The sequence below is a fragment of the Thalia democratica genome, chromosome 3, assembly GCF_965202585.1.
Source record: "Thalia democratica chromosome 3, ktThaDemo2.hap1.1, whole genome shotgun sequence".
NCBI classification, from domain to species: Eukaryota; Metazoa; Chordata; class Thaliacea; order Salpida; family Salpidae; genus Thalia; species Thalia democratica.
Window position 1 is genome coordinate 42,922,238 of NC_139167.1, and position 72,089 is coordinate 42,994,326.

A 72,089-nucleotide genomic window follows, 5' to 3' on the forward strand; every position below is an offset into this window, starting at 1 on the left:
TTATAAAAAAAATAAAATAGAGCAAAACAAAAATACAAAAGGATAAACTAAAAAAAAAATACAGACCGAGGGTAAGGGTTAGGGGTAACAGTGTTAGTAAAAGTATAAAAGAAAAATAAATGCCTGCTTCATGCTTGCATGTATTAACCGTTTGTGGATTGAATACTGCAGGTTTTTCGGTTGTGATTGACTGATGAGTCCTAATCAGGACGAAACCGGTCTCAGTCTACCGAAGGCTTGTGGTCTGATGATCGAATTGGTATGATCAACCTTTATGTTAAACTTGAGCTTATCTCACGGCAAACAAAAGTCCAGGCTTCTGCTTTGCTGACTTTCGCCGATTTTTTTGATGAAAAAAAAACTAATAAAAAATACTTAAAAAAATTAAACGTTAAAATATAATTAATTTAAAAATAAAGACAAAAAAAAAATTTACCGACCGAGGATTAGGGATAACAGTGATACTAAATAAAATAACATTAATTAGAAAAAATTCAACCCGTGCAAAAGTGTCTTTGCGCAAAAGTGAAGCCGTGCAAAAGTGACCCTTCGTGCACATTAGGCACCCACTAACTTTAAATATATTAATATAATTGTTGGTATATCCTAGGTATTATTTTATATTATTTATACAGTTATTTTTTATACATGTCACCTTTTATTCTCCAATCTGGTTTTTGTCTCTTACTCAACTATATATTCTTTTTGTTCCTTTATGTGTTAAGTTAGGTTCCAAGTTTAATTGGAGGCCTGTATTTAGTCACAGATAAACCGTGTTTTTTCACCTACTACGCCCAATAGTTCGGTGGGGGTTTTTTACTGCAGGTATATACTTAGCACATGTTATTTTATTTACCTTGTTATTTTACATTTTTGAATTTAAATTAAACATAAATTCGTAATTTTCTATATATTCAAAATAACTGTATAAGATCTATTTAATAAATATACCCAACTGTTCTTTCAAAAAAAAGTTAATTTTCTTATTTAAAATGTAAAGTATATGCAGTTTAAGTTGAGGTGTTTTTAGGCACGGTGTTGTAACTTGTTTATTGGTTTCAAATGCTTAATAATAATTTTAGTTTTGTGCTTTGGTGTCTTTTGTATCTGCATGTAAGTAGCTTAAATTTCAATTTGTTTTTTTTTCTTTACTTTTTATTATAATTTAGATTTAATCATTATTAATAGTTTATAGATATATATTACCCTAAGCTTCTAGAGCTTTAATTATCTTAAATTATAATTAAAATCTAACTATACAGCACTTCTCGACACTTTAATTTAAATTTATCAATTAGTTTGTTAACTTATCAATTAATGTTTGTCGTTTTACTTCTTTTTTATTATAATAGATATAGTTATTAACCTAACTTCTTAATTTATTATATCCTTGACAAGACGTTAGAAGGTATTTAAGTGGTGCGCGACTCGATAACCTAAAGGTTTTTTCGTGCACCAGGTCTTAGGACAAAACATTTTGAGAGCTTTTATTTGTTGTTAAAGAAACAATACACTCAAAATAACTTAGAAAGCTCTGTTTAATTAAAGTTCCCGCTGTTTTTTTCTGAACACAATTATTTTAATCTAACTTACAATGTAATTTAAAGGTATTTTAAGTAGTTAATGTTTTAGAAAATAATATTGTGACGAAACCATTAGTTAAACTATTGAGTATACTTAAAAGCTGTTTAGTGATGTTCATTAGTATCTTTAGAATTTTCTTGTAAGTAGTTTATATATCGATTTGTTGTTTTAGTTCGTATTCTACTTTTATTCTACTTTAATTTACTACAATTTAAATTTTATCATTACGAATTTTATATAGTTTTATAACAGTCGTACTTCACATTATATACTGTATCTATCATTAACTATTAATCTACAATAATCTATAGTAATTGTGCTTATTTTTAGTAAACACATATATACACCTACTTTAGCTTTAATTCTTTCCTTACAGTATCTTTTTTTTTTACAAAGTTCCATTGAAAAATTTTGACTTGTTAAAATATAGAAACATACGTTAGTTTAATAAAGAAATAGTACTGTGAAAACATGTTATTATAAATTACAGTGAAATTGTTTAAGCAAACAATTAGTACCTAAATTTAAATATTTAACTTTTATATAAGATGTAACGTTAAAAGGCGTTAAATCCTAGAGATCCTGATAAGCTAAGCTTATCGGAATATATACCACAGATGTTTTTGTTCATATAAAGGTTACCACAGATGTTTTGTTGGGAAACTTTATTCGACTAACTCACTAACGGCGTTTCACTGCTCTCAAATAAGTTTAAGAACATATCTACGGAGTCTCAAAAAAGCTCTAGAATTTTTGAGACTCCGTAGATCTGTTCTTAAATTTATTTTAGAGCAGTGAAACGCCATTAGTCGGAATAAAGTTTCGACACAAAAACATCTGTGGTAACTTTTATATGTATATTTGTTTTTGTATATGTGTGAATCACTGGGTTTGGAACTTGTAATGTTCAACTAAGATAGTTTACAAAACCAATATTAGGCGCCTATACCATCAGGCAACACATATATTTTTAATTTTATGATTTTTTAATTTTATAGTTTTAGTTTTTAGTTTTTTTGTCAACCACAGGTTTTAGATCTTAAAATGTTTAATCCAGAGAGTTTAAAACATCATCATTAGAAACCTTACCATACACCGTCATGCTACACATTTACTTACTCTTTATTCATATAAAACACCAATACTTTTTAATAATTCAGCTTTTAAACTTTCTAAATTTTTCGGCCCAGATAAAACTTTATTAAATTACAACAAAAAATACTCTAAAAATATTTACTTGTACTATTATATACCATAAAACCATACGCTTTTAAAAATTGATTTACCTCTCTTGATAAATAAACTTTTTTTGCTTGAAAACATTGTTTTGATTAAATGAAAGAGCATGTCCTGAACAAGATGTTAAAAGAGTCTTGTTGTAATGTGAAGGTGTTTCTCTTAAAATTTGCTGACTCAGAATTTTTTCAATCATAATTTATTTGTTTTTAGTTTTTTAAAATTTATTTTTGATACGTTTGGGTAAGGTGGGTTAGGAAAAGGGTATAAACTAAAAAATAACTAAATAGAATATTTTAATAATTTTGCAGACTCATGAAATATTAGGAAAAACATCTTTACATTACAATTGGACCCATATTAAAAGGTAAATATTTGGTAAGCGACTCGAATCTCGATAACCTTAAGGTTCTTAGTCCTAGAGGTCCTAGGACGAATTATTTTGAGCGTTTTTTATCGTTCAATAAACTATAGTGTCTAGTTTTATTAATGTATACTTTAAATTTGTTTAATATGAGCCAATTTGAATTGATTTTTATTTTTAAGTCTATTTATACATTGTATTAAAAAAAAACGTCATTTATGTATAATGGTGTCTCATTTGAAAAACTACGAGCCCTTAAACTAGTATTGTTCTACAAATAGTTAATATATATTTAAATTGTTTTATTTAAGTTTCATAAGTTTTTATATTTTTCAAAAACTAAGTTTAAGACTTTACAAATACTAGTATTTTGATTAAATACTATGTTTTATTTAACAATGTCAGGAGACTTTAGTTTTATTACTAAAAATAAAATCTGATTGGAGCAAAAGTAGGTTGTTAGTTTTAAAGCTTGGAATGCCCCTAATTAAAAAAATTTAAATATGCAGTTTTTGTTTAGAGGGTTCAGAATCAGAATATTTGAGATTAATTAATAAAATCTTTATTATACAAAAAATAACATAGCTGTAATTGCTTTTTTTAGTAATATAAAAGCACTACTAACCTTACATTTAGTTTTATACTAAAAGAAACAATGTATTTTTTAGTTTAAAAACCTGAAAGATGTTTCTAAAATAGCCAGTGGCTTGTCTGTAATCTGTAACTTATAAAGTTACTTTTGCAACTAATTAGTTTTTGGAAAAAGATTGAATTTGCAAACATATTTAGTTTTCTTCTTGAATTTAACAGATACCACTTAAGCTATATCAGTTAATTTATTTTGAGACTTTTAAAAAATAGTTAAGATATTTTTTGAAAAACCAAGGCTAGTTTTTTGATAAAATTTAATTTACTTTAAGTTAATTTATTTTCAATGTTTTTACTTATTTCTCACTTAAATGCTCTTCTCTACTATTTAATTTTTTTAATTTAGTTTTTTTATTGATTTCAATTATTAATAAAATCTTTCTGCTCTTTTTTGGCTAGCTCATAGCATTTAATATTTTTTTAAGAGCCTATTTTAAGATAATAAAAACATAATAATCTTTTTTTTTAAAGCTTGTATTATTTAGTTATTATAGCATGCTCCATTTTAATTTAATTTATCTTTGGTAAAAATAAATGAAAATATTCTTTTATAACTCCTCATTCACTTGTTGCAGTCATTAATAATCATTTAAAAATACTCATTACTATTGTATAAACACTAAAAGTAAACACACTTACTCTCAGTTATAAATACACTCCTGGACAAGACGTCTAGGACGTCTGGACAAGATCGTCCTGGACAAGACGTTAAAAGGTATCGGTGGTGTGCGACTTGATAACCAAAAGGTTCTTTGTGCACCAGGTCCTAAGACCAATTATTTTGAGAGTTTTTTTATGTTGCTCAATAAACACTCTTTTTAAAATCTGCAATATTTTGTACTTTTAAGTTTTTTGACTTTACAAGTCTATTTTTAATTTTTTAATACAGAGTTTTCTCTTCCCAGAATTCTTTAGAAATTTGCAGTGTTCCTAAAAAAAGAGTTTCCTAAAAATAATAAAAGATTTGTGAAGATCCCTAGATTTTTCTAGAAATTACTTTTTTTTTTGGTGATTGAATTTTTTATGATAGTATAATCTTGTTTTTGTTTTTATAAGTTAATTTAGTTTTAAGTTAATTTATATTATAGAGTTATGTGGAATTTTTAGTATACGAATTTATTCTAACTGTCCAAAAAATAACTTGCTCTTGCCTTTTTCTTGTTGTCAATCAAATCCAACTTAATTTTTATAAATTAAACATTTTTTAGTGTACTTATTTACTATATTTTTTTTTTAATAAGAATAAAAGTGTTTTTAATACTTTAGATTGGTAGAAAATAAATTAAGAATTTTAAAAACTATTCAAAAGGCCTCTTGTATCTTAAATATTTTATTGATCTACTAGACTACTACTGTACTTGTTTAAATACTTCCATAACATATAGTTTTCATTTTAAGCTATAAAATAGACATTAAGACTGAAACATCAAACTCTATACTATAAAATTAAACTTAATATGTTTATAAAAAAATACAATAATATCAGCATTTACATATACACTAAAATTAAGCTAATGACGAATTTTAATCAGAAAAATAATACAGTTGTTCTCTAAAACCATCTAACAGAAAAAAATCTTTAATAATTTTCCCTAGAAATTTGCTATTTTTCATGGATTTCTATAAAAAAAAATGTCTGAAATTTTTGTGGGAACCCTGTTTATAGATTTTTGTAAACATTAAGTGTGCAAGCAAATAATTTCAGTAAAAATGTTAAAATGTAAAAATGTTGTACAATTTTTATATGTAAAATGATTAAATTTAGGTTCAATAAGAAATAAAAGTTCTTTACAGTAACAAATTACGTTTTAATTAAAGTTTTTATTTACTATATTTTTTAATAACTTTATATTATTAAAACATAATTTATAATTTTAAATAAAATTTTATATTAAAATGGGACAAAAAGTTTATTAAAAAACACTCAATAGAAATTTCTGATAAACATCTATTGTTCAACCTGGTAATTAAAGTTATTACTTAGATTGTTGTTTTTTCAACTGATTTTTTATATGTTATATTTTTTCAACAGATTATGTGAGGTATCTTGAAATTGTTTTTAATTATAAAAAGTTTAAACTTTCTTCTTAATGTATGAATTTAAATACTTACTTTATGTGTTTTTTTAACCCAGAATTAAAATATAACTTTTTTTAAAGCTAGATATTTCTTTTACCTTATTATGGCAACAAGAAAAGTTGGGATTCCAGTACCTAAAGCTCAAGTTAGGAACTTTTGTTATAAGTAATCATAAATAGGTGTATTAAAATATTTGAAATTTAATGAAAAATAAATAGTCCTGTACTTAAACTTTAAATATCAATTTAAAGATAACTTTTAAGTGTCATTTATAATTTAATTTCTTAACTGGATTTAATTTTCTGCTTAATATCTCTCTTGTTAGAGTATATTATTTTTGCTTTAGTCATTTTATACAGAAAAATTTTAAGTTAAGCTGTTAAAAACAGTTTCTGATTTATATCAGACAAGATGCTATTTAGATGAAAAATCTTTGTATTAAATATAATGTCAACTTCGTATGAGTTATATTAGATATGATTATTATGCTTGAATTTTGTGAAAACTTTTGCTGATGTTTTATTTGATTGTTTTCAAAACGAGGGTAACAGCTGTGTTGCTTTGTGAACATTGCACAGCAAAAAGCAAAGCTGACGGCACTGATTAATCCAGCAAATGGTAGCTTCATGTTGAAACATGTTAAACTGTTTGTAAATTGACAACTGTAAGTGTTTTGATTTGTCAGGCTGAAATTTTTCAATAAAAACAGAACCTTGGTTTCAGTCAACTGAAGGGTTGTGGTTTGATGATTGAAGTAATATGATCAAACCTAATATTCATTGTTTTTAGTATAACTAATAAATATAAATTTTATAAAGTAAATTTATTTATTTTAAGAACTGATTAATTAGTTATGTCAACCACTGCATGAATCATTTTTGTTCTTCATTCTGATTTGATTTTATAAGAATATTTTTTTAAATTTTACGTAACTTAGTAGCTAAACTATTTATTAATCTGAGTTATACTAATCATACTTTATGATATGGGCTATAAGCAGTAAAGGGGCCACAGGGGACTATGAGGACATAATTTGAAACTCATACTAGATATTATGAAGTTGGCGTTGAATAGAAAAAAAAGGTCTTAGTTTTTAATGAGAATTTTTTGAGAAATCTTGTTGGAGAGGGCCATAGCTTTTTTAATTTTGTTAAAGGAAGCCTTTTGAAAAAAAGTTGGGGAACCTTGATCTAGTGTAAATTAGTAGTTGCCGCATTATTGCCGAAAACTTCATAATTCCTCTCCTTTTGCCTCTCTCCCGATTACATGACAATTCAAATCCGGACAATTCTAGTTCTAATAAAATAAAAAGGCAACAACTTTAAAAATATTACATGTTTGAAAAAAAAATGTATGTTGGTATTATTAATATATACAGGCAATTTTTTTCATTTTTTTGTGGCGCATTAAATATTTCTTAAGATATCGTAAAATAATAAAAATAAGTATACTTTAAAACTTATTTTAGCCGTATGGATTATAACATTTAATATTTTACAAAAATAATAAAATGGCTTGTAGATATTAATAAAACCAACATATGTAATTTTTTTTTTAAATATATAAAACTTTTTAAGTTGTTGCCATTTAAATTTTTTTTTTAGATATTGAATTGTCAGAATTTGAATTATCGTGCACCCCTCCCCCCAATTTACTAGATTGCTTAAAGAGGGGGATATCAGTCCCTTGAGAAACCCTTTTGTAACTAAAAAGAAATTTTAAGTAGGTTATTTTATCAATAAGTATATAATTTTTAGAAAAAGTACAACAGAAGATTTCCTGAGAATAATGTAGTTGGTTCTTATTCTCCAAGTATCAACTCAACATCACCTTTTTGGAGTCCAACAAACACAAGTAAGTGAAGAAAAACTCCTCGTGTTTAAATACTTAATAAACAATGAAAAATCTGAAACAATAACAGGTATAAATAAAACAGGCATATCTAATGTAAACATTTTCAATAATAAAATGAGCTACAGTTCAATTATTCAAAAAATATAACAAAACATATTTCATATTTTCTTAAATATATTTAAGTACTTTCAAGTAAGTCTTTTCAAAAATTGTATCCTACTAAATCAAACTGAATTTGAATTGAAATAAAACTATAAAGTAGTTGAATGATTAAAGTTAAAAATATAAAATTCCGTAATAATCAAGTTTGATAATTAACTAAATGCTAATACCAAAGAACTTTGCTAATAGAACTTGTTAGATTAAAATCAAACTAAAATAAACAAGCGATAAAAACTAATAATAAAAATAAAAATACACTTCAAGTAACCAACTACTTTAAAGCTACTTAATATAAGAATTTAAAAAGTCTAGTTTGATATACAAACTTTTTCTGCTTACATAAAATGGGCCTAAATAATTGAATGCATAAGGCTTCCAGAATATGTAGTTGAAAAAATTTCTCTGCTCAAACTAAAACTGAAAAATTCTCTTCTGTATAATTTCTAGCACACTCATGATTTTTCAACAAATGTTGTCCAATCACAGAGAAGTATTTATTTCGTTGGTTTCTCCAAACGATCATCAAACAACCATTTTAAGGTTTTTGGAACATGCTGATTGATTCTTACTTAAAACCTTTAACATGTTTTTCCCACATAGTCACTACCACAGTGACAGCTAAATTTATACAAGATGTTACTTTTTTTTGGTTGGAGAAACATCTTTGTAAATCCTACTTAGAGGTCGATTAGTAAACAAAACTATTTTTAAACGAACAGAGCCGAAAACAATCTCAAAGCATTCACGCAAGAATCGATCAGCATGTTCCGAAAATCTTGAAAAGCTAGTTTGTTGGTCGTTCAGAGAAACCTACAAAAAATAATTATCTGCAATTGGACAACATTTGTTGGAAAATCATTAGTGTGCGAGAAACTATAAATAAGAGAACTTTTTAGTTTTAGACCAGCGAAAATTTTGTATATCTTGACCACAATTTGAAAAAAACAGAATAATTTTAATTGTAGTTTAGGAGTAGAAAGATGTCTTTTGCAACTTTATTCTGTTTCATAATTACATTTGCAAAAGTTAACGTTTCATTTCGTTTTTTGTAACAGTATCTTAAGTTTAGTGTTTAAAATAAACTTATTTGTATTTTGTTTTATAATTTCAGTAATTACTAAATTTTAATTATTTATTTCTATAAAATAACGAAAATACAAGCTTATTAAAATAACTTATAATCATATAAAAAAAATTAACTGAGATCTCATGTATGTAGCTTTTTTTTTTTTGGTTTTAAAATAATATATTTTTAAAGGGTAGGTGTCAAAAATGCACGTAGGGGTACTTTTGCTCAAAGACACTTTTGCATCAAGGGTCACTTTTGCAATAAGACACTTTTATTCGATTGAAACTTTTTTGTATGTTTTTTAAAGATTTTTAAAATAGCCAAGCTGTTTTTTAAGTCCTTTTCGCTTTGTCCTGGACAAGATGTTAAAAATATCCAATTCAATAATCAAAAAGTTTTTTTGTTCATCAGTTTTTAGGACCTATTATTTTGAGCGTTTTTTTTTTGTTGTTCAATAAAAATTACTTATTGAAATTTAATTATTTTATTAATATTTTTTTTAGTTTTTTGTTATTGTTAGCTCTCACTGTTACCATTAACCCTTATTCTCGTTCATAAGTTTTATTATTATTGTGTTAATTAATTTTTTAGTTGTTTTCTTTTATTTTTTACTATCACTGTTACCCCTTACCCTTGGTCGGTTTTCAGTTTTTATTTTATATTTTTTTATTTAACTACTATTTTTTTACTATTCTTGTTACCCCTAACCTTTACCCTTGGTCGGTTGTTTATATATAAATATATTATTTTTTCAAACAACAGGGTGGTCACTTAACCTGGAATACTGGAAAAACTTAAAATTTGAGAAATTAAAAAAAAAAAAAAAACTGGAAATCTTAGAATTTTAAACAATTTTTATATGTTAAGTAAGTATAATTCAACTTGAACAAAAAATCTATCATGTAGATAAAAAATTTGTCTTCATCAAAGTTTTTTTATTAAAAAATAATTTAAATTAGCTTTACAATATTTTCTCGATGTAGTTAAACTATTTAACAAATTTTATTACCTTAAACTAAACTTTAAACAAAAAATAGACCCAAACGTGTACTTTTAAAAATCTTGAAGAAATTCAAAAAGCCTGAAAAGAGTTTCTTAAAAATCAGTGGTCACTAGGGTTCATCCGTTGCCCTGACCTTAAAATTTCGCCTAGTCTATTTTTGTAGGTGGGAAATCACATAAATAGACAGCACAAAAAAAAAGCTTCCTAGTTTTAAGCCTGTTGGAGCTAATTACTTATGAAAATTTTGCTTTATATCATTTTTTTCGAAGATAAACAAGGGGGAACTTTTTTTTTCAAGTTTGCTATACTTTATAGAATTTTGTTCAAACTATAAGTTCCTTATTACAGTAATTTAATAACAAGCTTATTTTAAAAAATATGAACAACCTAAGTTAGTAATTTCATTGGTTTCTTATAGTAGAAGCAAACTAATACAGCAATTAAAAGGCTACTTTATTCAAAATTTATCTTCTACAAGATATATGAAATTTACTTTTTGTGAAGTAAATAGTTGCAACCTCCTTGTGTTCGTGCAGTACAAGTGCATTTTATTTGGTTGAATGTCAAATTGAACAAAATGACTCAAAATTGACCTATTGAAATATAAAAGAGTAGTGGTATTAATGGTTTCTTAAAAAAGGACCTACGAAAATATACCAACAAAAATGGCTTTATCAAAAAATAAATTGATTCATTCTAATTTATTTAGTTAATGTCAGAGGGTTAGCACACAATTAGTAAACTCAAGATAACTCAGAACAGTTCGGTTTAGATTTTCTAATATAAATAGATAATGATGAATTTCAGACACAGGATTCATATCAACGTTTTTATGGCACATCACCAGGTCGGCCCTATCTAAGAATAACTGTCAAACTTATTAGCAAGTACTGCTTTGTTATGAATCAAATAAACAACAACCGAGAGATAAAATGAAAGGGTCAAAATTATATGCATTAGAACATCAAGCTTTAAAAATTGTTTTAGAAGAAGACACAGAACATTAAAAAAAGACAAATGTTGATGCAAAAAGTTTTGGTGCATTTTGTTATAATTTTGAAAAGGTACTATCACACCACTCGTCATTAGTTAAAGGTATTAAAGGCAAAATAGAAATAAACAAAACCATACTCCTAAGGACAAAAGATTGTGAGAAGAAAATAAAACAAAAGCTACAAAATCCTTTTCTATCTCAAGAAGAAAAAAACAACATCGAAATCGACTTGCAGTTTCTTCAAAGCATGAAAACTGACAGAAAAGCTTATTATAGTTGTTTAGAAAAATCAAGCATCAAGAAAATTGAGAAACGCGAGGAGAAGATAGCCAAGAAAGTCTCAGAACAATCTTGCTCTAGCTCATCAGTGGTGCTGCAAGGTCAAGAAACTTCTGACATTTCCCATGATGATGATTCTTGCAATTCAGAATTAGAAGTGGAATCAATTAACGAGCATCCTAAGAAACGATCGCAAAAGAGTATTGTCAAAAAAGGTACATCACTATTTTTACCTGAAGACTTTCTTATAGACGACGTGTTAGTTAGTGCTATAAGAAGAACTAGAATTACTCCGGCTGAATTATCTACAACTGCTTCTGTTTTAATAGAAATAGGTGGCGGGAATAAAGATTCTGTTAATTTAAGTTGTTTATATACTGGAAAACATTATAACAAAATAATTTTTAAAAATTTATTCACTATTAAGAAAAACTGGACTGCTCCAAAAAACCTGGGGCAACAAAACTAGTCAAACATTGGATGGTAGTTCAACGGAAAAACGCTGTCTGTTTCTGTATCAGGAAAACAGCATAAGCTTTTAGGAGTTTTTTCATTAGGAGTGAACTTGAAAAATATTTGTGGAAAGCAGTTTGTAATAAAGTGATGGGTCTTTTTCAAGAATGGAACTGTATTAATAGCATTCATAGTATGGTTTTTGACACTACTAACTCTAATACAGGAAAATAATATGACATTCCAAAAAGTCTTGGTAGCCCAATATTTTAGCTATCTTGCAGGCATCGTGTACCAGAGCTGCTACTAAATAAAGTTTTCAGTTCTTTAGCCATAGTAAAATCAAAAACACCTAAGATAAAACTCTTCAAAAAATTAAAAAAAAATTGCAAAATATCTTGCAACACTTTGATGGAATTTTTTTTTTAATTAATAAATTTCTTCTGAAATTTGTCAAAAATATCAAAGTTTTCAATTGCCTTGTCTGCGAGATGATTATAAAGAGGTTGTCAAACTAGCCTTAATTTACATTGGACTTCAGCCCTCGCAAGGTTTCGTTCTTCAACATCCTGGAGGTGTTTCTAAAGCTAGATGAACGAGCAAAGTAGTTTACGCTCTTAAAATAGTTTTGTTTTCACAACAGAACTCATTGAAAACAATTTTAGACACCACTTTTTTAAGAAAACTAAAACGTTTTGACATTTTTTGCATAAACTGCTACCTTCTCTATTGGATCAATTGCACTGTAGCTTCAACAGCTCATAACAATGACTTTGGTCTGTTAATCACACTTCATAAATACAGAAGTACTGATAAGATATGTGCAACCTCTGCGTTAAGTGCTATGAAAAACTATCTCTGGTATCTTGTTGAAGAACTTGTTTCTTTAAGTTTGTTTGATGTTTATACCAATAAATCAGTCAAAGCTAAGGTTGCTGATGCTTTAAATCATCAGATAAATCAGGAAAGGCCCCAAACATTTAGAAAAAAACAATGAGTTACCTATTCGTCCTGTTTGGTTTAATGAGAAGCGATATTTAGCAGACTTAGTTGGAAGTATTTCCATGCTCTTTTTTTAATCCTAGACTGCAGTCATTTATTTTTTATTAAACCGCCAGAACAATGGGCTAGCGACAAAGACTACTAAGAGGAAAAAAAAAGTAAATTACATGAGTGTAGTCAATGACGCTGTCAAAAGAGATAGTAAATTGTCCAGCGATTTTGTAACTTTGTCGAGAAATGAAGACACGTATCGAGACAATATATAATCTATCGAGGAGGATAGGAAACAAGTACAATACCACAGATTTATGGCTAGTTCAATAGAGAAATTATTGTGATATGTTTTACGTTTGCTTATAATAAAAAAATTCAATAGTCAACGAGTATTTGTGGTTATTCTTTTTAAACGATAATGATCTGAATAAATGTTTAAAAATCATCTTTTAAATAAGTTTTAATATACTCTCAAAGTTATATAATAAAAAATTGAAAGAAGTATTAAAAAAATTAAGTTTGACCTTTTCCAAATATACCTATATTAATTTTTAAATGTAATTAGCTCTAACAGCTAGGAAGTTTTTTTTTTTTTGTTCTGTTTGTTTATGTGATTTCCCGCTTACACAAAATGGACTAAGCGAAAATCTAGAATTTTCATTTTTAATGGGCAACAGATGCACCCTAGTGGCCACCCTGAATTGAATAATTTGTTTATTATTTTATTTTTTCTACTATCACTGTTACAGGGTTGCCATAAACCTGGAATCCTGGAAAAACCTGAAAATTGAGAACTTTTGAAAAAATACCTTGAAAAACCTAAAATTTTGAACAAATATAACTAAAAAACCTGGAATTTTAAACAATTTTTACATGTTAAGTAGTAAAATTTCTATTCAACACAAAAAATACATCATATACATGAAAAAAAAAATCATTATAAAATATTTATATTAGTAAAAAACACATTTAAAGTAGCTTTACAGTATATTTTAATGTTTTAATACTATTTAACACAGTTTTATACCTTAAACTTAACTTTAAATTAAAAATAGACTCAAAAGTGTGTACTTTTAAAAACCTGAAGAAAGTTTTGAACACCAGGAAAATATTCCCCAAAAACATTTGGCAATCCTGCTGTTACCCCCTAACCCTAAACACTGTTACCCTAACCCCTAAAATTTTACCCTAAGTTTTTGTTTTTTAACCCTGGATTTATTTTTAAGTTTACTAGGAAACAGTGTCAGTGCATGGTGGTGTTGGTAGGGGGTGTGCTTCAGATTAATAACAAAAAAATTCCTAGTTTAAAATTTATGTATTAACGTAACAGTAGTTATACAATAGTGGTTAAAACTCTGTTATCCTTAAATGCATTAGAATAAATATCAAAACATATAATCTCTTATTAGTTTAAGGTCTTAAGAACATCATCACAAATTTTAGGTTACTAGCAGAGTTGCCATAACTTTTAGGCGTGTTTTTGTGTCCCAATGTTTGTTACATTTATAATTTATTAAAGCACATGAACTTCTTTTCATCATTTTTATTAATTATTTTTTCAAGCAAAAATAAATAATTTTAACAAAAAAGTAGAAGCAATTAACACATTTAATATTAACCCTATGACATATGTATAAGATTGAAAATAGAATAACAATTTATTTTTATAGTATCAAATTTAATTCAGACTTTAATTCATTAAATAAAGACCTTTAAAAGACGTATATAAGATTTCATAAGTAGCGAAAGAGTAGTTTTGAAATAAAAAGCTTGAACGTAATACAGGATTGCCACACACTCAGGTTAATCAAAGAAACATAGGGTAATTTTAAATTCTAGAAAATCTCAGGATGACTCAGGGCAGTTTTGATTTTTATAAAAATCTCAGGGCAATTTTTTATCTAGATCTAGAATGAGAATTAGCTGATCCAATTTCAATATTTTGTTTACCAAATTTTCTTCCAGAACATAGTTTTTATTGATAATTAAATGCTTATAGAAAGTTTTTTTTTATCTTTGCTGCTAGCTCTTCATTATTCTTAGTAATATAATGTTGTAGTTTTTGTTATAAATCTAAAATTGATATTTATCATAAAAATCAATCATACACTGAAGCACACACATACAACCTATCTTTTAATTATTAATAAGAAAAATTAACATGAGGTATAATTAGTTGACGCCAGAGACAAAAAAAAAACTGTATTTGAAAAAAAATCAGGATGACTTAGGCCATTTTTGTTTATTCAAAGAGTGGCAACCCTGGTAATATTTTCTTCTTTGCTATGGCATCATAATAACAACATGTGTTGACTTAAATTACAAGTAACGAATTTTCGTAAATATTAAACAAGTGGTTTATAATTTATATTTATTATTTCGTTTTTTAGGCGTGATATCATAATTCCTGTATAGATCAACTTGAAGTTTTGTCATAGACCTTTTAGTGTTTAAAAAACGCGAATTTTCATGACTTTTAAGCAAGTACTTCCGAAATAGACTTATTTAAACTTATGTGAAGCTTAGCTCTATGTTTTTCTTTTATATGAATTTTTTGCGTTGAATTTTTTTCTGCTCTATTACAGCTCCAGCTATATTGGCTAAACTTAGATATTACAAAAATTTCGAATATCAAAAATTTAAGCAAAAAAACTTAGCAAGAAAATTAACAATAGTTATAAACCTATATGAGATGGTATATTTGGCTTTATTCGTTGTCCAACTTCATCACTACATAACTTCCTTATTGGTTGATTAATCATAATAACTAAAATTAGGTTAAAGCTCTATTCCTTAGGTTATTTTAAATTAGTTTTGGGCAATATAAAGCAGTGTTTTCAAAAGTAAAAACTATTAAGTAAGAATTTTGCCAGTCAGTAAGAAACAATATAGGTAAAGCTTTTCTGCAACTAATAGATAGATATTTAAAAGAAGATCACAAGTTAAACAAAATGATAAATAGAAATAATTGTAAAATTTCATACAACTGCATGAGCAATATTAAGAAATTAATCCAAAAACATAATTGAAAATACTTAAAAAAAAAACAATGAACAAAACGAAACACTTTGAAACTGTCTAACAAAAAATAATTGTCCTCTCAATAACAATTGCTTAGTTGAAAATGTCATATATAAGGAACAATCAGATCAGAAAACGAAACAACAAATTATTTGGGCTCAACGGGTGGGACTTTCAAAAAAAGATTGGAACAACCATATCAATGATTTCAAAAACTACAATGAAAACGGCACGGAAATATCAAAATAAATCTGGAAATTAAAAAGTAACAACATTGATTATAAAATAGACTGCGAAATAATCCACCATATTGGCAAAGCCAAAAACCCACAAAGTATTTGCAGTACTTGCATACTGGAATGCACATAGAAACAACTGGAAAAAATTCCAAAGAAATTTTAACTTGGTTGGTAAAGGAGACGAATCTGCATTATTTAAACACTACTTTGAGAATCATCATAATGATACTAAAAATATAGGATTGAACAATGCCTACAAAATAATGTTTTTAGAACAACCAGAATTTCAAAATTTAGACTACAAAGAAAGTTTATGGATAAAAAGTTTAAATGCAAAAATTAACTTAAATAAAACAATTTATGAAGATTTAATATTTTAGAACTTGGTATTTTTGGATTTTTATGAAAAGAGCATTTTTCTACATTGTGCTTTGGCTTGTTTACTTGTATGCATGTATGAGTTGTTAGTTAGTAGAATCTTAGTTTTTAAAAATTTTGTATGACAATTAATTGTTTGATAATATGAAATTTTTATGAATTTATATAGCCCAAAAGTTTAAGTTCAACTTTTATTTAATTTTGTTTACTTTATAAATTAGTTACTATTAATTGTGTTTTTATAATTTCAACCGTTTATCGCTTGATAATTTTTTAATAAACGAAAGTACTAGTGAATTGAAAGCGTGTTATTTGTTCATTTTTAAGACAGTAGAAGCAATATTGTATTTTTTACAATAATTTTGTTATACTTATTTATTATTATTTATTGTCTGAACAAAGAAGTTCTCATTTTCTTGGACACTGGAAAAAATAAAAAAAACGGTTCTTATAATTGTTTATATTATTATATTGGATTCGAAACTTAACTAAGATTTAAACTTTACAATAAATTTAAGATTAAAAAATTATTTGTTTTGTTTATAAGTAAAAATTTCTTTTTATTCAATTGTTTAAAACTATTTTCCATGACTGTTACATATCTTTTTAGATTTTTTATGTAAGCACTGACGAGGTCTTTGACCGAAACTTAGTTTGCATACTAAAGTCTTGAAAGAATTAATATACAGATTATCCTCTAGTAGTTGAGATCTCTTTACTTGTCTTCTAAAAACTAAAACATATAATAATTATACATACCAGCGATTAAGTTGTAGTAATTAATATCAAAATATTATGTACCAGTGTAACCGGATATCAAACTGCATTTGATAACCGTTTTGATTTAATGAAAAGTTTTGAGAAAACTCTTGTTTATCCAAGCGTCACGAGATTCAGTGATGCAACTTTGCTTCCGCAAACTACAGCCATATATAAATACTCATCAGTTGGAGCTAGGAGGGTTTCTAGCCATCACTTAGCTGTTGTTAACATGTAGTTTCTAGAAATAGATATTTATATTGTTTGATTGTTTTGTTTAATTTTTTTTTCAAGAATGTTTTTTTCTCAAAAGTAATTTTTCATTTTAAGTTCAAGCAGTTAATTCTTATTTAAATTTTAATATTCTCAAAGCACAATTCTCTTATATTTAAATTGTGTTTAATGTTATAATAAAATTCAAAGTAATTTCTTAAGCGTAAAGTTTTTTATATTTAATATGGTTCTTTATATATGTTATTTATGCAATTGTTCTTAAATATAAAATATAACCACCAATTGCATAGTATTTATAAGTAATTCTAAGTATCATTTAATATCAGTATTAGTTAGGTTAATGAAATTATAATTTTTTTAATAATGCTGTTTATTAAGTCAAGTAATCCACATTTTTTTTGGTTATACCAGTATAACAAATAATTTTTATTACCAAGGTGGTAAAGTTACCCTTTAAATTTTCAGCTAGTTTTAGTTTGTTATGACTTTTATATTTTTTAGTCTTATACTCCTCTGATTCTACTAACTTCTAAGTCATTTGGTAATAATTAAACTTAGTATATAGTGATTCTTATATATAACGTGATATATAATCTTAACATAGACTAGAAAGTAATTTTTTTATTTAGTCTTAAAGAATTTAACGTTTATAACACTATATGATCTTAAAATAGAATAAAATATAAAATTTACTTAACTACGTTCTACCGACTCTCAGGACTCAAAATTTAATTTACAATTAAAATAAAGCAATAAAAAAAACACTCACACTGCAAGTCACAGCAAAGCTAGGACCTAAAGCGTCTAAAATTCCGTTTTGCTTGAACTATTATAAAAGATTTTACTCGAGAAACAAAGAAAGCTGGAAATTGATACAAACCAATATACACCTGCGTTAGTTTTTCGACGGTTCGTACAGGGGTCAATTGACCAACCGTAGAAATGTAATGCTCGAAAAAACGGTTGTAAGCGATCAACGAATGCCAAAAAGTGTATTGAGATACACTTGCTTATATTTCTCAGCGGTTAACTGAAGTCAGTGGACTACAATGGTGAGTAACAGTCGCCAAAAACAACGAAAGCTGAACGCGTAAAATAGCTAAGATACAATCTAGGTGACATTCACAACTAGACCGTAACACGTTCTGGTAAACGTTTCTATTGGTCTTGTTTTTACTAAGTCAAACAATACATGATTCTCAAAACAAAAAAATCTCGTTCACAAAGAATTTAAAAAGTGCCTGCTAAAACAAAAAAGTGTTTGCTAAAACAGTAACTATTCTTGCCGACAATGATAGTTAGCCCGAACGATAAGTGAATGAACTTTTGAATTCAAAGTGCATTCGCTTTAAATAAAAATCTTCGACGCTTAACTATACTACGACGAGAGTTTTAACATTATACTCAAGAATATTCAAAAACTGCGATAAAAGTTTAAAAACTCTACGCAAGAATATTTATAAAACTCAAAAACTCCCCTTTCAAGCCGCGCTTGGCTTTATATAGTTTTAAGTTAGAGTAAAAAACACATTTTTTAAGTCTCTCGGAACAAGCAGGTAATGCTTACAATCTTTAAATTAAGTTAAGATTTCAGTATTAAATTATATAAGTTTATATGTAAGTACACATTAACTTAACATATTTTTAATAAGTTAGTTAAAATAAATATAATATAGTTTTAATTTAGTTCTACTGTCTAATACATAATTTCTAAATAACGAATTATTTTATATTTTCTAATAATAACTGATTAATTTTATCTTTTTTACAGCGCGTAAAAACGGAGTTAGTAGTTCGGAGGGTAACCACAACCATAATGTTTATAGAAGTTCAATGTGTCCTAGTGTAAATAGTTTTTTTGATTCACCTGCTCGAAATACTTCTATTATGTACCACTACTACAATAACCCAACTTTGCAGAGCAGTCAATCTTTTTATATGTTTGTAATAGAAAATATATTCAAGTTTTTTAATAATAAAAAATAGACTAACTATTTTGGTGATATTGTTTTTTATTATAAGTGACTCCAATGATAAAACAAAAATATTAGCTTACAATACCTGCAGTAATAAATAAATAAATATATATATATAATATTAAAACTTTAAAATTTTTGCTTTGTACTTTATTTTGTTCTGAAGATATGTGCTAAACATTGAAACTAAGTAAACGATTCGAACATTAGTTGTTTTTCTATATTATAAATAATATTAAAAGTATATAGTTTATGAAAACAAAGACATTTATCTGTGTTTAGTAACACAGTTTGACTGAGCCTGAAGGTATTTGCATTGTTATTTTTGCAAATTTATACTTTTTATATGTTACTTTATTGTTATTATATAATGTGAATAAAACTAGTTCTTACTTTAATAAGTTAATTTCTATAGGCTTGTCCATATTTCTATACATAAATTCAATATTTATCTATCTCTTATTTTTCGAAGTATTTATAGTTTCTCTGTCTTTGTCAAATTCTTATTTTTTACATGGAAGTTTAGTGCTATTAGTTAGTAATTAGTTCGACTTAATAAGTTATTTAATTGTTTCATTTTGATCTTTTTTTTAAGGGTATAATCATCAATAAATATATACGCAATTTTATACGATATCCCTAAACGTAAATTAAATAACTACTATACAAAACTATTGTATAACACATTTTTTTGTGAATTTTTATTAGGAAAATGCTTGTTTACAATAATTAAATAAGTAATGCTTAATTTAAAGGTCTTCTCGTTCAAGGAAACCAAGCCTTACTGTTTCGGAAATGTCTACTGAGAAATGTAGCAACATTGGACTTTGTAACTTTCCATACAAAATAAATACTCCAGTGAATTCTAATATTCCTAAAAATGTTGTTTTATGCTGTAAGACTTTTTTATTTTACTTAGTATTATATATGACAAAATATTATTAAAATTTTATATCTAGAGGAATCACTACTTTGATTTTGCAAAACTGATCTTATTTTATAAACTTATTTTATTTTTTAGCTTTATTATTTTTTGCCTTTCAAATTAACCTCTAAATTAAAATCTCCAATTTTGATAGCTTACATCTTAAAAGTTATTTTGAACTAAAAGCAACTGATAGCTTTATCATAAAAATTTTAATAAACAATTTTTTTTATGTACCATTTAGGCTATAATACTTTTTTCTTGATACTTGTAAAAAAAAATCAATTAAAAAATTTGTGAGAAATGTCTTTAGTCTTTTAAAGCAGTAAAGTTTGAATAAAATAAAAACTTAATATACACTGATTTCTTAAATAAAACAAAATAATTTCTTAAGCAAAAAATCAAAAATCATCAAGATGTTGTTCTTACTCCGAATCTAGCTTTCAAGATCAAAATCCTCTACCTAAAGACAAACAAAAGAACTCTATATCTAAGCTTAGAAGAAAGTTATCTAGAACTTTAAGTGGAAAGAAAAACAATACTAATAACAATAAATCAAGTTAGTACTTTTGTTCAAAGTAGTAGCCCTTTTGATATAAAAAATTCTTACTTAAACTGCTAATTTAATAAACATAACGGTTTAAGTTGTATAGGTTTTTAGTACTTACTTATCAGTTTGATACTACAATTCTAAAAAGTATAGAGACACTTTAAACATGATATAACTATGGTTTGTTAAATTAAAACAAAAATTATATTTTGCTAAATTTAAGTTTATAAAAAGTTTTTTTTACGAGTTCAAGTCTTGTACAGTTTTTCTACTGTAACTTGAACTACTTTATTTATTTTATTAATTCAAGTTAGTTATTTAATTATTATATAGTGGTATCTAAAAACTGTTTTAGCGGAGTTCTCAATTGTTAATTTATTTTGAATAGCCTATTGAATTATATGGACTGTCATAGGAAGATTTTTAAACGTACTTATATACCATTTGCAACTAAGTATGTAGAGATTGCTCATTTTGTTTATATTTACTTATTAAACAAACGTTTTTAAAACTATACTAGTTTAATTTTCAAGTGATAAATGTTAAACGAATTTGAAATTATTTGATTAGTAAAATAGTTTTAAAAATGAGTATAAATTATGACCTATAAATAAATTTAAATAAATTCAAGTTTTAGAGTTTTGCAAGTAAAACTTAAGTTAAGATATGTTAATTACAGGGTACCAAAAAACCTGGAATCCTGGAAAAACCTGGAATTTGACAATTTAGGCTAAAAAAAATGGAAATTGAGAAATTTTGAATAAAAAAACTAGAATTTTGAACAAAAATCACTAAAAAACCTGGAATTTTAGACAATTTTTACATGTTAAGTAGTAAAATTTTAATTTGACACGAAAAATCTACCATATAGATTAAAAAAGTTTGTCATCATCAAAAATTTTTTTTATTAAAAAAAAAACATATAAGCCTTACAGTATCTTTTTAATGTTGTTATACTACTTAGCACAGTTTTTAGCCTTAAACTTAGCTTTAAACTAAAAAATACCCAAAAACATGTACTTTTTAAAACCTGGAAGAAATTTCTCAAAAAATTTAGCAACTCTGTAATTAATAAATTGTTAATAATTTTGCTTTTCCATGCTATTTGCGTATTTAACTTAGGCTGTTCTTCCTCAATCAACATTAGGGTTGCCACAAAATTAGGAAAAACAAAAAAAAGACAAAAGTCGGGAAAAATCAGAAAAAGTCAAGAAATTTTATATAAGCAGAGCAGCATGCTCTTAAGGGTATTGGAGGAGGTTCAACATTTTTTTTTAAAATATAGACTGGCTCTTACATGGAAGCTTAAGGTATAAATTACAAGCCAGTTTTTATAGAGCAAAAAACAGTAATTAATTCTTTAAAAATTGACGATTTTGTAAAAAGTCCAGAACAAACGTATTGACTGAAATGTTTTATCGTCAATTTTCTTGTAAGTTTAGAGTATCTCTAAAAGTCTATCTTCTCCTTCATTTTTCAGGCTAAAAAAATCAAATTTTCATGAGGTATTTCTTTTATAGTTTAAAGTATTTGGAATGTTGCGATTTCAAAAAAATATTTAAAGAAAATTTAGATTAAAAAAAAGGTAGTTTTTGTAATAATTTTTTATTTTTTTAGATAAAAAAAAAATTCTACATCAATAAGTTTGAATATTAATCATGAACTTACTGTGAAAATTTGCTTAAGATTGATAAATAATGAAGAAGAAGGTAGATGTTCGGTGAAATAGTCTATTTTCATGTTTTTGGTTTGCGCCTTCTATAAGTAACCAATTGAGGTCACCGACTTTGACTGTTTATATCATAAAAGTTACTTTGAATTTTGCTAAGAAGTAATAATTTTCTAGCTTAGATTAAACTCTAAAAAGTAAGACCAGCTTGTAAAGTTGAAGCTTGACCTTCCAGTGTCCTTAATAAGAAAGTTAACCATCATCACTAAATACTGCATTTTACTTATGTTGTTTTCTAAAAAAGAATTCTTTTGCAATTCTTCTTTTTTTCAGGGTCTAGTTGAATTTTTGGAATAGATTTAAATTTTTCATGATCTCACGTGTGTATTAACTATGTGGTAAAGATACAAGTATTTTTTTGATAGAGCAGTTTATTGCAAATATATCGATTGTACACAGATGGTTTAAATAGCTTTAAATGGTGTAATGGAAGTTGTATTATCAAATCAAAAGAACTATATAAAATTAAGATTAAAAACTTTAAATAATTTCAAGTCTTTTTTTATGTATTTTTGAATCGGTTTTAATTAAGAATTCGATTTAGAAAGAGGCAGGAAAATTTTTCAGCATGATCTGTGTCAACCCTAAATATTGATTCATGGCTGTAGAGTTCGCTTTGTTTACATCGTTTCAAAACTTAATAGTTTCAAACTATGTCAGAGTTTTGACAGCGTGTGCAATTGAAAATATGGTCGAATATTGCGCTCTTTTTATATTTTCTGTAGTGGTCTGTAATTTTTTGGAAGACTTGTAATGATGTCTCTCCTATGTAGGAGATACTCTGATATGCAAAGCAGATATATTTATAAATGACAATCGCATCAAATATTTCCGAGCATCTACTTTTGTTGCTGAAATAATCAGAAACATTTTTGCTGGTGTAGGCCGGTTTAATAACAATGTTGTGTCTTTAAAATACAGATGCTAATCGTTTTTGGAATTGTAATAAACACTTACCAACGTGTTGTGAAAGAGGGAAATTTTCGATGTCTGTCTTGTAATTTTTCGTGTTAATCTTTTAGTTTTGAATGTTGAGTTGTCGATTTTAAGAATTTAACCAAATTTGTTGATTTTTGACTCTATAAAACTTTTTTGATACTGATTCTTAAGTGATAAGTATTAATTTTTGTAAGTTCTTCTTTAAAAGCGGTAAAATCAGAGACGGTAAACTACCGTTTCTGGACACTGAAGTAAAGCAAGTATCAAACCAACTACACACAAATGTTTACAGAAAACTTTCAGAGATATGCCTAATAATTCAATACACTGTAATAATAGGAAACGGGTCTAAATTGCACGAGTTTACTAAATTGCACAAAAACAAAATTGCACGAAGCTAAATTTGCACGAGGGCACAAAATTGCATGAAGACGATTTTGCACTAAGGGTAAATTTTGCACGAGTTACATTTGTGCACGAGAGTAAAAGTTAACAGAAAAAAAAAACAAAAAATTTATTTAGTGAAAAAAAAAAAGTTACTGACCGAGGTTAAGGGTTAGGGGTAACAGTGATAGTAAATAAAAGATTACTAATAAAAATTATATAAAAAAGAAAGTAAAATAAAATCTACCAAGGGTAAGGGTTAGGGGTAACAGTGATAGTAAAAAAAAAAAAATTAAAAAAATAAACTTACCGACCGAGGGTAAGGGTTATGGATAACAGTGATAGTAACAGTATAAAAACTTACAAAAAAAAAAATTAATAAAAAAATAAAAAAATAAATAAATAAAAGTTTAAGTCGTGCAAAATTGTCTGCTTATGCAAACATGTCTTCGTGCAAAAGTATCTTCGTGCAATTTAGACAGCTACCCGAAATAATAATAATAGTAATAATGACTTTTATCACTTAATTTTAATAGTTATTAGTTATAATTCAGTTTTCTTAACTCTTAAGCAATATAACATATGAAGTGACGTTTCACCACGTTAGGGTATAAAAAAGTGTTTTTATATTAGCACCAAGTGTATAAAACTAAAAAAAATATTAATTTAGATATGTCTATGTTTGTATGATTATGTGGTAATGTTAATTTTAAAATCTTAAACTTTAGTTTTATCCTAACATTGTAGTATTGCATAACGAAGTTGAAATTAAACTTTTTTTATATAGTTTTTAAATTAAAACATTGTCGTTTTTGTCTGTACAAGATAAAAAGCTAAAGTGAAAGTCCAAGACCATGCTACTTTATTATGAGTTTAGAGTTAAAACCCCTAACATGAGTTCGATTCTCTGCTTGTGGCTTAAGTTTCTCAAATCCGTAGGTCTAGTCTGTTTAGAAAAAAAATACCTTTTATTTAAACCTTAAAGTATGAACCATAAGTCAGTTTTGATAGAATAGTAAAATTTCAATTAATTTTTGAAATGTAGTAATAAAACTAAATTGCAATACAAAAATATTTACTGTTAATTTCTGTTTTCTGGAAAGTTCATTTAGGGGCTACATGCTTTTTACATTTTGAGTTTAATACTTAAATTTTCCGGATATATTCTTTAAATCGTTTAAATGTATTCAAAGTTTATAGTTTAAATCGTCATTTTAGAAATTGAAAATTTTTACTAGTTGAGATTTTTGATAAAAAACCAAAAAGATAGTTTTTTTATCAATTCTTTTAAAGATGAACCATTTAATAGATATTAGCAATGGACTAATTGTAAAAAATTTAAGAAAGTTTTTTAAAATTAAAGGGGAATAAAGATATTATAATAAAATAGGCTTCTTTATTTACTAATGAACTAACACAATTTTATTCTCTTTATCTTAGAAGTTACTTTGAATTTTTTTAAGCTGTATAAGTTATCTGTTAGCTAAGATAAAACTCTATAAAATAAGATTAATTTATAAAAAACAAGTCGTACCCCTATAGCCTTAATTATTTTTCTAGCAATCATATTGATTTTATGCTACTACTAACATTAATTTCCTTAAAAACTTTGATGTGATAAATAGTACTACATAACTGTAAATGTCAACAGTTTATGTAAATAATATTTAAAAAAATCAATTACAATAGTGCTTAATAAACAAGGACTGGGTTTGAACGCAACTATCTTTTTTTTACAGTAACAATCAATAAGATCCAACAACATTATTTTAGTTAGTAATGAAATATTATACAGCAAATTTTTTTTTGAATACTGTATGATTTGACTCTTATCAACTCAGGCTAATTTTAGTTATGATTTAAATATAGACAACTTATAAAAAGTTATTTATATAATTAAACGTACACTGCTAATGAAATTATTTTTTAATAGTTTTTTTCTAAGTTGTACATATCAAATGTATTTGTATTTATTTTAAAACGCAGAGTTGCAAAAAAACCTTGAATTTTACATATTAGGCAAAAAAAAGCTGAAAAATTCAGGAATTGAGAACATTAGAAAACACGTAAAATTTTGAACAAAAAACCAGGAATTTTAAACAACTTTTACGTCTAAAGTAACTTAATTTCGACTAGATACAAAAACTCTATTATAGATACAAAAAGGTCTTGTGTTAGTTAATTTTTTTTCAATAATAACACATTCAAAGTGACTTTACAATATCTTTTCAATGTTGTTAACTATTTAAAACAGATTTTTTTCACCTAATTTAATTTTATACTAAGAATGACCAAAAAACTTGTATTGTAAACATCGAAGAAATTTACAAAAAACCCTTGACAACCCTGTATATAAAATGTACAGTAATTTTAACTTTTTATTAGTCTTGTTTTAGTTGTATGGTTTATGAAAACCAACAGTTCAAGTTTTTTATAAATATATACTTAACCAACAAAACCTTTTAATTTGTCATAATTATTTCTTCTGATATATTTTTTCAAATAAAATTTATAGCTCAACACACTACCAAGTTTTGTATAAATGAAAAAGTAATGAACTTAGAAATACAATTTTTTGCATCTTTGTTTTCGATATGACTTATACAACATCTTGAAACTTGGAAATATTTGTTTATTTATTTTTAATTAAATAAAAACGTTTCAATAGCTTCTTATTAGTATTCAAAAGCTATTAACATTAAGTCATTTCCCTATAAATCAATTTAAGCTAATTATCAACTATTTAAGTAAACTACTAAAAAATGTGCTTTAAATTATCCAACTGAAAAGTATTTTTAAACTATACAAGTAGTAAAGCGTTTTAATTTTTTGAGTCAAAAGCTTTATAGTCATCTAATCAAAATGCGACAATTTCAACTCATTACAATCCTTTCCAAAAGATATTAATTTTGCCTTTTTATTTAAGACATGTATCTTGAACTGGAACAAAATTTTCTATCACGTATAATATAAGTAAACATAAAATCCTAGTACCCAGACTAGCACGGCCTGTGGAAAATCAAAAAAAAAAACTACCGTGGTATGTAAAACTGAAGGCTTTATCTATTGAAAAAAGTGATGTTTATTTTAGAAAGGTTACTAGTTTAATTTCAATGTAAAGAAAAACACTTAAGCTGATTAAAGTTTTAAATATTGCTGTAGTTGTGTTTTTTAAACTATGTATTGATTAATATTTTGAGTTAAACTAAAATTATGGTTGCAAAAATACCTGAAACTCTATAAAAACCTTGAATTTGGTAATTTAGGTAAAAAATCTGGATTTTTTGTATGTAAAGTAGTTAAATTTCAATAACATATAAAAATGTTATCATTAAAACCTTTTTTATTTAGGCCATAGGAAACACATTTTTTTACAAAAAATAACTTTGGCTTAAATTTGAAAGTTTTTAAGTACAAACTATAAGCCAGTTTTTATAGAATTCAAAAATATCAATAAATTTTTGAGATATATGATTTTTTGTAAAAAGTTTTCGATACAAACGTATGGACCACAAACTTTTTGGGGTAAATTTTCTTGGAAATTTAAAAAACTAGTAAAAATATATCTCCTCCTTCATTTTTCAAGCAACCTTCTTCAAATTTTCAGGAAATTTTCCTTACATTATAAGAGGAAAACGTCTATTATGAATTTTAATAATTTTGTAAATTAAAAATTAGTCAAATAAAATTATAAAAAAAAGTCTTTATTTCTTTAAATATTTTTACTAAAAAATTTTTAAAGTCTAAAAAACGTATTTTGTTATTGTATAAAGATTAGACAGTTAAAGTTTGAAAAAGATTGCTCGAAAAATTTAGGAGGAGATACTTTAAAAAAAAAAAGTCTTTTTTTGCTGTTTTAGTTTTCTCTCCCCATAAGGAACCTATTATGCGGCCCGACTTTGACCGGTCATATCTCAAAAAATAATTTTAAATTTTTGAAATGGTAAAAATCAACTTGAAGCTTAGATAAAACTCTATAAAATAAGATCAATTTGTGGAAAAAACATGGCTTACCCCCCTATGGCCTTAAAAACCACATTTTAAGTAGCTTTACAGTATATTTTTAGTGTTGATGTACAATTTAAGGCAGCTTTTTTTATTAAACTAAATTTTATACCATGGTTTCCCTAACTGGACTAAGTGGTACATTACAGAAAATTAGGGGGCCATAAGCAGTAAAGTGGCCATGAGGTCATAATTTGAAATTTACACTAGATATTCTGGAGTTGATGAATAAGAGCAAAAAAAAAAGGTCTTAAGCGTTAAAATGGTAGTTTTGAAACTTGAACTAGATATTATAGAAAAATGTAGAAAATTTAGGAGGGCACAAGCCGTAAAAGGAAGAGCCACAAGGCCATAATTTGAAACTGACAGTAGATATTCTGGAGTTGATGATGAAGAACAAAAAAAGGTCTTAGGCGTTTTGAATGGTAGCTTTTTGGGAATTCTGGTTGGAGGGGGCCATAGCTTATTTAATTTTATGAAAGTGCGCCTTTTGAAAAAAAGTTGGGGAAACCCTGTTTTATACTAAAAATGGACCAAAATACTTGATCTTTAAAAACTTTAAAAAGAAGTTAAGAATACCTGGTAATAACCCTTTAAGGTTTACAACCCTGTAAAATAGTTTATAGTGTAACTAAAAAATTAAATGGTGTTGGAAATTAAACAACGCTGATCATAATTTAAATAAATCTAACTTACTATATATACTCAGGACTGATAGTTTCAACTAATTGAGTTTATAAAATTTTAAGACTTATATTTTTTTAATTTAAAGTCATTTCTAGATGGCTTCCCTTCCAGTTTAAAAGCTACAAACGGTAATTTCAAGTGCACTAAAAGCTGCGAAACAGTACAAAAAATATCCAACTCGATGCCTACTTATACAAATAGTTTTGAATATTATCATCAAGCAAAGTAAGAGAAAGTCTACTACGTTTTTAGTAAACTTTTAAAATTTAAATAAAAGTTACAGCTGTATAAAGACTGTTACGTTTTACGTGTTGTTGAACTTTTTATAGTGTTTTTATTTTATTAATGTTTGTCGAATTAAAGTTTCAAATTGTATTTGTTTAGGATTTCATTAAGTCAGTATTTTTTTATTCTTTAGTTACCAAAAGTGGGATGTGATTTATTAACATTCTAGGTTTTAAAAAATCTTCTAGTTGACACATATACAACAACAAAAAATATTTAAGCAGTTTCTTTTATATAATAATAATGGTATATATAACAACAAACTTGAAATATTTTATTTGATATTTAGAATTTTTAAAAATATTTTGAAAAAAAAAAAGTAGTTGTCTTCCTTCAATCACGAATAGTTATGAATCAGATCTATTTGTCATTACAATTTATAGATAATTTTTTTATTGGATTTATAAATTTTAACAATTATTTATACTTATAGATTACAAAAAGAAGTTGTAAATATCTGTTTTTTTTTTTTTAGTGCTGTTAAATAATAATCAATCAATCAAAATATGTTTTTAGCTTTTGCATAAAACCTGCCAGGATTTCAAAGTATAAGTTTAGAAGTAAACCTTAGTAATTTGTTCTAAGAAAATATCTTCAACAAAAACATCGGCGAAAGTCTGCAGAGCAGAAGCCTGGACAAGCTCAACAAAAAGGTTGATCATATCAATTCGATCATCAGTCTACCGAAGCTTGTGGTCTGATGATCGAATTGGTATGATCAACCCTTTTGTAGAAAATATCTTGCAATTAAAACTTCTAATTTTAGTATAGTTTAGTTTTCCGTTTAAAAATAGTAAAAGTTTTAAATTATATGATTGTATAGACTATCGAGTATACTGAACGTACACTAATAAGTCCATACAGTTTTTTAAAAAGAAGTGGACTGCCCATATTATTGATAGTATTGTGTAAAAATTTGAATAAACGTTCTTAATAAAAAATCTTGTTAATTTCAATTTAGGTATTTTTAGTATTAGATATAACTTAATAAGTAGTTAATTCCTAGAGATCCAGATAACTAGAGCTCATTAAAAAGTCAAAAGTCTCGTCTTAGTACGCAAATACTAAATTGACTTACGGCGTTTAACTTCTTATAAATTATTTTAAAATTTCACTCTCATAAAACCAAACTTAACGTATAAAGATAAAGCTTGTTTAAGGTATAAATTAATAGTAAATATAGTTAAGACAAATTAATCATTTATACCTTAAGAAAGTTCTGGTGACTGTTGTTCAAAGCTTAAATTTAAATGTTATAATACATTTTCACAATGTTAGATAAAACGTAACAGATTGTATTTTTATTTACAAATATACTTTTATATAAAAAAACATAAAAATAAATATCAAAAACAAAAGTATGCTCATATTTTGTGAGTAGTGGTATTTCGTTAGTCAATAAACCATTTATGAACAAAAACAATTGAATTTATTTTTTGTAAATTAACTTGCACATACATTTTAGCAATACATCGTTACTGGGAATTAATTACATGTCCATACTAGATAAAATAAGTAATGCTGCTTAGACATTTATTCGATTTTACTTTTTAAGATTTATTTATTTTCAGCTGTACAACTGAAATCAAGTGTACTTACTTTTTACTTTACTATATGATTTAATTTACATACTAACTTTTACATAACTAAATAAGAGATGAAATATAATTATACTCTGATCAAGATAATTTTTGAAATTATTTACGTTTTTAAGCTTTTTATGCACTTGAAACACAGTTTTAATTATTATAAATATTTTGTCACTTTTAAATGCATCAAAAAAAATGGAAAAGTAGTTAAAAATTTGTAAAGTATTTTTATTTTCTAGGCATAGCCATGAAGCTTCTATCAACGGTTTTTTTGTCGATGAAAATTACAGTGAAAATGCAGAATATGATTTCGTTTACCAAAAATTTTTAAAAGGTTTTAAGCTATAGCTATACCTGTAAGCTATTTATTACCGATTTGTTTTTAAATTATTTAAAAAAACAAAAATATAATATAATTTTTATAAAACTGTAAATAAAAATTTTTTAAATTTATTATACTTCTACTAAAAACAAAATATCTTAATTTAAATGAAAAATGACAGTTTTGTAAACAAATAATGCTTAAAATATCAAACACATATGAGAAACGATCAAATTAAGGTTTGAAAAAAATTGTGGTTGAAAAAATCATAATCAGATAGTTTATGCAAATAAACTTTTTTAATTTATCAAGTTTATTAGATACTGCAAATATCAAAATGATTTTAATGATACATCATCGTTAAATAATAAGTGTCATAGTTTAATTATATTATTTATCACTTGTTTACATAAAAAAAAGTCTTAGTTATTACACTCTAACTGTTAAATTAAAATTTAAGCATAAATCAAAAGAAATACCTTATGTTTTTAAAGTATCTTGGTGATGTTAGCAAGCTCTGAAAATGTTTTATGTATAATGTTTTTATTAACAAAAACTTTCAAAGTATCTGAAACTAATTTGCAACCTGAACCTAAAAAATTTCTTTATTCTTGTAGAAGATTAATGTCAATAATTTTTTTAAACAAATCACGTATGAGCTTTTAAGCTGGTTTTTTTTTTTAACAAAAAAATCTAAACATTTAAAAAAGTTTTGGAAGTATCAAAAAGTTTGTCATGCTAAGTTTATTTTTGTTTTTTGACTATTATTTGAACATCAGAAAAAAAATCAAGTTTATTTTTCAACCAAATACATTTTCAAATCTAAAAAATTTGTTAAAATAAATCAGGGTTTCCCAAAGTGGGCTATATCGCCACCCTGGCGCGATTTAGTAAGTTGGGGGGAAAAAATTAGTAAAGAGGCGAAAAGCGGGTCATTTTAAAATTTTGGGCGAAAAAAAAAGGTCTTAAGTGTACTTATTAGTAATTTTACTAGATATTCTTGAGTTGCAGATGAAAAAAAAGGTCTTAGGTGTTTTGAATGTAGTCTTTTGAGTAATGTTGTTGGAGGGGGCAATAGCTTTTTTAATTTTTTCAAAGGGGGCAATTTGAAAAAAAAGTTTGGGAAACCCTGAAATAAATAATAAAAGACTTCGTACAAGAAAGTTTTTTCTTGTAGTATATTTGTAAAGTTTTTTCGTACCATATTTATTTTATTTATAAAAGTGTTAGGATGAAAATGTTTTTCATTGGCTGTTAAAAACAGGGTTGCCAAAAAACCTTTAAACCTGGAACTTGAAAATTTAGGCTAAAAAACATGGAATTTCAGAAATAAATAAAAACTTGGAATTTTGATTAAAGATTACTAAAAGAACCTCGAATTTTTAACATGTTAAGTAGTAAAATTTCGATTTGACTCAAAAAATGTATCATAAAGATAAAATTTTTTTGTCATCATCAAACATTTTTTTATTAAAAAACACATTTGAAGTAGTTTTAGAGTATCTTTTAATTTTTTTTTATACTTTTTCACACGGTATATTACCTTAAATTTGACTTTAAACTAAAAATAGACCCAAAAATGTGTACTTTTAAAAACCTAGAGGAAATTTTGAAAAACTGGATAAAATTTTCCATAACCACTTGGCAACCCTGTATGATAAAAGTATTCTTCATTGGCTATAAAAAAGCTTTACCTTTTTTAATGGATTATAACAAATGTGAGAAATTTATTTTGTTGTGCAAAAGTTTTATGCATAGTGATTTGCTGTTATCCATAAGTTATGTTATTTTACACCAAAAGTTTTATCACTAAATAAAAGTTTTGTTAAACGAAACTATTTCATATAAACAATACATTGTGTTATTTTATTAAATAGAGCACACGTGTTACGATGTAATGCCGGAGTCTTGTAAAACTGTAGTGCTATCATCAGAACTTAAACTTAGACATGCCTTCCACGTCCTTATGGAAAATAGCGATTTTCATGCTGCAGTTTGGAGTCCTTCTATGTCATGTTATGTTGCATTGTTCAAAATTTCTGATTTTATTGAATTAATTCTACTTTGTCACAGCAATAAATCCAAGTAGTTGAACTATATGTTTTAAACTAAAACTAGTTTTAGATACAATTGTTGTATTAAATAAGTTTATTATAACACAAAGATAGTATTTACTATATTTTACTATGATATTTTAAGTTCTAAAATGACCAATAAAAGTTCTTAACTTATACAAACATAAAGAAACAAGTTATTTAATTAGCAGATTCTAAACATAAAACAGTATTTAGCCCTGGAGGGCTGTTCAGTTAAGATTTAAAACTAAAAAAATTTAAGTAAAAAAAAATAACTAAAGTTATCAGAATGGCAAGATGCTAAAAAAATTGGCTAAAAATCGTAGTTTTATAGGTAAAACCCAATCAAAATTAATTATATATGAAAAGTATGTAATATTTAGAATTAATAAATCTAATATACACTAAATGCATACTAAACTATAATTGTTACTGTCTTATTTATGGTTAAAATATAATAATGTAGAACACAAAGGTAGACTTTATAAACACTCAACTTTATAAAGAAACTACTTGTTGGGTTATAAAAACTTATGTAAAAATATAATTCATGTAAAAACAGTATGAGTGCATGTTTAATTTTATTTAAATAAGCGGTAATTAGTTAAATTATTATAGTGCTGTGGTATTAAAATTATGAAAAAGAAGTCACTTATGAAAATAATAAAGGATCAATTTGAAGTTTCGTATAAACAAACAGCTACTTATATTTTATCAATTTTGGAAAGAAAAAATGTAACCTAGCCCAATGACGTAATTATATTGTGGCCTAATTTGTTGCTAAATGAAAAAAATTTGCCTATAAAGTGTTGTTTCGAATTTAAAAGTGTTTGGGGTAATTGCTTATTGTAACAGGTTCTTATATTCAAAAATTTTTAATGAAAAAATTTATAGTTTAAGAAATACTTTTAGAAATACAATTATCACTTTATTCTATAGTTACTAACGCAGTAACACATAATTTAATTAAAACTAGTTTTAGTTTTGAAATAAAGTTTTTTGAAACGGGGACAGTTGGCTTATTATTGACACCTGTTGTTCAAGTTGTACCTCCTGTCAGCTCTGGCTATCTCCAGCTTCTGAAGATAGCAAATACTGCAAAATATTGTGCAAGTATTTAATCACCCGCTTAACTGAAGTGTACCCCATTTAATGTTTTATTCTATGTTTGATAGCTCCCTTACATTTTCCTTATTGACTTTAAAACTGTTATTGTGTCTGTACCATCAACATTTTAAAAGCACCATCGGCGGATCCAATACAGTCCTTCGTTTCTTTATTGATTATATGACTTCTACAAAAAATTGCCAAAATAAATAGTAGCACAATATTTGCAATCTTGAGAAGCTGGAAATAGCCAGAGATAACAGAAGGTACAACTTGAACAAGAGGTGTTAATTATTCGCAAACTGTCCCCGTTTCAAAAAACTTAATATTTTTTACCATCTTGTTTTGTTATTTGTTTATGATAACTTATATTTATTAGTTTAACTTACATTTTTCAAATCTAAGTCATAATTGAAGAGCCTTACATGGTTATTTTTTTTTATATTTAGAGTCTGTTAATAAAACCTTGATAAGAAAATATTTACAACAGTTAAATGAACTGAAACTGATTAGATACATACTAAATTAAAAGCAAACACTAATACTCCTCTTTTCTAAATGTTTTATAGATACTTGGTCTTTTTTAAATCTTGAAGTTCTTCAATAAGTGATTTTTTATAAGTTTCTTTAGCAGAATAGTTTTTGGAAAAAGTATTGATATAACTAATTAATGATAAACTAATTTTAGTCTATAAAGTTTGCATATAAAAACTTGGATAAAGTATTTAATCAGACGATCAGGGATGTCAAAAAAATCTAGAATCCTGGAAAAACTTAAAGTTTGACAATTTAGGCAAAAAAAACCTTAAATAATAAAAAAAATCCTGGAATTTTGAACAGCAGTAGCTAAACAATTTGGAAAAACCTGGAACTTTAATAATTTTTACTGTAAGATAATTAAGTTTCAAGTAAATACAAAAATTTTATCGTATGTAATATTTTTTTATAAACGAGTAAAAATTATATTGTTTCTAAAACACATTTAAAGTAGCAATTCATAATTTTTTCAATGTTTTATACTATTTAAGACAGTTTTTCACTTTGAGTTAAATTTTATACCGAAAACTGACAAAAAAAACTTGTATTTTCAAAAATCTGGAAGATTTTCAGAAAAACTGGAAAAAAAGTTCAATAACCCTTTGGCAACCCTGAAGGATTTTCACTAGTTTTTATAAACTTTCTACGCAGTAATTAAATACATAATTAATAATTTGTTTTTTTTTATTGATTCACGCAGATCAGGAAAGAATTGCTTAAAATCTATAGGAAGCAGGACAATCAATTGGTGGATTGAAATTTTGGAAAAAGACAGATGTTTTGTTACATTAACTCCTGAAGCATCATTGTACGAAGCAATTTTTTCACTTCAACTCAGTAAAAGCTTTGAGTTAGTTTTCTGATAATTAAAGTTATTTTTTCCATTATTTGCTGCTTTGACTGTTTAGAAATAGTTCAAAAAACTTTTAAATTTTTCTCTGTTTACTCAAAATTATTTTATGATAAACTACTTAAAATTCGTTAAAAACTTTTAGTAACATTTTTTAAGTAAAATTTATCTAGTTGATTTATAACTATGCATAGCTTAATAGTATTAGTAAATCACGTAATTTAGTTGTATTTTAAAACTTTGATATTTTAAATTATTTTATATTTTCATGTTTTTTAATATAGATTTTACTACGCCTATATAGTTTTTGTTACTATCATAATTTTGATAGCATGGTAGAATTTTTCCTCAAAATAAGTTTTATTTATACTTTATAACTTAGTTTTTAAAACGTTTTAAACTTTGAATTATTTATAACACATAAGTAGCCTAAATCAAAGAAAATATATTAAAATCACTTATTTATTGTTTGTAACTTTTCAATCTTGCCCAACTATTTCATCTAAGAAAAAAAAACAACTTTTTTCTGCTTTCTAAATGACTATCATTAATATCTATTTGAAATAAGTTAATCGTTTGCTAATAAAGATCCTAGCGAAACAAGATCACTGGAATATAGAATAATAACAAATTTAAACAGTACTCTATCTTTATTAAACTAAGACATGTTTCTGTGTGTTAAAAAGTTAACATGTGTTTGTTTAATAAAGAAAGACTACTGTTTAAATTTGTTATTATTATCATTAATATCTTATTACTTTACCACAAAGTTTTTGTTCTACATTACAATAATTTTCACAGCAAATAAAACAAGAGTAAAAACTTTGTTACTTCCTTTTTATTATTAAACTAACTCGAAAAGTTTGTCGAGAAATACTTATGTATGCTGATTTGATTTAATTTAAAACAGTTTCAAAAAAACTTAGAACAGATCAAACATTGTCTAAGGTTTTTGATATCCTACTTTAAAACAGAACTTTACTCGAAATTTTGTTGAATATTTGTTTTATGTTTTCCTTGTATTTAAAGTTTTAAAGTATCTATTATTACTTACTAGAAATAACGTTTCGACTTCCTGCGAAATTGTGTTTACTTAAAATTAACTAGTTGTTTGCAAAGTAACTTAAATGTCTAGGGCAAATATATTTGAAATCTGTAACAAGAATTTTTTGATTTTTTTATAGGTTATCAGTTTAAAAAATAGTTATAAAACAACTGGTGGTAGAAATACTTTAGAATCAATGAATAGATTCCAACAATTTTTGTATTGATTTTTTATACGCATCAATTTGTTCTCCCATAATAACCTTTTTTTTTTCATATGTTATACTAGTATTTTAAAAGTTCTTATAGTGTGCTTAACCGAAAATTTCCTTCATATACCAGGTCCTTTAACTAAACTTTTTGAGCGCTTTTCTTTTATCATTCAATAAATAATAATCTAGTATCAAAGAGTTGCTTAAGATTTTATAAGGTTGAAGCAGAATAACTGCGCATGTTTTTTCTTTTTTGTTCTTGGTTTGAGGTTTAGATAGCTTTTCTTTAGAAGCGTAGTTTTTAATTAGTCAGTTATAATTTTCTAATTTCTTTAAGTTTTTTTTAATGAATTAAAACGTGGCTTATATTTAGGATTCCAATTTGTGATCTGGTTTCGGGTGATGTTGTTAGCATTGTTACCCATAAAAGGATTTTAAGTTTTCTTCATTTGTTTTTAGACGAAATACCGAAGCCGGGTTTTTTAAAAAAGGTATAGTTTTTCCTATTTAAGTTTTTTTAAACAACAAAAAAGTATTTTTCAAATAGACTAAGTGACGAAGTTTTCAAATATACTGTATAAAAATACCTAAAAATGTAAAGCATTATTGATTACTTATTTTACTAAATTCAATTCAGTTTCTTTATTTATAAACTATTTAAAATCTAGTAATTCATTGGCATTGGTTTCATACCTTTGCCTAGTAGTAAAAATTTAGTTTTTTTTATTAGCTTTTTGGTTACTACTTCAAAATTATTTTTAAGTTATTCTATTTGCTTTACATGTTTTTATATTTTTGGAATTAAGTAAATTTCGAACTTAAAATAACAATATTATTGAGATACGGCTTACTTTTAGAATTTTTAAGGTTTAATTCTCCCTATGATTGCGGTTGAACATAAAAACCACTTTAGAATTATTACTTTTATTTTTTATTTAAATATATTTATACACGAAAACAAGGTAATTATAACTAGTATTAATAATCAAAGTTTATTAGTACGTTTACCTTCCTCTTAAGTTCGCACTTTAACAAAACTCATAAGTGGGAACTCATGAAATCATGATCTTTTATTAACAAGGCAAACATTTGAAGTCCAATTGATTTTAAACAGTATATACAGTAAGAATATTATAGTTTTAAGTATCTCAAATCTTCCCTTGGTTGTGTGTTGTTCTTCGTGATTTTTTGGTTTTTATCAAAATTGTTTTAAATAAAAAAATCTTTTTTATTTTACAAAAAAATCTTTAAATTTATAAGTATTCGTTATATTGCCTAAAGTACTTTCAAAATTTCTTCTTCAGTAGGCAATAGAACTGAATTAATTCAAAATTTTCTTGCATATAAAAAGTTTAAAAAAAGTATATTATGACGTAATTATAAATCAAGTTTTAAAGTAAACTTTGTTTTAAAATGCCTGGCTTTGAAAATTTGAAAAGTTTTTCAAATAGTAAATCTTATTAGTATCTCTAGTTTAAACTCGCAAAAACTAAATGAAATAAAATAAAAAGTAAAAAAAAAATATATGAAATAAAATCAAATCAAAGACAAAGGACTGAATGAAATTAAATTGTTAAACTTTGATGTGTTTGATTTAATGTTTTATAATACTTTAAAATGTAAAAAGAAATTAAAAATAGTAATAACAATAGTAATCGAGCTTATTGTTGGTTAAAGTTAAAAAATCAAAAATAAATAGAGTAAATAATCATAATAAATAAGTCGATAAAAGTAGTAGTGCGTATTACTTTAACTTGTTAAGATATTTAGAAATGTATAATCAAAAACTTTATAAACATTGAAACAGTTAAATAATAGTATTCTAGTCAATTATCAGTAAAGTGGTAATATAGTTTTGTTTATATTTATTGTTGCTTCGAGTTTATTGATCCATTTACTTTCCAAAAAATCTAAGTCTGAATATTTATTAGTGGTGTCTACAAAGATAATTGAAGAAGCTTCTTTTAAATCTTTTTTTGATGTTTTGTGTTTTTTGGCGTAGTGCAGTTTAAGTGCTGCTATATCACTAACAACATCTGTAATTGTACTCTTCCAGATGTGTCTGTGAGAGCACCATCTTTGCGGAAAGGACATGATTGTCTGGCCGACATAGAACTCTTCGCATTCACTACATTTCGCCGCATATATCCCAAAATTTTTGCAATTTAAGTTTTTTTTCATTTTTATCTTTTTTCTGTTTTTTAACTTTACTAAGCTTGTTTTCTTTACCATTGCATCTTTGCAAAGCAAACATTTACCACAAGGGGATGAAATTCCTTCTTCAATATTAACTTCATGAGCTAATTTCTTGTAGTTAGTAAGTAAAGTTGCAATAGTCTGCGGTCGTTTGTATGTTATCATCACGTTTTGATTCAATTGGTTTTCTCTTTCTGTTAATTTAAGCAAGTTTGGAAAGATTGTCGTCCAAATGCTTATGTTTTTGTTACTTTCCTTCGTTCTTTTTGTTGGTGGTCTAAACCGATCTTTCCATTTTTAGTTTTTTCCAGCATCTCTACAACTAAACCCTCGCAAAAGTATGATTTTATGCACTTATCTTTCAATAGTTTCAAAAAACACAAAACATCAAAAAAATATTTAAAAGAAGCTTCTTCAATTATCTTTGTAGACACCACTAATAATTATTCAGACTTAGATTTTTTGGAAAGTAAATGGATCAATAAACTCGAAGCAACAATAAATATAAACAAAACTATATTACCACTTTACTGATAATTGACTAGAATACTATTATTTAACTGTTTCAATGTTTATAAAGTTTTTGATTATACATTTCTAAATATCTTAACAAGTTAAAGTAATACGCACTACTACTTTTATCGACTTATTTATTATGATTATTTACTCTATTTATTTTTGATTTTTTAACTTTAACCAACAATAAGCTCGATTACTATTGTTATTACTATTTTTAATTTCTTTTTACATTTTAAAGTATTATAAAACATTAAATCAAACACATCAAAGTTTAACAATTTAATTTCATTCAGTCCTTTGTCTTTGATTTGATTTTATTTCATATATTTTTTTTTTACTTTTTATTTTATTTCATTTAGTTTTTGCGAGTTTAAACTAGAGATACTAATAAGATTTACTATTTGAAAAACTTTTCAAATTTTCAAAGCCAGGCATTTTAAAACAAAGTTTACTTTAAAACTTGATTTATAATTACGTCATAATATACTTTTTTTAAACTTTTTATATGCAAGAAAATTTTGAATTAATTCAGTTCTATTGCCTACTGAAGAAGAAATTTTGAAAGTACTTTAGGCAATATAACGAATACTTATAAATTTAAAGATTTTTTTGTAAAATAAAAAAGATTTCACTAAAACGAACAGTATATACAAAAGAAACACTCAATTCAGTAATCCAAATACTTTTCACGCTGATTTCATAGCAATAAATAAAAGATAAATTTGAACTTAAATGTAATAGTAGTAATTATCACAAAAAAAAAATTATTTACTTACAAAATTAATTACAAAAAACTTATGAAAATACTAATTATTAGAGCTACTTAAATACAAACATGTAAACACCAAGCAAAGTAAATAAATTAAGCATTAAGAAAATAGAGCAACACTGTAGTCAAATTCTTTTTGCGTACAAAGGGTAGGTTTTTTTATTTAAAATACATATAGCCTTTATTTTAACCAAGTCAAAAACGTTACAACAACTTTTAGTTATATTAAAAATTTCCAAATTGAAATTTTACGAAAAACTTTAATTACTCACCAAGTGTTCAGCAATAGCAGATCTCTTATTTGCATTTATAATTTTTACTTTATTTTTTTTTCTCGGCTGATTTCAAAAAGTTGTCAACACAAGCAGATATATGTTCTTTGACCCTTTTCTTAAGCTGTCTTGTTTTTAGACCGTTATAGCTATTGTCACGATAGCATTCAAATTGGTATATAACTATATAACCATGCTTTTATCAAACGTTGATATCTGGTATTTGTCTTTAGGTGTCAACATTAAACTTAAGGTAAAAATTACTCTGGGTATTGCAGCTGAAAAATTAGAACTTGTTAGTTGCTTAATATTATTTCTAAATAAACAGATTTTTTAAACATGTATATAATTTTCAGGTGATTACACATTTTGCTGGTCCGATTTTCTTAACTCTTTTTAAACCATTTAAGTTATATTTTGAAAATCTTTTTTACCACGTAGCTAATTAAAATATGTTTAAAGCCAATAATGTTATGAAGAGATATAAAATCTCGAAAAACGTAAAATAATCATTCATGTAAATATCAAAAACAAAAAGTGTCTGCTAAACAAAAAAGCAAGATAACATATAGAAATTATTAAGATTACACCAAAATTTTCGAATTTTTGTAGGTTTAAGGCAGGGGCGGCAGCCATTTGGTGGACGCGGGATAAATTTTGAAAAAAAAATGCCAGGCCGCTATTGTAGTTTTAGCTTTTACTCTTTAAAAATGTGTAGTGTAAGTTTCAAATTTCCCGTAAATTTTACCTTAGACCTTATTTTGCTATATACTTCAAGCCTCAAAATTTATAGTATAAGTTTTTAAAATTTTCTTTTGCGGACCGCACTTTGCCGACTTCTGGTTTAAGGGTTTTGAAATAAGTTAACAATTTGCAACAAATAATATCTTAAAAATATATGGTTACATACAAAATAATTAAGTCGCTCTTATTTTTAAGTTTTGCTATAAATCGCTTATAAAGCTAAAAAACTATAAATCGTAAATAAAATACCTCTGCTATGGATTTTTAGTAGCTGGTTTTACTACTACGGTTAATAAGAAAAGTTTACAAAACATCTTTGACGAGCGTAAACTTAGCTGGAAGAGCCATTTTGGGAGCTTTTTTCAAAACTTTAAAACTTGTTATTTCCTTTGCCTTTAAAGCTAACTAATAATTTTTTTCTATTCAAAAGAACGTTTCTTTGCCTACCTTCCACAATAACCTTCATCGAAGTTTTTTGTGATATGTCCAAGTCAAGATTTAAAAAAGTTGTTTTACGTAGAACATACCGTAAAAAACACAAAATAATTAGAAAACAACAGGACAACACATTGATACACATACATATATATAGAATTTGATTTAAAAAAAAGATTACATTTTCAGTTTTAGAGTTCCTAAATTTGACTTCAAGACTTCGAAAAGTATCAATTTTATGACCTCTATTACTGAAAAAGTGGTTGATTTTATTTATTTCATAGTTTACTTATGTTTGTATGTGTTCAAATGCGTTGTGTTGTTGTTTACTAATTATTTTGGTTTTTTTAGATATACCACATACAAAAAATAATAAATACTTTTCGAAATCTTGAATTGGGCATATATAAAAAGTAAAAACAATTAGAAAAAACAGTAAAACAGTTGGAAAATATACAAACATATCATGATCAGATTTTAAGAAACTAACAAGAAAAATGACTCTTTTTTTACTTATAGCGTTCAGAACAATGGGTGAGTTATATTGATCAAGGGCCCTGCATCAATAGTCAAACCCCAGTTCGATGAAAAAATTTGTGAAAGCTAGGCAAAGGAACATACTTAAAAAAATTAATTGCTTTAAAGGCATGGGAAATAATAAGTTTTAAAGTTTTGATTTTTTTAAAAGGTTCAAAAAAAGGCTATTCCAGCTAAGTTAACGCTCGTACATCTTTGTTCTTGAAATATATTATACGTTGTTATAAAACAATTGGTGGATTTTTTATCTTGTAGTTTTATATTTATAAAAATAATATTGTTCTTAATGTTATTAATGATATTTCTTTAATAAGTTTTACGTCTTCTTTATTAAAGTTATCGTTATTAAATTTTTATAAAAATAAATGTTAGTACATCTCATTTATAAACTTTTTTTGTTTAGAAACTATCAGAAACTGGTTTACTACAAAAAAAATATTTACTTGTCAGTCTAGATTCAACTTTGATTGAAGTTTTACAGTTACTATCTAAACATCATATTACTACCGTTCCTGTAGCTGATCGTAAAAAAGGTTTATAATTTCCCATAATAAATTTATAATAACATATTTATTTTGAAACTGCCACTATGTATGCTATCTAAATTGTTTTTAAAAAGTTATAAACTTTTAATAAACAAAGTGGTCTAAATACTAGTAAAATTTAAGTTTAATTGGAAACTTATCTTAGAATGTAGTTATAAATATCTTTATTTCTTCGTTTATTAATAATTCGAAAATTTAACATTTTTAGATTAAACCGAATGATTTTCTTTATTTTTAATTTATTAATAGCATACTATAGTTTAATGTTCTTTAAAACGTTGCGTAGAAATAACTTAAGTCAGTAACTGCTATTAACACTATTTTAGTTATAACTTTTTTTTTTAATAAAACAACTCACAAGTGATTTATAATTTTCAAAACCTAAGTACATTTTTTTAAATGCTAAAAACACCTAAAAAAATTTAAATGAATATATTTTTTATGTCAGTTAGATTTTATTAAAGATTAAGCTGATATCTTAATTTTAACCTATCATTTTAGTTGTTTTACTGTTACTTTGTACTCAACTGATACTTTGGTCTTATAGTTTGTATATATTATCTACTAAAAATTGACTGTATTATAACAACAGTAAGTTTTATGGGCATAGGAGTAAGAACTTTTTTTACAGAAATTAATATTGGCTTATAAATAAAAGTTAAAAGTATAAACTATAAGTTAGTTTTTGTAGAATACAAAACTCTGAATCAAATTTTGAAATTTCATTTTTGAATTTTCCGTTACAAACATATCAACCGGAATTTTTTTCACTGTAAATTTACTCGGAAAATTTAAAATTTCACTAAAAATCTATCTTTTTATTCATTTTTCAAGCTGTTGTCTTCAAATTATTAGGAAATGTTTCTTGCATTATACAAAAAGAATTTATTTTAACGGTTTGAAAAAGAAAAGAAAACAATATTTTTTTTAATAACAAACATTATATTTTAACTCGAGTTTTTAAACTTTCTTACAAAAATATTTTTTAATTATTAAGTTAAGCTTATACTCATAAGTATTGAGGACGATTGCTCGAAATAGGGATTAAAAAATAGATTTTTGATGAAATAGTCTTTCAGCCTATTTTATTTCCGACTTTGTTTCCTCGTGTCTCAAAAACTATTTTTTTGTTATAAAAAACAGTAAAAAGCAACTGATAAGTTAATGATCTGTAAAAAAGATCAAAATGTAAAAACAAAGTTCCTTAAATCATATGCCCCTAATAAACACACGTGCAATAAGAAATTGTTTATATAAGTTTATAAATGTAAAGTTAAGTTACAAATTTTGCCCAAACATTTGAAGAATAGCTGCTTAATTAGTTTGCTGAGATTTTTTAGTTTTAAATGATAAACGATATGTAAACATAATAGAAGTATCTACTAACATCTCAACTTTGTTGATGATGGCTGTAATAAATACTGGTTAAATGATCAAACGAGCGTTGCATCTCACATTAAGCTGACAATGCCTTGGACGTTGGGCTGTCAACGATTTGGCTGCGTCAACTTTTTGGACTTTACCCACAAACGGTCGCTTTAGTGCATATGAATTTAAGCCAGCTTGGTTAAATTTTAACAGCGGTTTCTCGCAATTTGCCTGTCTAATGAGTCCTATTAAGGACGAAATCGGTCGTAAGATGTCTCGAATACTGTTTTTGACGGTCATGTGGGAAAGTTTGTTAGTTATTATAATAGTAGTTAACAAATACGTTACAATGAACTACGTGGTATCTTATACATTAAAAGCCAAAATTTAATCTTTGTTTAGAGAAAATTGGAATAGTTAGAAGCTTTTTAACACTTAACTAAACTTTAGAAATACTAAACAGAATTTATCATAGCTAAATTTGGAAGATTTTAATCAAGAATCTAAGTTAAAAAGCTATGAAAATGCACACAAAATTAAGTTAACTAGAAGTTTATGCTAAGTCTGTCCTAGTCAATCGAGAATGCTCTTTGCCTTTATACTTCGTTTCATCACATTCAGGTCCCCTAAGCTTATTTGTTCCTTAGGAAAGTTGGACATCACTTATTCGCGAAACCACCTAAACATGAATATGCTCTTCTTTTACTTTAATTTTACTGAAACCGTTGGAATGATCACAAACATCGTCGAGAGAATCATAAAACTCATGATTGGATAGATTTCCATAGCTACCATGGAATGCCTATGAATCATTGTACTTACTTTTACCATAGTTTTATTTACTGTTATGTTTTTTATATGCTAGGATGATCATGGTTTCTGCTGCTCCTGCTCTAATGTCTTAGACTGGGGCTTATGACCCTGGACGAGGACGAGTAGTAATATGTGTAATGTGGAGAACACAGTTGTCTATATTCAGTTATATTACTCGTATATTTCATACTTTCCCGTTTGGTGAAGAGTTTTTCTGAAACTAGCAGCAAATTAAACATGCAATTTCTTGACCAAATTCATGTTTTGACCCATTCTACCTATGACATCTTCAGCATTTTTGATATATTCAAGTTTAGGTTGACTACTGGATGTTCCAAGTTGACTACTGGATCTTTGATTAAAGCCACTAAATTCATCAATTCAGCTACACAGTTATCTGATTTTTTTAAATAATTGATAAATAGTTGCAACCATAATATCATGGATCTTATCTTGCGCAAAAAGTAACAGCTGAATTCTTGCAAGTTCTATGTTTCTATTAATCCTAATTTTGACGCTTTTCATTTTCTGATAAATGCTAGCGATGTCTCTTGACCGGTCCCCTATTCAATTCTTGGCCGCATTAGCGGTGTTGAATTTGTAATAGCTAAATGGTTGGAATGAATGTATGATGGATTATACACATTGCTGTAGGTTTATATTAGGAATGCGACTTACAATGTTGCTTGATACATCCGGTGTTTAGTAATTACAACCATGAATTCGACGCTAAATGACAATCATGTTAATTAGATACCTAGAAGTTTATGAGGAATAAATCATTTATTAATTTGTTAAGTATTTTAGTTTTAAATAATGAACGATCTTTAAAGATATTAATAGTTAATGAAATACAATATATATATATATATCTTTTTATCTAAAATTATTAATCTTTTTATGAGTATTGTGTCTACTTTTTGTACTAAAATATATAGGTCTAAAATTTAAATAATAGAATAGATATAAGTTTTAATGTTTTCAATGACTATTAATAGTAAGCGATAGTTTTTGTTTTTGCAAAAACTTATTCAGTTGTTAGTAGAAACAGTTAAAACGTTAAACTCTAGAAGGATAATTTCAAATTTTTCTAAAACTAAGGAATAAAACTTTACAAGAACATGGTTTCGAGAAATAAGACTGCCCGTGTTACATTTGATAGTCGATATTTCAGACTCTTCTGCGTAAAATATTATAACTAACAACTTCATTTTTTACCTGCATGCCTAGATTAAGAATTTTTTAGTGAGAAAATAGCTTTGTATTTGCTTTCTGTATGTTTTAGCTTATTGGTAAGTTCATCTTACGTTGTTGACTTTTTTGACTACACCTAGCTAGAGCTTTACAAAGTAAATTATAGCTTATTACCGATTCTCTTTTCCTGAAGTTTTTTAGTTTATTATATTTAGATATTTTCTGGTATCAGGTTTCCAAAAACATCATAGTAACTTTACAGCTACATAATTTGGTTATGTGTATTGGGGTGGGCAAAGTACGGCGCGCCAGGGAGGAATCTAGCCCGCAACGTGTTTTAAGCTTGAAAGCATCTTCAAAAACAAATAAAATTAGGCTTTTTTTTTTAACTGTTTTTTTAATCTTATTTTAGCACACAATATCAATAAGGCATATTAGCTAATATTTCCCACCATTGATTTTTTTTCTTTTAAAGAAAAGTTAATTTCAAGTTTTATTCATACCAATCGAATCATCATACCACAGCCCCTCGGTTGAATAAGATTCAGATTTCGTTTTCATTTATGAAACTCGTTAATCAGTCGTAACCGAAGAAATCTGCGAATTAGTCAGTCTACTAACGATTTATAATATTTTACCATGATCTACCGTTTGCTGGTATGATCAGTGACGTCAACCTTGTTAAATTTCCGTGCATCGTTAATACATTGTCAACTTGGTAAGATAGCTCGTAGGGTAGGACTTTTTATGGGTAGTTTTAAATATTGGGTACTTTTAATTGCAGCAATTTCGCAATAAAAAGTACCCAATATTTTGATGATGTCATTAACTTTACTTTGGGTACTTTTGAAGCTTAAACTTTCTTAGCAAAACAAAACTGCTGTCCAGGCCTATGATAAATTCACTTTGTTTATTTTTCTAAATATAAAAATAACTATATCTAAAATAAAACATAATAAAACAAACTATAAAAGAAAAATTTAATAAGTCAATAGCTTAATTTGTGCTTGAATTTAAAATTGTAAATTACACAAAAAATAATAAGGTTTAAAATTATTTTTCTATAGTTTTGTTAACATAGGGAAATATTTAGTTACCTTCTATAGTTTTATTTCAGATATAGTTATTTTCATATTTAGAAAAATAAACAAAGTGAATTTGTCATAGGCATGGACAGCAGTTTTGTTTTATTAAGAAAGTTTAAGCTTCAAAAGTACCCAAAGTAAAGTTAATGACATCATCAAAATATTGGGTACTTGTTATTACAAAATTGTTGCAATTAAAAGTACCCAGTATTTAAAACTACCCATAAAAAGTCCAACCGTAGCTCGTACGCTCGTTTAATACGACTAAATAAAACATTGAAGAAAGTCTAAAAGAGCTGAAGCCTAGATTTCCATGTGATGTGAGGCAAGATAAAGTTTATATAAGTTTAAACCATACCTTTGGAATATAAGACCACACGTGGTATGGTCAACACTTTATTAAAAGAAGCAGTACTGGTAATATGATTAAACTTCATGATCATGTCAGTCTTTAAATTTAGTTGACTTAATTATTTGTAACTAGCTATAGAGTAACCCTTTGATAATTTAAAATATATATAGCCAAGTAAAAATATGTCTACTTTTTATAAACTGTGTAATTATTGTTTTAGTTTTATAACATACAGTGTTTGAAAAAATCTTTTCAACCCATTTATTTTCATACTATTTTAATTAAGGTACGTTAGTTGGAGTTTTTGATACACACTCTATAATAGCTCTTGTAAAAAGTGAACTTTACCATGAAACTAACATGACTGTTAATGAATTACTTCAGCAACGCGTAAAACACAAGTTCGTTTATTTTAAATATACTTTATTTATATCAAAATTTAAAATATAAGTTTTACAAACTTATTTTATTCTGTTTCGTATTAGTTTATCATAGTAATAAAAATTGTTGTATGTTTTTTATAACTAACATAAAATTATTTTGATTATGTACCGATTCTAGTTATAACAACTTAAATATTAAATTAGATAATAACACAGCAATAATTTTTAGCGATGCTACAAATAAATTAAAAGTGAACTCAAACTTTTTGCACTCATGATTTTATAGTATTGTAAATATAAAAGAAATATTCTTTAGTTTGGTAATAAGTTTTTTTTATATATCAATGACATAACGGAAGTATATTTTCATAGTAGTAACCTGTTTTTTCACTTGTTTAATAATTTTATTCACCAAAAAGTTACCCATAATTAGGGGTCGCATTTTTTATGGGTAACTTTATTGCAGCAATTTTTATAAATTTTCTCATGACTTAAAACTTGTTTAGTTATATAACTTTAAACCCTGAAAAAACACTTTCAATTCATCACAAAAAAAAAATTGTAAATAACGTTTGTGTTTGGTTTGTAAATTTCAATTATTTTTCTTACGAATAGCAACTAAAAACATATATATATATAATTGCCGTAAAGAACCTTGCCCTTTAAATAACGAATGCCTAGTGTCAAATATAATTTATAAAGCAACAGTAACATCAAATAAAACAACAAAGCAGTATATAGGATCGACAGGAAATACCTTTAAACAAAGATACAGAAACCACAAATCATCATTCAACAATATTAACAAAGACACACAACAGAACTAGCGAATTACATATGGAACTTAAAAGATAACAATACAGACTACAAAATTAAATGGGAAATATTAAACAGGACAAAACTAAAATTCATTACTAAATTCGGCTGCAAACTTTGTAACTTAGAAAAAATAGAAATCGAAAAATCAGATAAGAGCGTAACACTAAACAAGAAAAGCAAAAGACAAAACATATGCATCCATTATCAAAAATACTTTTTTAACAAAATTAAAACCAACTAAATATTAAAACAAAATAAAACCGAAGCGGCAAACACGAGTATTTTATAGCATTTTATAACATTTTTCCCAACAGCCTAAATTTTTTTTTCTAATAGCTTAAAATATTTTTCCAAAATAACCTTTTTAAACTTTCCTAAAAAGCATAAAATAACATTCACAGCGCATTTCAAATTCAGCTAATCGTACAATAAACTGTACCATTCTACGTCACAATTATTATAAAAATTCTAAAATCGAAATTTCTGTTCACTATTATAATAAACTGTAACTTACTGACGATCACATGAAATTTTACATTTCAATGTGTGAAACAGCTGTTTAAATTATAGTTTTTATATAATTAAATAAATAAATAAATAAATATATATATATATATATAAAGTTTTTTTTTAAAGATTCAAAACTCAAAGTACTCGAGTTTCATGACAACTCACTCATCAGCTTCAAAACAAGTTTAAAAAAAAACTCAAGGTGGGCTCAGAGTGAAAAATTTAATTTATTAAGTTAAATAACTTAATTCTATATATTAAAAAAATTAGCTAAAGTCAATTTAAAAAAAAGAGGTATAACAATATAAAAAAAAATTCATTGTTCAGCAGTCATGCCTAAATATTTTCAATATATAATTAAAGACTTAATAGTTACTTATCACGTATTAACACGTTCATACTTCATCCAAACTAGATGCTTCGGCGTAACGTATTACAAATCTCATTTTCTTTTAGCTTATAGTTACTCGTCTCCGTGCAAGTTACGAATCTGGGAACATAAACTTTGTTCTTCCCTATAGACCTTTGCCAATCCAAAAATCGTTGAAATTTTCATTGTTTGTTGCTAAATAGAAACTTGCTCGATAGAGTATTTAATGTTTTTTGCTGTTTATAGTTTCTTTGTTTTCGGTTTCTGTTTTGTTCAACTTTCTGCTTCTTAAACCTTTATATGAAGCTTGCCAGCCTAACTACGGCGTACTTAGTCCGATGAACTGGTTTTCCATTGGGGTTAGTAAAGTTTGCAGTCTCTAATATGTTCTTTTCACTTAAGAAAGTTCTAATTTATTTTCTCCGTCCCTAACATGCCTTGAAATTGCTTCGGGTTGTTCATTATGATAGCAGTCGGGTAGACGGATAAATCACTGTCTTGATAATCACGTTGATTGAACCCGTAACCCTCGCGAACAATAAGCCCGGCACTTGACCAATAACTCAAGATGCTAAAATTTCCTTGCTGGTTAGATATTCTTTTTCGGCCTTAAGTGACATTTTAGTTGGACTAGATGAAGAAGAATCTAGTTGTGTTATTGTTTTCAGGTACATAAGTATTGCTTCTTTTCCTAGCTTCTTCCATGTTTATTGATATAACAACCATCGTAGGCAAGTTCTCAGCTCAAACAGTTTATTTGAAACAGTTATATAGAAATAAGCATGTGTTCTTAAATAGCTATAATTAGTTATAAATTTTTATTACTTTTTTTGTATCAAATTAAATAGGTTAATACTTTTTAGTTTTTTTTTTAGTTTGGTTAATTTTAGTAAGAGAAAATAAAAGAAAGTTACAGAAAGTAACTCTTTATAAAAAAAATCTAGATTATTACTTTAGACTAAATTCTGCGATACTTATGAGATATTTTTAAGCTTCATCTATGATTAAAGTTAATCAGTTAAACACAAATAATTGACAGCTTTTCTTAACTACTTGCTTTTGTTGTAAACCGAGATTTAATTAAAAATTACCAAATGATAAATTATTTAAAAAAAACAGAAAGTGCTAATAGTCGATGAGCCAACAAATAAATGATCTAAGTAAAATAGCTATAAAACTATTGTTTTAGTTAGATTTAGTAAAGGGTTGCCAAAAAAAAACTTGAATTCTTGAAAAACCTGAAATTTTTAACTATTTTTACATGTTAAGTGGTAAAGTTTCGATTAGATACGAAAAACCTTATTTTTATTTCTTAAATATGTTTTTTTTTTTAAACGTTTTAAAACAGCGTTACAGCATCTTTTCTATGTTATTATAATTTTTTAGTCAGTTTTATACCTTAAATGTAATTTTATACTAAAAATTGACAAATACATTTGTTCTATAGAAACCTGCAAGAAATTTAGAAAACCTGGTAAAAAAAATAAAAAATTATTTGGCAACCCTGTTTGTAGTTTTCGATACTAGCCTAGATTCATCAAAAAATTCATATTTACTTTTAATAGAAAAAAAAAAGTTTTATAAAACAATATATGTTTTTTAAATTTTTCATTACTACAAGTTTTACTTTGTTTTCCACTTTTAAAATTATATTAGAACTAAGCTGAACCGCACTACCACCGAAAACATTCCATGCAACGTTCTGCAGAATTAGTTCATCATTAGCACTCACCATACAGATGTAATAGTTATGATGAACCATTGTTTCAGTTTAGCCAAACGTGATTAACCACTTTCGCACTGAAGAGTTAACTTGTGGGTCAGTCGAATAAATTGATACAACTAAATCATCAACACTTAACCAGTTATTTGACATTGTCAGTTTTAATGCGTAATTAGAATTAACTCTCTTTCTGACTTGAAACCTTAGTGGATTAGCCCCTAAGTCAGTGGCAGCATTGTCATTAACGGGGTTAAAGTGCGTTAATAACTTTCTAGATGCTAACTTACACCAAGATTAGGAGGCGGCACATAAGGAGGGTCAATATTAGTAATATATATGTACTTACAAGCACAAATAAAAATTGTCTAGTTTATTACAGTAAAATAAAACTTAAAAATTTATAACAATAACAATGTACAGGGTTGCCACAAGGTCAGCAAAAGTCAGGAAATCAAGAAAAACTAAAAATAATGACAAAATTCAGGAAAAGATGGGTGTTTTTTTTTTTAAAGTCAGGAAATTTGACAAAGTTAAAAAAAAGTCAGATTTTGTCTGTTTGAATTTAAAAAATTCCTTTTTTTTCAAAGCCTTCAAATGGTATAAAATTAATTAAAAATTCCTTAAAGTCAGACTAAAATTGCAAAGTTTTCCTAGAAATTTACAAAATTATTCAATTTTCAATGCCTTCATCTGGTATATATCAATAAAATATCCTTATAAAACTGCAAAAATTTTCTAATAATATATTGAGCAACTACTCTACTTGAACAAGCAGTTTTTGTAAGCTTTTTAGTGTTGATGATCTGTAGCAAGGACAGTTCCATAGTGAAACTGTGATATATACACAAAAGTTTATCTAGCATAATTTTAGAATCAAAGTGTTTTTTGTTTAAATAAATAATTGAGCCAGCAAAACTAGATGTAAAAATAAATGAGTGCAAAAAGAAAAGAAATAAAGCCCTCAAATTGTGGCTAGATTTAGAGAAAAGATTCTCTTCGACAAGTGTAGGGGCAGCAGATAAGAAAGATTTAAATAAAATGAGGCAAATGGTTTTAACTGCCAAGAAAATGAAGCGGGATGCAGACCAGATGAAGAAAACCATAACTTCATTAAATGAAGAGGTTTAAGTGCTAATAAAGAAACGGAGAAAATAAATTTTAGTACATATATTTAAAAAAAAACAGTATTTGATTAAGTTCTTTATTCTTTTAAGGTTTTAATTGTAAAAGTTCGTTATTATTTTAAGGTTTTAGTTGTGAAAGTTCGTAATTAATTCAATTGTAAAAGTTCCTTATATTTTGTTTCGTTTATTTAGATACATTTATGTTAGGAAATGCTAAACAATTGTGTCTTTTTTCAGAAAAGCTGTGTTTATATGGTAATAATACAAGTATTTTGCTGATAGAGCTGTTTATTGCAAATACATCAATCATACACAGATGGTTCAAGTTATGTAATGGAAGTTAGATGATTGAACTCAGCAAAAAAAATGTTGTTTTGACCTGTATTAAAGTTAGATTGGAAAGCTTTATATAGTTTCAAGTGTTAGATTATGTATTTTAGAATAAGTTTAAATTAAGATTTTGATTTAGAAAAGTAATGAAATTTTTCTCAGCTTGATCTGTGGCAACCCTGAATGTATCAATATCCTTCACAAACTTATAACTCGAAAATTAAAAACATTCAATCAGTTCTTTGCCAGAAATATTGTCAAAATAGTCTGTACAAAATGAGGTATCAAAGGAAAATTCAAACTTCCAACTGATTATAAAACATGTCAAAAGCTGTCAGAACTCTACACTAAAATCAAATACAAAAGAAAAGTTGAAATTTCAAACTGATTCCAAAGAAGGTCAAAAACTTTCAGAACTCTGCACCAAAATTAAACAGCAAAGAACAGTTTAAACTTCAAACTGACTCCGAATCAGGTCAAAAGCTGTCAGAAGTCTGCATCACAATCAAACACTAAAGAAAAGTTCAAACTTTAAACCGATTCAAAAGATGGTCAAAAACTTTCAGAATTATGTACCAAGTTCAAATACCAAAGAACAGTTTAAACTGATTAAAAGCATGTCAAAAACTGGCAGATATCATATACCTAAATCTGTGTTCATACAAAGACTATGTGTCAGCTAAATGAGATTATTCTTAAATCTGCACACTTTCGAACTTTTTTTTTACCAAATTAGCTGAATTCTGTTCAATTGAACAGTGATTTTGTTTGCTTTATACACCAATAATGATAAAATAGTGCAGTGTTCGGCACGCTACTTCGAATCCGTGAACCCTAAATCACAAAATTAAAAATCTGTGCACCCCAATTTGCATTTTTTAGCGCCGCTAGTGTTTAAGAATATGTAAACACTTTAAATCGTTTTTTTTTACTAATAATTCGGTAACACCTAGTTAATTTTTACACGCTAAATTTAAATTTACCAGTTTACCCTACCCAAGTTAATAAATTTTTAATATCGATGGTCTAATTTTTATAACAATATTTTACTTGTATCACCCAGGTCTAAAATACTAACTAGATTAATTTAATACATTGCCACTACCCCAATTAACAATCAGTAGTATTGGTACTTTTTATTGAGTGGTAAACTTAAATGAATTTATTGAATGGAATTTCTCACTTCGATTTTTCTTTGGGCGGCTAAGGGTGGAAGAATTTTTACATAATGTAGCAGAATAGAACTAGGAGAGTACAAAAATGGTCGTTTTATTAACAACAAAATGGTCAATTAGATATCAAGGTTGAGTATGTCTTAAATGTAGAAAGATTTTAAAAAAAACTTTAACTGCACGAAAAAAAAAATTCATGTACCCAAAAATAAGTTTCATGCACCCCAAAAGTCTCGTGCACGCTAAAAGAAATTTCATGTACACTAGTGTGCACCAGTGTACACAGTGCCGACCACTGAAATAGTGTTTTCATGAAAGTGAAATTCCTACTTTTATAGCTTAATCTAAAACTTCACTATATATAGAGAGCATTAACTTCTCAACCATCAACAACAAATCATGCGACATTCTTCTACCTTATTTCGTTCTCATTAAGACTAGGCAGGATACGTAGTCTAGTAAAATTTAAATTAAAAATTAGGAAGGATATGTATTTTTGCTTACCTTGATTTGATTAAAAACTTGAGTTGAAGGACTAAACCTTTCAATAAAAAAGTGCAAGTTAACTATAATAATAGTTGCATGTATATTGTTTTAGATGCAAACGTACAAGAGTCTCAAGAGCATTAATAACAATGTTATTTGTAATTTAAAGTTTTAAAAGAATAATTCTAAAACTAAAATAATATAAAGAATAATGTAACTTAAAAAAAACTACAGTACTGAAAGTTTAAACTCGGAATCGGGCATGGATAAGTCGGCAATGAGTTTACGTCATTCCCAAGAAGAAAAATTGTCAGATGAACAACTTTTAGGTTATATTTCCAAATAAATATTTTTTCAGTGTTTTCGGACTATATCTTTCTAAACTTTTTATAGTGATTTATTAACGCTAGTATCCGTTGATGCAGAAAATGTACATAGTAATACAATGAAAACGAATGCTTATAAAATAGATACTGAAGTTTCAAATTCTATTTTCTTAGATAGCATAACATCTTCTATCAAATGTAAAACAACAAATACTTTACTAGTGAGTTCGTTATGAATTTTAGCAAATTATTTGTTATTTTTAAGAAAATTTGTATTGATTTTTTAACTTAAGTAATTTTAAATTGTTACACAGGATGCTATAGACCAGTTCGTTTCAAGTAATTCAGATATTCTAGTAATCGTCAATGATCAAGATGAGGTACAAGGTGTTGTGAATTGCCTTGACATTATATTTCACATAACTAACTGTTCACGGTGTAAGTGAATGGCTTATTTTTTTAACTCTCATTTTTAAGATTTAATTATTATAAGAGTAATCTTCCTCTTGAGTACGCACTTTGAACACAGTCCAAATGAGCGTACTCAACAGGAAGTGCATACTTAAGAAAACCAGTCAAATTAAAATTACACCTTGAACACAAAGCTTTTTGCTCAAAAGGTTTTACTCAACAGGAAGTGTATACCTAAGAGTCGCGACTTAACAGGAGTCGTAGTTTGATGGTTTAGTTTATAGTCGATATGAGATCTGTTCAAGTTTTGTAAAAATAATTTAAATAAAGTATCGTTTTAACCTGAATTTTTTTTAGTTTTTGCTTTACTTAAGTTTTATTTGTTTTAATAATTTTCTCACAAACTTTTAACAGCGTATATACACAAATCAGTGTTACTAAAGTATACAGCAATTTAAGTTGTGCCCAAATAGTACAAATTACTTACAGTTTTCGCTAAACTTATAGTAGAAATAAGACAAACTACACTACTATAAAAGTCCTTAAGTAGTAATTTATATAGGGTTTGATAAGATTGTATTTACAACTATATTTGACTTATGTGCAATATTAATACGTTTTTATTAAGATTTTTATGAAAAATGGCTAATTAGGTTTCATTATTATATGAAACACATTGATTATCAAAAATAATCTATTATGTTTTCTTTAATAACCAGTAAAAAGAAGGTTTAGTGTTCAATAATTTTTTTATTTTGACTGAATAATCAAACTTAAGTTATGTATTGTCTTCTACATCGTATCAAAACAATATCAACAGTAAGAAATTTTTAACAGAATCTATACCCAAATGATACAGATGAGTACAAGAAAATTCATTCCAAAAGTTTATAATAAAGTTTCAAAAATCATTTAGTACACGAAGGCTTTTTAGCAGCTTTAAATACAAAGACTTAGATTTAAAAAGTTAAATCATTTATTAAATATGTTATAGTGGAATCACATATTAGCTGAAAATATTTGTATTAAAGTTTTAGCACATTACCATCTAATTTTTTTTATATAGTCTAGGACAAAATTACAATGTTAAAAGAGTTGATGCGTTTTTTGTTTCAATTTACGTAACTAAGACTTAATTAACATGTTCTAAATATATAAATCAGTGTTTTTCCCAATAGGACACTTAAAAATTTTAATTTAAAAAAATAAGGTTAGCAAATTAATGGAAGATATCATAAGTAAAAAACTTATCAAGATGGTTAAATAAGATCTATTCTTAGAGCTTTTTTGATACTCCGTAGATCTGTTATTAAATTTATTTGACAGCAGTGAAACGCCGTTAGTCGGAATAAAGTTTTGACACAAAAACAACTGTAGTAAGATGGTTTGTATGTATTAAAAAAAATATTAGTTAATTAATTGAAACTATAAGCATACTAAAATATAGTTATTAGTGTCGTATTAGTGATTATTAAAAAATAATATGTAACACAAAGCTAGAATTTATAAAAACTTAACTTTATAAAGAAACTACTTTTTAGGTTATAAAATCTAAAAAAAATCTAAATAACGTATTTATTTGAATTAACTATTGAGTTCAAAACAAATAAATAAGACACAGTAATCTATCCACAAAGGACATTGATAATTAATAGTTTATTTGAATTATTATAATGTTGTAATATAAAATTAGTAAAAAGAGCTCACAATCAGAAATACTACAATAATAATTTTAAAATGCACTTAAACAAACATCTACTTATATTTAGTTTGATCCACCTATATTTTAGTCCTGGACATGACGTTAAACTGTTCTAGTGCATGACTCGATAACCGAAAGGTTTTTTTTTGTGCACCAGGTCTTTGGACCAAACTTTTTGAGTGTTTTTTTTTTCGTTCAATAATGAAATAGATGATAGAAATGACAAATTTTAAACTATGTTTTAATATTATGACGTAACTAAAACGCAATCTAATCGTATTTTAATAAAAAACTTTTGTTTTTAACTTTACTAAAGTGTTGTTATTAATTCTAAAATATTAGAGATTTTGGCTTATTATTGGGGTCCGCAAACTGAGGCCTGCGAGCACGTTTTTTTTGAATGGAATGCGGCCCGCGAAAAAAAATCTGCAGCCCGCTGAGCAAAAATATTTTTTTGATTAAAGTTTTATACGGTAATTTAATTTCGTTTTAAGTTCCTGTATAACATTTTTAAACAATTATAAAAATTTACTGCTTTGGATTAAATTTGTAAAAAAGAAAAATTATCATTCGAGCAGTGTTTTTTTCTCAGTTTCATAATAGCTTTCTTCTTACCATAGAAATTTATGATCTGAAAAAGAAAGTGTTAAAAGTATTTAAATTCAGTAATTTATTTATATAATGCCTATTTAGTAAATAAACTAAATGCAAATGTTTTCCATTGTGTTCAATAATTGTGTTCAAAAGTAAATAACTAAATTGTCATTTCTTTACAATTTATGTATTTTGTTAAACATTTTATTTATACCTAAGTTTCTCTTATAAATGTTTTATCACTATATGTTATATTTAACTTTACACAGAAATAACATAATAAGAATTAAGGTTTATTATGGTTTTGACACATTTTGAATTTCTTTATAAGTTTTCTGTGCACTTTAAATTAATTTCTATTCACACCAATGTACATAGATGCTTATTTTTTAAACCACTTTTTATTTAATATGTCCTGTACAAGACGTTAAAAAGTATCCTTGGTGTGCGACTCGAAAACCGAAAGGTTCTTCGTGACCAGGTCCTAGTAAAAAACTTATACGTATTTAGTTTTAATTATATAGATGATAACCAATCTGTAAAAGGTTACCACAATAAGAAATAGATGTATGTATGACAAATTTTCTAATTTGCTTCAAAATCAGTAAAAATAAGTTTGTAAATTTAGTGTTTGTTGATTTACTAAACAATTTATATAACATAAATTATTATACAGGCATATTAAAAGAGCTCAGATGCATTAAAATACTCTTACTTAATTAAAATTAAGCCGTTTTTTTATTTCCAGTGTCCAAGACAATGCGAACTCCTTTGTTCAGACAGTAAACAATTAAATTTTTAGTAGAACAAATTTATTGTAATAAAATACAATATTACTTCTACTGTCTTGGACTACAAATGCACGCTTTTTGTTTCATAATTAATCAAATTTACTCAGAAACAAGTTGAGCAGACAATTCAGTTTTATTGTCTTTTTAATATAAACAATAACTTTTTTTTTTCAAAAATACCTGCGTTTTATTAAAAGAATTTTTGTAAGTGTAAAATGAATGCTAATTATAAAGTTAGTGTTATAAAATTTATAATTTGATTATCATAATAAATCAAGATATCAGCAAAATTTTATTGTCTGCTTAATTTATTTCTTACTAAAATATTGTTTTCTGTCTGAACAACTAGTGCACATCAGTTCTGGACACTGATTTACAAAAAAGGTGAAATAACATTTAAATTAATGAACCAACATGTAAAATATTAAAAACGATATGTGTATAAATCTATGAAAAAATAGCTTAATATCAGTGAAATATGTTTTTAAGTATAAAAATTGTTGATATATTAAACTAATTATATAACAAAATTAATATTTTTTTATTGGAGTTCATAATCAAGGTGGAAAAGTGATTAAGTGATTGAAAGCTTAATACTCAGTACATAAAACAAAAGTGTAAAACAATTAATCTGTTACCTAATATTAACAGTGTTACGCTTGAAAATTTTGGCCCATTTTACTAGCAGTTAACCTCAAAGATTAGGTTTTGAAGTCTACAAACTTACTATTAAAAATATACCAAAGATATTTTTGTGGTAAAACTTTGTTCCGACTAGGCATTTTACTGCTTTCAAATAAATTTAAGAACAGATTTACGGATTCTCAAAAAAGCTCCTAAAAGGTCGCCGTTAGTCGGAATAAAGTTTTAACACAAGAACATCTATGGTATATATTCCGATAAGCTTAGCTTATCAGGATCTCTAGGATTTAAAGCTTTTTAATGTTAAATCTCGTAGTAAAAATTTAGATATTCACTATAGTTTAATAAAGTTTTACATTACAACTATAATAAAAAACTATTTTGATTTGCGTTAAATAAACGAAGTTTAGTTTGTTATAAAAAAAAAATTGTTTATTCTTATTTTACAGGATTATATAAACAAAATATTATAATTTAATGAAGTTTATTTTCTTAGAACTTTATACTATTAAACTTTAAAACCTTGTCAAATTGGCTAACATTTATTTTCTTAAAAAGCTTATTTTATGCAATGTAATATATTAAAACGGTTTAAAATACAGTATACCTAAATAAGGGTAGCTGTCAAATTTGCACAAGCGTACAAAATTACACAAGAGCACAAAATTGCACGAGCAGACAATTTTGCACGGGTTGATTTTTTTATTTATTTTTTTGCTATCACTGTTACCGCTTACCCTCGGTCGGTAATTAATTTTGTTTTTTTTAAATTATTTTTTTTTTTACTGTTACCCCTTACCCTCGGTCTGTAGTTTTTTTTTATAATGTTTCTGTTTTTTTTATTTTATATTTTTTCTATAATTGTTACCAACCCTTACTATCGGTAAGTACCTTTTTTTTTTTTTTTTACTCTCGTGCAAAACTGTAATTCGTGTAAAATTGATCTTTGGTGCAAAGTTGTCGTCGTGCAGTTTCTCTTCATGCAATTTAGTAACCTCGTGCAATTTTGACCCGTTCCCCTAAGTAGAGTTCATTATAGATATACCTAAAATTTATAAGATTATTGCCATAAAAACGAAGATATACTTAATATCGAAATTAGTGCAAAAACGAAAATTCAAAGATAATCTAGTATTGAAATATTCTTGTATAATTCAGATATAAATAGACCTTTAAATGTAATTAAATACCACTTTATTGCAAGACAAAAAACTTATTTCATTATAAACTTTATTAAAAATTTAAGCGCTTTCGGAATTTACAGACTCCCTTGTCTTAAATACTATACACTCACTAGTTAACTAAACATAAAATAAATAGAGGGAAACTAAATAGTTTGTTAAAAACACAACTAATGAAAACGTCAAGTAATTAAAAAAAATGGATTTTTTACAAACAATTAAAACAAAATGAATTATTTAAATATATTAAAAGTTACTCTTGATCTTTTATCAGGACCAAGGTTATCATTTAAATTTAGTTGAAGTTTTTTAATTAGTAAAGCTTCTGAAGAAAGCAAATCATTATACGAAATCATATATGCACGTTTTAATAATTTCAAAACAATTATAAATGTTGTTACAATTAGTACAAAATGAACAATTTTCGACCTGTTTAAATACCGCACTGTTAGTTGGAGCCACATGTTCTTTAATTCTTACAAAAAGTTGTCTTTCAGTCTCGCCAATATTTTAGTTGTTCAGATCACCTGGACACGTAGATTTATAGACTAAACAACTTTGATACAAACGACATATTGAGTCCTTTAGGGAGAAATATTTTCCTACTTTTCCTGTGTTATATGCAAACGTACTTTTACTCCGATGCCTTCGAACATAGCTTTTATGTTCATGGAGAATTTCTCTGACGTCTTTTTAACATATGGTATTGTAATGTTTGTTATCATCTGTATTTTCAATTAGTTTTGACTCAAAGTTGTCTTTATTATGTATCTGTTCATCGATAAACTTGGTCGAAAAAGAGTTTTTCATCAACAGTTCTTTAACTTTTTGCCACTCGTCATTTTGTAGATCTTCTGAGACAAAATTTTTGTTTCTGTAATACAGGTTTTAAACTAAATTTCTCTTCCACGACTGCAGTAAACACGAGTTAAAGTTCATAAGCACGCCCGTACTTGTTGGTTTTCTGTAGATTGATGTTATGATCTTGCTGTTTTTTTTTTCGCCATTTTAAAAATAAAGTTACGAAAGTAGTATACATAGACAATCCTAGTTCAATATTTGCTCGATCAAAATGACTCCAACAGTATTTAAAAATCTTCTAAGAGTATGCTCACAAAGCATCTTTATGTTCAATGGTACAGTATATCAACAAACAAACGGTTTATCAATAGGCTCAGCTTTTGCCCCTTTACTGGCAAACTGGTTTTTCAGTCAATTAGATACAGCGCTGATTAACAAAACTACAAGGCCTAAAATGTATTGCAGATATGTTGACGACATTTTCTGCATTTTCGAAAACATAGAACAAATACATCATTTTGATGAAAAACTCAACAATATGCATAAAGATATGAAATTTGTAATTCAGACTTGCCAAGAGGGTAAACTACCATATCTTAATACACAGGTGGCAATAAAAAACAAGAGGATCATAACATCAATCTACAGAAAACCAACAAGCACGGGCGTGCTTATGAACTTTAACTCGTGTTTACTGCAGTCGTGGAAGAGAAATTTAGTTTAAAACCTGTATTACAGAAACAAAAAATTTGTCTCAGAAGGTCTACAAAATGACGAGTGGCAAAAAATAGAGAACTGTTGATGAAAAACTCTTTTTCGACCAAGTTTATCGATGACCAGATACAAAATAAAGACAACTTTAAGTCAAAACTAATTGAAAATACAGATGATAACAAACATTACAATACCATATGTTAAAAAGACGTCAGAGAAATTCTCCATGAACATAAAAGCTATGTTCGAAGGCATCGGAGTAAAAGTACGTTTGCATATAATACAGGAAAAGTAGGAAAATATTTCTCCCTAAAGGACTCAATATGTCGTTTGTATCAAAGTTGTTTAGTCTATAAATCTACGTGTCCAGGTGATCTGAACAACTAAAATATTGGCGAGACTGAAAGACAACTTTTTGTAAGAATTCAAGAACATGTGGCTCCAACTAACAGTGCGGTATTTAAACAGATCGAAAATTGTGCATTTTGTACTAATTGTAACAACATTTATAATTGTTTTGAAATTATTAAAACGTGCAGTTCGTATAATGATTTGTTATCTTCAGAAGCTTTACTAATTAAAAAACTTCAACTAAATTTAAATGATAACCTTGGTCCTGATAAAAGATCAAGAGTAACTATTAATATATTTAAATAATTCATTTTGTTTTAATTGTTTGTAAAAAATCCATTTTTCTTAATTACTTGTCGTTTTCATTAGTTGTGTTTTTAACAAACTATTTAGTTTCCCCCTATTTATTTTATGTTTAGTTAACTAGTGAGTGTATAGTATTTATGACAGGGAGTCTGTAAATTCCGAAAGCGCTTAAATTTTTAATAAAGTTTATAATGAAAAAAGTTTTCTGTCTTGCAATAAAGTGGTACTAATTTATAATGAAAGTGTTTTTAAATACGGAGCCTTTTTTTTTGACCTATATCTGTAGAATTTGTGTCAAAGATCATCATATGTTTTTAATAATAAATTTTAGAAGCAACTAAAACACTATAAATATTCTATTTTTTATAAGGGTAAAAAAGATATTAATTAATATTCTTATAAAACTAAAATTCAGTTTTTTTTTATATATAATCATTTATCATTTGGTTTTAGATATAACAAATTGAAAAAAAGTTAAGAAGAATATCTACGTGTATTTTTTTTTAACCTGTTAAAGAAATCGCTCAAAAATTTGTTCAAAAGACGTGATGTAATAAAAAACCTAATGGCCACTAACACCAATTATTTTACTATAAGTGTATTGAGATATATGGAACATATTTTTATGCATTAAAAACTTTTTTTTATCAAAAAAAAATTATAAACAAACAAAGCGTAAAAATATCAACATGAAAAAATGGTGTTTAAGTAATAGAATAATAACTGTTTGTAATAAGAGATTGAGGCTTATTAATTTATTGTAAGTTTTTAAAAAAAGTTAAAATTCTAAAAGTTAAGATCTATTTGCTTATAAAAAGTAGTAATTTTTTTTTAAAGCTTTTAAGTTTTCAAAAGTATATACATATGTATATATAAACCTACAAGTATAATTATAACGAAGTTAGCAATGTAAACAGATACATAAAAAAACAGGTAAAATTTATAACTATGTTAAATATTAATAAAAAGAAATTAAAGATAAAAACTAGCTATAAACTCGCATCATTTACTTTTTATGACATAATACCTTTAGGTAATAACATAAATGTTTAGTAAGTAAAAAACAACTTGTTATAAAAAAACTACAAAAATCTCTAAATAAAAGCTTTATATAATAATAACAATAATTAATTTAAAAATTTAAGCAGAAGTAGTGATATATTTAAAATTGCATAAAACATATAGTTTATTTTAGTCGAGTGAAAATTTGATGTTTTATTTTAAAAACTAAGTATATATTAATAAATTTATTTGTTTATTGGCACGTTGTTTTACGAAAATTATTAGTTGTGATTACCAATATGATAGTGAGTATGTATTTTTTTTTAATTTTAGGAAATAAACTTTTGGTATGAAATCAATTGCATTTTTATAAATTTATAAAAAACTTAGGCTGTTATCAGTAACTATCACTTTATTTGTTTAAAAATTTAATCTCAAATCTAAGTTAAACCTCAACCAATGACAGAATTTAATTTTGTAACAATTTTTATGTGGCCTAAAAAGAAAATTGTTGTAGTAAATATAAAAATACCTAAAAGCTTTCATTTCTAACACTTGAAGATACTTTACAAATATCAAAACTGATTTTTTTATATAATGAAATTGATAAATAATGTTTATGCTTCATTTTTACAATTTTTAATACTGTACTGCTGTTATTATCCACTAATTAAAACAAATTTATAACATATTAATAAAATTTAGTCAACATAAAAAATCTATGAATAAAAAACAACAAGAGTTATTGATATTACAAAAACATATACATACTTTATATCGCTAACTGTTAATTTTTCATTCTAAAAACTATGCACTATTTGTTTTTGATATTGTTTTGTTTAATTTTAGTTTACAGTGCTCGACTCTTTTTTAAAAACTCTAAATAATATATTGTTTATTGAACAATAAAAGAAAGCACTAAAAAAGTTTGAAGACTTGGTGTACGAAAGATCTTTTCGGTTGTCGAGTCGTACACAACATGATTTTAGAATCTATTACAAGCTAATATCGAATAAAAAAATATTTTTTATTTTACAAAAAAATCTACAAATTTATCAGTACTTGTTATATTGCCTAAAGTACTTTTAAATTTTCTTCTTCAGTAGGCAATTAAAATTGAATTTTTATTTAAAACGATTTTGGTAAAGACAAAAAAATCACGAAGAACAACACACAACCAAGGGAAGATTTGAGATACTTAAAACAAGAATATTCTTACTGTGAGCTAATATTGAAAAATATTTTTTTAAGTTTAAAACCTTTAGTTCTTTTTATATTCAAAATCTACTCAAAAATTTCTCTCATAAAACATAAATGAAAATTTAATCTAAAACTTTGAAAATAAACACTATTATTTTATTTCTAACTTTATAAAAAAGCAATTATGTTTTTTAACTGCAAAAACTAAATCAATCACATTATGCTATTAGCAAATTATTTCTATTTTGTTTAGTAAACTTAAATTGGCGTATGTAAGCTTTTTAAATAACTTTATGTACAACAACTTTACAAAAAAAATAGAAGAAAATGAAAACTTTAAACTGTTTTACGTTCATAGTTAGTAAAGAAAGATAACTGTTTATGCCTTTACTTAATACTTTAACTAATAGTTTTAATAAATAATGTTTTAAAACAAGTACATTATAGTTTGATTTAATCTTTATGGGTTTTTAAAAACTAAACTGTAAATAAATTATCATACTTATTTGTAATCTTACAAACTTATAACTAATATTAAACGTCTTAGTTTTAATAATTAGAAAAAATAATGTTTAAAACTTTGAGCTTCAAACAGCGACCTTATTTTTGTTTACTTATAAAGTAGTAAGTACTTATGTTAATATTATTTTTAGGTTGTTGAAGCACAATAAAAACGCTCAAAATATTTGGTCTTAGGACCTAGTGCACTCACTTATCGAGTCGTACACAACAGATACTTTTTATTGTTTTGTCTAGGACAAGACGTTTTGAAAAACTATTCACATACTTTATATTTTAAGTTTTCAAACAATTACTGAAGTACAAGAAAGGTTATTATGAACAATTTTACAAGGTTTGAAAACAACGTTAGAAAATAATGTTTCATGGTAAAGATCCAATACGCAAGATTAACATTGATTTTAAACAAATTGTCTATACGACTTTTGGAAAATTTTACTATTTGTAGACAAAATAATAAGAACTTCATTTAATTTATGTTTAAAGACAGGTTTATTATATGTTAAAAATAAAAAGTAAAAAGATTGAAAAAATTAACAAAACTGTTGAGTAAGTCGTTAAAAGGTAACGCAAAACAATAACAATATGTTAAAACTTATCAGTTAAAATAAACTGTGAGGTATGTTGTAAAACTTGTTTGTACTAAAACATAAAACTAAACTTAAAGTTTTCATCATTTTGATATTTAAAAGTATCGCAATAAGTAGTTTTGGTTTTAAAAGTAAATTAACATTCAACGAGCTTGAGATAGAATAGCTTTTTTATAAGTTATGTACTTAATTTTTTTGACTTAAAAAAAATTTAATTGTTACTTGAAAAGTATTTTCAATGCTTCACTTGTGTTAAGCTTTCTTGTAAAAAATTTAATAATTAAAATCTAAGATACAACTTTGTTCAAGTGCTTATGCCTAACAAATGTTTGTTTTTTATAGTGCTTGTTATTCAAATAAAAGTCTTTAAATCCGTCTAGTTCATATAAGTTTGATATTTTGTTTACTGTATGATGAAATATTCTATAATAATACATCGGGTGAACGAATATTTTGTTGTCAAACTATTCAACTTCATCCGCTTACAAATAGTTTAGTTTTTGTTACACGGGTGCAAATTTACAAAACAAGAACTTATTTATACCGCTCAACCGCTGCTTCGCATTCTTCTTGTCTCGCATAAACTTGTTTGCACGCGATTAGATTTCTGTTTAGTACTTATAAAGCACAAATATTTTATCTGTAAAACAATACTCACTACGTAGTTTTTGCTAGATCAAACCTTAATACTTTTCTTATACTAAAAAAACTTTCTTGCTTTATAGAAGACACATTTTTGTTAAGTAAAACAAAACACCACTTCAAATTCATGAATTTTTTAAACAAAATGTTTCACTGGTTTAAACAAGATCTCTAGATGATTGACAAAATTGAATATATTTTAAAATTTTTTAAAGACTTTATTTATCAACTGAATATCTCGTTTAAACGAATGTAACAATTTTTTGATAATAAAATTCAAAAGTTTAAAGTGGTACTATTCTCCTTATTTATTAGTTGAGAACTTTTATTATTATCTAAAGTTAAAAGTACATAAGAAATGCAAAAACCAATCAGAAAATATAACTTAGTTACACTAAGGAACCAAGTTATTTTATTTGATAATTTAAATACAATACTTTAAATAAGTATATTGTTTTTGAATATTCTCTTATTTTGTTTATAATGATAACTTAGTAGAAGGTAAGTTATTTACTTTTAAGCGTTATTATTATAATTAGTTGATTATTTAAAAATATTTAATTTGTTTTACACTGAAACCTTGAAATACAAGGTATAATGTTTAATTAGAATTATATTAATAGAAAAAATACTACATATTAGCGCACATAACTGTATATTTTTTAGTAACAATTTTAGAGTTAATTTATCAGTTAACTTAAATAAACGACAGTTTTTATGTATCAATATTTAAGTAATTAAATTGTAACACACCATACTAGTAGAACTTTTAGCTTTTGTTTATGATGTTGTAATTTTCTTGTTTAATTTATTAAAAACATTTATTCTAATTTTAGTTTTCAAAATTGCAAAAGTTTCAAACCATAAAAACTGTTAATCTAAACACTAAGCTTTGTTATTTGTTAAAATTTTGTAAGTTACTTTTAAGTTTTATTTTAGTGGTTTTCTTTAAACGACAACAATTAAATAATCAAAAATCTCGTAAATTTTTTTTAAATGACGATTATTACTTACTTATGCTATACTAAAATATTACTACAGACTTAATTTAAGAAAATTGTTTATGTAAAAGCGATGCACTAAAAAATTAAGCATTCTAAACGAAAATTATTTTCAGGAGTATTTTTGATTCATTTAAATTAATTTACCCACAACTAGAACTTAAAATACAACCAGTAACATATACAGTCATACTAAAAATACTATTGGCGTAAACCACTATAAAAACTCTCAAACTAATAATTAGTTTTTTTTTTTGCTAATAATAATGTTTAAATAGTATTTTCAATCAAAATATTCGGTTGAAATTAATATTTAAGAAATTATTAGCTGCTGCATTTGTATAATATCAAGATATTTAATCGAGTAATAAATAACACGAACATTTTAGTATCATAGCATGGATTGTGTACATTCGACTTAATAAGCTATACGATCATTAAAGGTGCCAACCACTTCTTTGACATTTAACTAACCCGCAAAATTTCCACACCTGCTCTTGTATACAAAACAAACAGTCTATAATAATGCAATGTTAAAAAATTTATAATCACTTTGAATTACAATGTAAGTAACTTAGTCGAAATAGCTGGTCATATTTTTTTTTTGCAAGAACAGCCGTTGTATAATTTACTTAGTTCTAGTTAAAAGAATCTTGACATAATTTTGACAAGTTTTAAACTTAAAATTTAAATTTTTCTACATATCATATTAAAACAAGTGATAGTTTATTAAGTTTATTCGAAAAACAACATCAGTATAAGTTAAACATCAATGATGCAAATAAAGTTATGTAAAGCGATTCTTAGCTACAACAGGATTGAACATTATTTTACTTAGAAGTCATAACAATAATTGTATGTTTTGCTTAGTATATGTTTGCAAGCATTCAACGTATATCTGAGAAAACATGTCTAGAAAAAAAAAATTAATTGTATATCATCCAATTAAACAGCTTGAAATTAATAAGCCAATTGAGTAGTCTAATGAAGTTTCGCAATGCGATTTGTGTAGCGTTGCAAAAAAGACTAGTGCAAAATAATTTCCTAGTAAATTAACTTTTAAAGTTCGTTTAAAAAATAAACAAATTTAGTTTTTAATATTTTAAGCAAAGCGCTTGAAATAAAGAACGGTCTTTGGCATCAATAAACTTTTTGGAGGTTCTTATGCGCGGTTCACCGATGCTGTGAAACCTTTTAAACGCTTGGGGTTAAGCAGCTATTTTTATGTTAGTCAGCAAAGCTTAAAAACATAAGTATCAAACTATTAATAGTTCAAAAAACTCAAGAGTAAAAAATGGAGGGTTTACTTAGATAAACAAATCATTTCCAATAATTTAAAACAAAATCGTCGATCTCAAAAAATCATTAGTAATCAAACAATTAAACAAAAGTAATCAAACAAAATTCATTATCTAAACAAAACTTTATAATACTCAGACTAAACTGCATTTTAAAAGATCAACATTATGAAAACTTTAAAAAACATCGTATCAAAATAGTAGTATTAATCGATGTAAAATATACTCTTTAAATTTAAATTCATAAGTATAAACCTTCATTTTAGTTTTGTACTATAAAACATCGATTTTATTAATCAAAGTGATGAAAACTAAACGCAAAAATTACGTTTCATCACTCATTTGTGCTTGGAGATTTGGATTTTTGATCAAAAACTTCATTCTCATCCTCAGACTTGCTAGGTGTACTTTTTTTGTGCATTCCTTTTAGAATATGTACATTGAAATGATACTTTTCATTACACTGTTCGCCACAAATCTTGCATTTAAAGGGATCTTGTGGCTCATGACAGCTCATATGCAAAGCGTGCATTGCATCATCACCAAAGGTGATATCACAATACTCACACTTTAGCTTACATGGCGTTGAGTTTTCACCCAACGACTGTGTTTGTGTCGCTGATGACGTCATGTTTGATGAAAAATTGTTTGCATTATTAGTGGGCGAGTTTGAGTTTGGTGGAGTAATCATATAATAAGGTGATGAGTTCTGTTGTTAAATAATAAATCAGCAAATTTAATATTTTAGATTAGTTATTAAATATTAGAAACACAGTTAAAAATTTTACGTTCCTTAATCAAATGCTTATTGACTTTTCAAACATTTATCGGAAAATGATTAAATATCTATGATATTTTTAAGCATATACAAGGCTAGATAACCTAAATAGGACGTAAACTAACTTTGAGTTTTGTGTTGTTTAAGACAGATAAAAATCAAATTAATATCATATTTTTTAGTAAATTCTATTTTAAAACTATAAACAAACCTGGTCATTTGTATCCATTCCTATAATTTTACTCTTACACTCAGTTTCTGCATCAATGGTAGTACTGCACAAAATTTTTATTATTTAAATAAGTTATATTTTAAACTTAAATATAAAATACCTAATATTTGAAGCAATTTGTAAGTTTTATGAATTTGAAGTAAAATTTAAATATATTATTTATTAGCTTGTGCATCTTTTAGTTGGCTCTAACTTTTAATAACTGTTTCAATGTTAGTATTTACTCTTAGAAAGCAAACATGTAAATATTTAACAAATTTTTGCTACATTATAGGTCAGTTTTTGTAACATAAACATGTTATTGTAATTAAAATTATTTATAATCAGAAATGTTATCTATTTCTAAAGTTGTAGATTACAACAACTACAACAAAAATAAAAAACCAAAATAAATAATAATTAGTATTAAGTAAAATTGTGTTAAAGGTGTTAAAAAATATTTGTGCAACTGAATGTTTTTCCACCGACTTTGTATAAAATAAAAACAGCTGCTATTTACACCCATTACCATATGTTGCTTGTTTATATGGTCCTTATGTCAGTTGAGTGCAATTTCGTCAAGTCCCACCTTCAAAACAACAAACAAAAACACGAGGATAAAAGAAGAGAGAAGTAAACAAAAACAACCGCCACACGACTTTGTGTTGTTCTGACAAATTATTGGATAACGCGCAGCCATATAAACTAATTAAAATTTAAATGGTAAAGAGCGTTGTTTTTAAACTTAAACAAATAAATTTTTAATATACTTTAAACCAAACTTCTAAAATTTACTTAACTAGATATGTTAATATTATAACAACAAACTTTCAAGTAACAAATCACATTGACCTTTAGAAAGTAATAAAGTCAATAAAAAAATAAAATAAAATAAATATATTTGTTGTAATACTTAAGACAAAATCAAATATTGATTAACTATTTTAATAAAATATGAATACTATTTACTCAACAGCTAATGAAATATGAATAATGCTTTATGAATTTATGTCACCTAAGATAAAGAAATGTAATAAAAAAACTTTTAGACTTTGAGAACATAAGGAATATTTTAAAATAACTAGGATAACCGTTGTTTTAGAATGATTTTAATAAAATAAAAAAGGTAAACATTTGCTTGAGTTAGTGTTTAAGGTATAAGTTATCAACTACAACCCTTTCTTACTGTTTGTGATAGTTGTTAAGCACTCATTAAAAATTCAATTTTTAGCTCCATTATCTACTTTGTTGTGCCGACAACAGCGGAAGTAATGGAAAATAAAACAATTTACTTAGCTTTAACTACAAGGCTAAACAAAAGCTTATAGAAATAAAACTACATTTTAGAAACGTAAAACTAAAGCCATCATTTAAAAAATACCTTTCTTTAAATTTCAGTATATTTTGTATCAAAATCTAGTTTAGTAATACAAGCTTTAACTTTATTGATATACAATACTAAAACCAACTAAATGAAAATGACAAAATTACATTAACAAAAAACAAAATGAAACTAATTCCATAAACTGTTTAACCCACAAAAAATAGGCAATGTGCAATGTGTTTAGTTAAGTAAATGCCTAGTTATTTTAGTAATATCTGCTGATCTTAGTTGCGTGCAATGTAATACAATAAATAAGCAAAATGAAAAAACAACGCCTCGCCCGTATTACAAACTAAACTATATATGACAAGTTACTCTGTGATTCTCAGACTTTTTTTTAATTTACAAGTATGTACTAGTATTTCGAAAGTTAATATCTGGTATACTAAAAAACTATAAACATAGCATTTTTTTACTTAAAAAATTAATATTATTTTAAACTACGCTAAACTATTACATACTTTTTAATACACTTTCACAAACATCATAAATACATTTATGCACCTTCTAAGTTAAATAAGAAAACTAATTAACATCTTTATGTAAATACAGGGTTGCCGCTCGTTTTTTACAAAAAATTTTCAGGTTTTTAAAAGTAGACACTTTTGGGTCTATTTTTAGTTTAAAGTTAAGTTTAAGGTAAGAAACTGAGTATAAATACATTGAAAAGGTATTGTAAAGCTACTTTAAATATGTTTTTTAATAAAAAAAAAATTATGATGACAAATTTTTTTATTTATATGATAGATATTTTGTGTCAAATCGAAATTTTACTACTTAACAAGTTAAAATTGTTTAAATTTCCAGGTTTTTTTTCAAAATTTCTCAAATTCTATGTAGTTCCAAGTTTTTTTTTGCCTAAATTGTCAAACTCCAGGTTTTTTTTCAGGTTTCCAGGTAAAGCGGCAACCCTGTAAATAAAAAAGTATGTATAATAATGATTAGGTATAAGATTATAAATATAAACCATGATTGTAAACTCAAGCAAAGAAATGGTTTGTTTTGTTGTATACTGATTTATAATTATAAATTATTTAATTTTACATACATTAATATGAATAACTATATAATAAACATATAACTAAAATTTGAATTACTACATAATAAATTCCAATGGAACTTAATATTAGTAAAATTAGATTTAAAAACATTCAGGAATAAAAACAATGTGTTAAGAGATAGACTATAATAAATATCTTAAAAAGTACAGTAATCTGCTGCTTGAGTTCTTATTTCCAGAGTTCGCACTGCCGATTAAGTTCACACTTTTGGGCTGGGTTCAAAGAGCAAACTAAAGCGGTAGACTACTGTAATTGATAGAATTAAATGAA

The 72,089-nt window shown here is 26.0% G+C and overlaps 2 protein-coding genes across 8 annotated transcripts in view; one reads left to right on the forward strand and one right to left on the reverse strand.

The window, feature by feature from the left end:
- The first annotated feature begins 5,964 nt into the window (after positions 1-5,964).
- LOC145832691 (uncharacterized) lies at positions 5,965-57,058 on the forward strand. 4 transcript variants are annotated; one of them, XM_082939996.1, is made up of 16 exons: positions 5,965-6,056; positions 7,669-7,765; positions 19,124-19,292; positions 20,084-20,223; positions 20,648-20,812; positions 28,643-28,772; positions 30,661-30,755; positions 32,621-32,828; positions 35,163-35,312; positions 36,942-37,059; positions 42,444-42,573; positions 47,684-47,798; positions 54,549-54,643; positions 54,740-54,861; positions 54,955-55,078; positions 55,889-57,058. In XM_082939996.1, coding segments are annotated over exons 1-16 (1,902 nt in total). In that variant the 5' UTR covers positions 5,965-6,014; the 3' UTR covers positions 55,891-57,058. The 4 variants fall into 4 exon arrangements, 1 of the variants encoding a protein (XP_082796122.1); XR_014369728.1 differs by lacking the exon at positions 54,740-54,861; XR_014369729.1 differs by lacking the exon at positions 55,889-57,058 and having other exon boundaries at positions 54,708-54,861; positions 54,955-54,981.
- Positions 57,059-67,806: 10,748 nt separating this feature from the next.
- The window catches only part of LOC145831265 (uncharacterized), a 13,653-nt gene continuing 9,370 nt past the window's right edge, over positions 67,807-72,089 (reverse strand). For all 4 annotated transcript variants that reach the window (XM_082938448.1, XM_082938447.1, XM_082938446.1 and 1 more), the window contains 2 exons: positions 69,375-69,438; positions 67,807-69,094 (listed from right to left, as the gene is read on the reverse strand). In XM_082938448.1, coding sequence (XP_082794574.1) covers positions 68,720-69,094; positions 69,375-69,438 — 439 coding nt within the window. In that variant the 3' untranslated portion in view covers positions 67,807-68,719. The remainder of the gene's footprint in view (positions 69,095-69,374; positions 69,439-72,089) is intronic.

Bases quoted from the DNA above. Each gene is read 5' to 3' on its own strand.
- LOC145832691 (XM_082939996.1), top strand. From the start codon at position 6,015: ATGGCAACAAGAAAAGTTGGGATTCCAGTACCTAAAGCTCAA. The intron at 32,829-35,162 runs GTAGTTGAACTA...TGATTCACGCAG, and splicing joins TGTCACAGCAATAAATCCAA to ATCAGGAAAGAATTGCTTAA. The intron at 54,644-54,739 runs GTTATATTTCCA...CCGTTGATGCAG, and splicing joins GTCAGATGAACAACTTTTAG to AAAATGTACATAGTAATACA.